We start from the raw sequence: 72,089 nt of genomic DNA on the forward strand, positions 1-72,089 counted from the left end.
AGTGTTGTCGTCTGGAATGTTGCCTGTCTTGTTGGCTCGACCACAATTCACCGCATCCTTCCCATTCTCTGGCTCTTATGTTATGTCCCCCTTTTCTTCCATGTTCCCCGAGCCTTGGTGCAGTGGGACTGGGGTTAGTGGATTGATATAGACTTCCTGTTGAGTGCCTTAGGGTTAGGCACTCAAGAGTCATTTGTTCTCAGCACTCTGACAGTTGTGAACATTATCTGCTACTGAAGCTTCTGTAGGCTTCTCTGGCCACAGTCGAGGCACAATGCATTGGGAATACACATACATATTTAGAAAGCAGTTTGACAACGCGTCCATTTAGTGAGACGACCACGTTTGGTTCTGGAGAGTTGAGGGTGGATGTGATCAGGATACAGGCTAACATGCTTGAAAATGTTAAAGAGTAAACGAAAGCTATTCTATAACTAAAACAAATCCTTACCATTACCATTAGGGTGGTGCCCTCATCCTCTCCTCTTGTTGATGAGCAAGGGGAGGGACGAGCTTTAAGGAACTGTACCCCCAATAAGTCATCTCTCCACCTCACAATGGGTCTTCTGCAGGCAAAAGATCACGTCAGGGCATTGGGGCAAGTCCAAAGCAAAGCCTCGGCCCAAGCCTTGAAAGGAGAAAGAGTGAAAGATGCTCAAATACAGCTGTGAGTTGATGTAGGTAGTGTCTTCCTCTCTGCCTTTATTTTTGTCCATACTTTTCTTAGGTAAAATGTTTGTTGTAATGTGAAACAAACCAGCAAACCAAGTTATCTTGACAGAATACAGTTACCTAGCACGCTCTTCCTTGACATCACCTAGGAGTCTAAGACCATTAAGGCTATAGGGGAAGCTGGAGCCTCAGCTCCCTTTCACCCCAAGGTGCTGAGGCTCTGCCCCTTACAGAGCTCACTGTATGCCTGCTTAAAGACCCTGGGACTGTTTGGATTGTTTTCTGAAGTCAGGAGGTAAACTCTGACTCTAGGCTCCGAGCTTGCTGTCGCTGGAGGGAGTTTGCTGAGAGGTTCAGACGCAGCCAGGCAGCTAGTTTATGCAGAGGGCAGCTGATCCTGCAACTCTCAAAATGGCTCCCTGCTAGAAAATAAGCCCCCAGTGCCTCCCAAAGGCAGCCCAGGGCTTCTGCTTGGCTCACATAAACACCACTGGGCCTTGAGGTCTCAGAGAAGGTCCTGAGATAGGAGGAGGATGGCTTTCACCAATTAGACCCTCTCAACAACGCAGGTATTTGCTCATCCCACCATCTGAACCTCTGATTCTTCCCTTACCCATTTGCTTATCTCCAAGCACTTCCACTTCTTCCTTTGGCTGCTAGGAGCCTCTCTCCAGACCCAGCTACCTCTTAGAGAGAGGGGAAGATAACAGAGCTTCCAAGGAGATGCCCAAGACACAGGAGGAAGAGCTAGAAGCTGGGCTGCTAGAGCCAGACAGCATTCGGGAGGCCCTTAGGACTGAGAGCAAATATCTGAGGACCCAGTGGAACAACTTGGGAAGCCCTGGTCCTCCCATCCATCCTGCTTTGGGAGCAGGCCTCTGCTGCAGCTCCACCTGCAGGAGAGAAGAAAGCTGCTCAAGGGAGCAAAAGGGCCAGCCACTGTGGTGGTAGATAAAGGTAGCAGTCTCCCAAGCTCCGGTACTCTCTGCTTGAATATGTGGCCTTATTTATGCCTGGCTAAAGATCATTAAAGCCTTTTTGCTGGGGATGGGGTGGTGGTGGCCTACAAGGAGAGTGGATTAATATTAGAACACCCTGTCGCAGCTGGAGAAAAGGCGGGATTGATTTTATAGGGAGTTTAGTCAGAGCCGCGTGTGAAACCCTGCGGGTTGCGCTGGAGTGTATCCATCTCCTCCATTAGGAAGGCCCCATGGGAATATTCAGCCGCAGTGTTTATTATGACCAAAGCTGCGTATCACAGAGCGTGGGCTGCCCCTGTGCAGTTCCCTTTTAGCGACTGCTCAAGCTCCTAGAGACTCTAACCTGGGGTCTCACACGGCTGTCTTCACCAGCCAGACTTCGCAGCTGGACCACGAAGGCGCTGACACTGTGCAGAAGCGCTCTTTTGTTCCCTAGTTCTAGCAGGGCAGCTCTAGAGAGCCCCCTGCTGGAAGACTCCGGTGAGCCCCGTCTACTGTCTCCTTCCTAGAACTTGCCAGAGCCTCTCAAACATACTTAGATTTCTTCTCAGCCTCGTATAAAGTCTAAAGATGGAGCTAAGAAAGTGTGGTCTGTCTTTTCAGAGCACACGAATCAAAGCTTGGAAGACTTGATTCTTTAGAGCCTGCTTAAAAGTTGGCTGGGTGACCCTTTAAGAGTCAGATGCCTCTTGTCAGCTGGTGACCCTTGGGCAGGTGTGGCGACTTCTCAAGGTTTAGTTTCTTCATTAGTTCTGCTTTACACAGGTGTGTTAAGAATTAAGTGGTTACCACAAGAAAGTTCCCAGTACATGAAAATCACCCAACGCTAGTCAGTGCTACTGTGTTATCAGATGGCAATTCCAGTACATTCTAAATGGAACTCAATTTGCAAGCATTTAGTTTAAACAAAGCCCCCTTGGAACACCTTTATTGTGGAAGGCATAGTTTGCCTGTGGACTCAAAATGTCTGTAGGGTCTTGTTCATCGGGCTTTCTTTCTGACTGAGGTGCTCATGGAGAGGGCACAAAGCTCAGAGCCAACTGGGATAGCTCTGAACTTAGGAATGGTCTGGTCTGCCTCATCTCCTGGCATACAGACCCAGATATAACTGGCTGGGTCTGAGGTGATGTGAGCAGAGTCTGGGCCCAGTGGGACACTGGTTGAACAGGTGAGTAGCATAAAGGGTCTTATTTAAGGAACCAAGAATCATGGCTGGGAAGATGACTAAGTCAGGAGATGCCCAGGGTTTGATCCCTGGCACCCATATAAAAATCCTGGCATGGTGATAGAAGCTTGTCTCCTTGTAACTGGAGAGGTAGAGATAGCAGAGCTCTGGGGTTTGCTAATCTGCCAGCCCAGCCTAACTGGCGAATCCCAGGACAACTGAGGGGCCCTGTGAGGAAAAACAAGATGGATGGTACCTGAGAAAGAACCCAACTCAGGCTTGTCCTCTGTCCTTCATCTGTATTGACAGAAACTTGTGTGCTCATCTGAACACACACACACATGCCTCATTGCCACTTATTAAAATCACGCAAGCACATGCACACACATGCACACACCCCCATAAGCATGCACTCTCACACACACACATTACCTGCCCACCCACATCCACAAACAGAAGGAAGCCAAGAGTCTGGGCAAGAAGAACTCACACCTTACTTTACAGAGTTTCTGTAGCTCTTTGGGTAAATTCCCAACACGGTGCTCAGCAGTTCTGCCTTTTGGAACTTGATACTAAAACCCCAGACTCCATAGGAGCCAAATGACCTGGGTTCCAACTCTTGTTCTTCCTGCCATCGACTCCTCTGTTCCTCTGAAGAAGTTATGTCCTGCGCCTCAGTTTCCTGGTCTTTGAATGGTATAATAATGGCACTTGGGTTAAAGGTAATAACAGAGTTGAATGAGATGATGTGCAAAGTGTCCCCAGAAGAGCCTGGCAATTATAATCTTACAGTGTCAACTGCATGACATCTCAGTGGCCTTCCTGTTGTGGCCTCTGACATCTGACATACTGAGCTCCCCCTTACCCTCCACCCCCACTGTGGGGAATAGGGACTTGAAATCATTGTTTCCATGTTGTGAAAGTCCAGCCCAGGGATCATGGACACCATGAGAACTGGGTACAAGACACTGGAACTGTCGGGTTGAGTAGGGTAAATTGCAGTTACATTGGGGCTGTCCTAAACTTGCCAAGGAACAGCAAGGTCCAAAATGGAAGTGAGAGCAAAGACAGATGTCAGCTAGGAGGCTGCCAGGATTCAGAGTCAAGGTTAGGGGTGGAGGTGGTGGTGGTAGGGTTTCCATATCCAGGGAGCACAAAATGCAGAATCAGAATCAAAGGAAGGAAATCAAGAAGAGGGTAGTGGAGGTGCCAAACCTTGGGAGGAGCTTTGAGTGATTCAAACAGAAGAGATCAAGGGCGCTGTCCTTTGACAGTGGCTGGGTTTCAGGCCAGGAGCTTGGGTTTCACACAAGGAGCATGGTGTAGGTAGTGGTGAGGCTGTTGTGTAGGGAGTGGTGTAGGTGGTGGTGGGGCTGTTGTATAGGTAGGCTCCGAATGGAACCCCCTCTTTCTTGCACATACCTAGACATCTGGTACCTGCCAAGAGGTCCAAAGTTCTGGGAGGAAGGGCATGGCCAAAGGCTGCTGGAACCTCTGCTATATGAGTATCCACAGAAACCAAAAGCAAAAGGCCCCAAGGCTTGTGAGTCTTTAAAACAACAAACACTACGAAAACAGTTCTGTAAAATATTTACATAATAACCAGAAGATTAGAGTGGAAATTAAAACAACTCAAACCCTGCATCTAAGAGCTAATCATCACTAATGGTTTGGTCTCTTCCTTCAGCAGACTGAGGGGCTTCCAGGCTCCCACAGGGTCCCCCTTGTTGTCCTAATCGAAGGTACTCCTGAGAAACAAAAGAAGCCCCTGATGGTTGGTTAGCAATTGTAGTCTCAGAGTGAGAGCCCAAAGCTGTCCCCACAGCCCCCTCCCACTCTAGCCAGATTTCAACCTTCCAGCCCCTCTTAACTAAGCCAGCAATGCTTGGGGAATTTTGTACTGTAAGTTTCGTACGCATCTTCGCATGTGATCACACACGAAGGAGCCCAGCTCTGCAGGTTGCCCTGTTATCTGTTTCCCCCCACTCCCTTTTTCGACACAAAATGTCAAAGACATCTTCCCAGGTCAATAAGTATAGAACCACATTATCATTTTTAATGATTGCGCACCATCTCTCTCTTGTATGTCTCATGCTTTACTGAATTGCTCTCCTATTGATTGGCACGTAAGTAAAATTTTGCTGTTACAAATAAGGCTTTCACAAACACTCTTGTACTTATACTGTTTCCTACTTAGGCAATTATTCCCATAGGGTAAATTCGAGAACTATTAAATGAACAATCATACACAGTTTATACTCTGATAGATAAAACTGTATAGGTTTTTACCTGCTAGCCATGCAAAAGAAGAATCGTCTACTTTGTCATCTGGGTAATAAGCAAGGTGCAATTTGTGAGCTTTAAAGAAAGATCAATGCTGATCAGATGTGTAAAACCATCTCATTCCTTATCTTGGATTATGGCAGAGGCTGTGTGTTTTCTGTGTTTCCCAACCATTTGTATTTCTTCATTTGTGATTTGTTTGAACATTAAAAACCACGAGGGCTGGTGAGCTGGCTCAGCGGGTAAAGACACCTGCTGGCATGCCGGGTAACCTGAGTTTGAGCCTGGGACCCACAGAGTAGAAGGAGAGAACTCTCCTGAGTCAGTCTATGACTCCCACACATGTACCTTTACACACACAAACATACATAAACACACACACGCACACACACGCACACACACACATGCACTTTCGTGCTCATGCAGGCATACACAAAATAAATAATTAAATAAATAGGAATATTTTTAAATCATGAGGATAAAGCACAAATAGAAGAAAGTGCCATTTTATAAAAGAATATTGATTTAAGAAAAATAGTTATAATGAATTCCAAAATAATTGGAGTATGGTCTATATAATATTATCATTAAAAGGTCTTTTTTTTTTTTTAAAGAAAACATAGAGATAGATAGATAGGCAAAGACTGAAGACCTAACACATTCCGAAGGGTTAACAGGCCTGGAGACATGCAATTAAAATAGTGTTAATAAGAGGGCAACAGCAAAAGCCCCATAGGTTAATGGAAACCGTAGCTGGGATACTAGGAACTAGGTATACGTTTTTAAATTTTATTTTTTAATTACCTTACAAACAACAGGTTTCCTTATGGTCTTTTCACACCTATTTGGTTTTGGTTGATTTTGTCTCCTCCCGCAACCAATCTTCCTCGACCCCAACCCCATCTTTGGACTGTCCCTTCTGTTTTCATATCAAATATGTTCTCCATTTAAAGAAAAATAACAACAACCAAGACAAGCCGGCTGGCAAAGCTTGATGTCTGGCCACTGAGTCTGGCGATGTTAGTTGGATCCCTGGGACCCACCGGGTGGAAGGAGAGAGAACCAACTCGCACAAATTGTCCTCTGGCTTCCACAGGCACGTGAACACGTACAAGGACTAAATAAACAAAATCAAGTACACCCAGTAATCATTTTAAAGCATCCCCTTTGTTTCCAACTTCTCCGCGATGAGAATGATGAGTTTTCTAATTTTAAAGACCCCCCTAAAATAAATAAACCTCTAGAGCCATCCATAAAGCCTCCCAGCATCCTTTCTGTGGTTGGCTCTTTCGTGCAGCTCCTTGTGTGTGAATAGCCACAAAAGAAGACATTTTGTGCTAAGAGGACCTTTAAATGACATTTATTTGCCTCTTCTCCCCTCATTTAAAAATGAGCAGATTGCAGCCCGGAGTGGTTCAATGACCCAGCCAAGGTCTGCCAGCCAGAAAGACCCGGGGAGTGAGGGAGGGCCACCTCTGGAGACACCTCCAGGGTGTCACGCCCCACTCCCCTCCCCTGTTCCAGGTGCCTCTCTGCAGGAGCAGACCTGTACTAAGCAGTAGGTGGCCAGTTGTGGAAAAGGAAACCTGGAGTCTTTACTGAACAAGAGAGTGCAAGTCTGGTCAGGGCTGGAATGAAGCCAGCCTGAGCGAGCGTAGAGGAAACCAAGGCAGTTCCGACTGACTTTGGCTTTGTGGCCCGCAGACTAGTCCAGGCCTGCGGGCTGGGGCTGGAATTTCAGGTGCGGTTGGGGGACTTCCTCCAATCTCCCTGACCTAAGAACCACAGAGTGGAGCACCTGGAGCGGGGCCTGGGTTCAGCCTGCTCCTCAAGCCTCCCTCTCAGAGCAGGATGGTTTTGCTGAGGGATTTGCTGTTGAGGTTTTTTTCCTTTCCTTTCAGGACTCTGTCTGAGGCTCTGCTCCACAAGGGTTAGAGAGCAGCGTACAGCCTCTGGAAATCGGTTCCCCTGCCACATGACATCAGTGGGTTATATTGCAACTTTCCACATGGCTGCCCCGACACAGGCTGCTATGTTTATGAAAATTCTCTTGATACCAGCTAGGAGCCTCCTTGGCGCCGGAGGCTGTGTGCTGCTTGGGCTGTATTCTGTGCCGCTGACACAGGTTCTGGGGAAGGCCAGCGCCCTGCTCTCCTCACCCAGCACAGGGACACCTGTCTACAAGCTTTGGTTACAGAACTTCTGGCGCCTAGAACCGGGTCTCCTGACAGGAGGGGACAGCAGGTGGGGGTCAGGACCCCTGTGTGGCCAGTTCTCTCATTCTTTGTGGCTTTGGCTAAACCGTTTTACTGAACCCAGTGGCAACTTTTTCTTCTAGTCCCCCAAACCTGGGGAAAAGACCACTGTTCCTCATCAGTGATGGGAACCGGGACTCCGTGGATCTGGGAGAGAGGTCTGGGGAACTGAGGCAAGACATGCTGTCTCTGCCAGCTTTTGCTCTCTTTCTCCAAACGTGAGGGGTAAGGTTATTTACTTTCTCAGGTTTGCTGGCCTGCTTCTCTCCCTCCCTTTCCTCGTTTCCTTCTTCTAGCCCCCATTTCCCCCTCACTTCCTCTTTGTCACCACACCCACTTTCCTTTTAACTTGGGTTATTTTGAGATCGAGTTTTCCAGTGTTGCCCAGGCTAGCCTTTAACCCAATGACCCAGGCTGTCCTTAACTTGCCATCTCCTTCGTCAGTCACCCAAGTGGTGGGACCATAGGTGTGCACCACCATGCTTGGCTTTCCAGTTTTAATAAATAAGCACACCAAGTCACTATGTTGTGACACTTTCAAATCCTCAGCCTCTAAGATGAACCAAGATGATCCTACTGCTGATGCTCGAGGACCCACGTGTCCTGGGCAATCTCCACTATGTGTTGGTGCTTAGAAGGTTAACTCTGAGTAAACACACACTCTTCTTTAGCACAGGAAGCCCTTGGACGTGAGTGTCTCTCAGTGCTCCCGAGTGCTGTGATCCCAGGAGAGGGCCTTTCCTAGCCTCAACTGCCTGGTCCCTCTCTTAGTACTTATGGTGTTGTTAGTCACATTCTATCGAAACATTGTCTGTGATGGTAGCTAAGCTTAGCATGCAGCAGCCATGATCTGTAATAGTCATTCATTCAATACTCACTAATTCATTCCTAGGCCTTGGACACATGATCCAGTTGGGGGTCCACCATGATTCAGTATGCATTTTGAGATCCTCTCCACACCACCTCCCCCTGACCAAGGACAAGAGAACTGCAGCTAACATGAGCTGATGTCTCAGCGGGTTCCAGTTCCTGCTCTGTAGCCTCTGTATGTGCAACCCTTACAGCGACCCATAGCGGCGTACACTTCCCTTATCCTGCTCTCTGCTGCTTAGTAAATGGAGCCACGGGGAGGAGAGACGCATGGTCTGAGAGCGTCGATGATGCAATGTAGGTTCAAATGCAGACCGTCTGCCTTTAGATCTGATGACCTCAACCATCACATCATCTGACACCCCAAAAGCTAAGAGCAAATCTAATCTCCAAGACAGGACTACAAAGGGTCTCCTCGAGGAAGGTGGGGAAGGTCAAGGTCTAGTGAGTGGGGGCCTCTAGAGCAGAAACCTAGTCTGCACTCTGAAGATACACATGGCGAGAAGCCTCATCTCTGACCAGAAGTTGCTATGGTCTCCTCTGCCAAGAAAGGGAGCTGGCAGCAACTCCACCTTTGCCTACCCTGTCCCAGCAGAGCATCGGGCAGACGTTTATCATCCCAGGAGGACTATACTCCTTGCCCTTGGACATGTTATCATAGACACGGTGGGGTTCCTGTGCTTGGCGTGTGTGAGCTATGTATATGTGTGTGTAAGTATGTAGGTGGGTGTGCGCATGCGTGTTCAGATGTGCGTAAATGTGTGTGCATATGCAGGCTCTCTCACTGTGACTGAACTCAGCAATTCAGATAGAGTGGGTGGCTGGATTATAGGAATGTGCTATCACTGTGCCTGGTGCTTTACTTGGTGTCCTGGCTAGGTGTATGTCAGCTTGGCACAAGCTATTGTCATCTGAAAGGAGGGAATCTCAATTAGGAAAATGCCTTCATAACACCCAGCTATAAGACATTTTCTTAATTTCTGGTTAGTGGAGAAGCCCCTGCTCATGGTGGGTAGTGCCATCCCTGAGCTGGTGGTCCTGGGTTTTATAAGAAAGCAGACTGAGCAAAGCTATGGGAGCAAGCCAGTAGGCAGTACCCTTCCATGGCCTCTGCATCAGCTCCTGCCTTCAGGTTCCTGTCCTGTTTGAGTTCCTGCCCTGACTTCGATTGAGGATGAACCATGATATGGAAGAATAAGCCAGGGCTGGAGAGATGGCTCAGTTGTTAAGAGCACTGACTGCTCTTCCAGAGGTCCTGAGTTCAAATCCCAGCAACCACATGATGGCTCACAACCATCTGTCATGATATTTGATGCCCTCCTCTGGTGTGTCTGAAGACAGCTACAGTGTACTTATATATAATAAATAAATCTTTTTTAAAAAAAAGAATAAGCCATATAAACCATTCCTTCCCTAAATTGCTCTGGTCATGGTTTCATTGAAGCAATAGTAACTTGGTTTCTGGGGATCTGAACTCAGGTCCTCTAGATTGCACAGCAAGCACTTTACAGACTGAGCCATCTCTCTAGCCACACACTAGCTTTCAGGGACCAGCTTCTTGGAGTTCTATAAGAGGACGATACTGCCAGAAAGGGTTAAGAGGATACCCAGAAGACAGAAACTACCAGAAGGCGAACTCAGAACCCTGGAGTCCCTGATAGTGGAGACTCAGGTCAGATGAAGGACCTCCCATGTTTCCTCGCTCCCTGAAGCTCCGTCTGTCAGTCTAAACCACTGTAGGCTCAGTCCCAATCTCCTTAGGAGTGATTTAGAAGGGGCCTGCAGAGCAGTCATCCCTTCTATTATAATGGGCATGAGTCATAATTCTCAGCCACCGTAGGCCTCTCCCTGTCTCTGCCTCCTCCCTAAGGCTACTGCTCAGAGGCATTTAGGGTAGATTTAAGGTCAAAATCAAATCAGAGTCACCAAATTCGGTGTCAGGCCAGGCAGGAGGGATGGGAAGCTCGGAGTTATAGTCTGGAAGGTTTCGCAGCTCCTTGGAGACTATTAAGTGAGTATATTTTATGGCCAGACACAATGCTGAGCGAACCATCTATAAACCAATTACCAGAAACTTCCCTGCACACCTTGGAGAGCGCTCGTGGACTCGCGGGTGGGTGGGTGAAGAGGACCTGTGCCTTCCTGCCAATAGGTGTTCCCCAAGGTTCCACCTGCTGGTGGCATCCTGTCGGGCTCACCCCTCACAATGCTGAGGTTCCAGTGGGAGGGCTCCACAGGAAGGGTCAGCCATGGAGAGTCCTTATTCAAGGCCACAGGAGCGACTGAACTGGGAGGCACCAGAGGGCCTCCAGCCTCTGAGTTCAGCTTTCTCTGCTTCCAAGACACCCAATCTTTCCTCAAGTCCCATGGGTGATGGCAGAAAGCAGATGTCCCCTAGGAATCCCATTACCACTCCACTCCAGATGTTGTTCTTAAAAATCTTACAGGTCTCAGGCTCAGGTGGTGCCCTGGATGTTGACAGCTGGAGATGGTCCATTCTTCACCAGGCATTCCCTATCCAAGTCCTGGGCCATTTGATCTGAAGTGCATGCATTTCCTCATCAGAATCCTTCCCTCCCTCCCTCCCCCATCCCTCCCTCCCCCCTCCCTCCCTCTCCCCTCACTCCCCCCCTCTTCTCACTCATATCATAGGCCGCACCAAGTCATCTCCATACCACTTACCACAGTCTGGTGAAGGAGGCAAAGTCTGTGAACCTGGTAGATGAGGACACCTAGGCGGTGTGTGGAGGTGGACAGTGGTCACACGGGTGAGGGAGATCACAGGGGAGGGAGGATGCTTGCCTAAGCTCACATAGGTAACAGTGAGCTCATGCTTTTCCCTCTATCCAGACAGGGACGGAGTGGCCAAACCAAATGAACTAGAATGAAGTCGCCATGGCCTTCTGGTACAGTTTGGATGCTGAGTATCTCCCAGAACTGCATATATTAAAGGCTGTATCTGGATGCCGATGTTGGGAGGCCCTGTGGATCTTTAGGCATTAGAGCCTCAAGAGAGCTCAATAGTCATTGGTGGCTGTGCCTTCCATGGGTCCCCCATTCCTCGTTCTCTCTCTTATTTCTGGCTGCAAGGTGAACTATTGACCCCAGCACACTTCCCATCATTGCCAATCAGGACACCCAGCATAAGCCCAAGGCAGTGGGTCCATCTTAATCATAGACCGGGACTTCCCAAAATGAGGTAAAAATAGACCATTTCCCTCCTTATTAGAATGTTAAGTGTTCTGTTTCAGGGGGAGAAAGGCTGACTGGTACCCTCCCCTCAAGAAACTCCAGGTATATCATCCATTCTAGAAGTTATCTCCTGTTTTAAATAGATGGGACTTTAGGAGAGAGTGGAGCCTTAGAAAGTGAAGAGAGAGCCAATGATCTCCCCTCCCCTTTGCAGTCCCTAAGTGTGAGTCACCCTGAACAGCATCTGCTTCCTGACTACCCCTGTCCTGGGAATTCAGCTCTGAACTTGTGTTGGCCATCTCTGAGGACCTGGCAGAGGCTCAAGGGAAGCAAACCCCAGAGGACCCAGATGCTTTTCTGTCAGGTCCAGCTGCCCTGAGAGTTGACGGTTTGACAAGTGGCATTAGCATAAGAACCTCCACAGTGGCAGCTGCCAGCTCTGTGCCAGAGCCTACGGTGCCCCCGCTTGGCACCACTCACTGTCACAGGGGTGGATGCTTGCCCACCAAAGGTGCATGGCTGTCTCTCACACCAGCACCTTAGCCTCTATGCCTGAAGTAGGGAAATCTCTAGCTGTCTCCTCAGCTGCCCATAGCCTTGCCTCTCTCCAGTCTCCTCACTTCTTATCTACCTAGAAGGCTCTGCTCTATTTCTTCACAGAGTCTCCTCTCTAATCTGGATGCCTCAACTTCTTTCTATCCAGGGCAAGAGCAGGCTTTCCCAAGGTACTCCTTGAAGATCTTAGTCTTGTAAAGGCACAAGGGTCAGGCTTCCTGGATTCCATGCTCAGTGTCCTCCCAGGAAATGACCCTTGGGACCAGGAATGGAGACATTTGAGTTAATGGTCTTGTTAACACAAATGGCAGGGATTCCAAGGTCAAGTGAATGGAGGAGCTGGCGTGTAGACAGGATAGTGTGAAGAGACAAGGAGAGCTCTTGCTCTGGGAGTTCCCTCACTTCCACTATCACAGCAAGGTCTTAATGCCCCTTTTCCAATCTTTGTGACTCTGGCCCACAGATAGAAGCTTCCATAAATATTATCAGCACAAAGTAAAATTGGGAGAAAACGAAAAAGTATCAGTCACTGTTATCAAATAGCACAGGAGTCCTCTGGGCAGTACTGTGGCCAAGCTGTGTGAGCAGAGCCCAAAGCTCAAAGATCCAGTATCTCTTTGTCCCTTTTCTTTCCCTGCTTTGCCATACACCTGGCCCACTGCCCTCCTTAGTCCAGCCTTGAACCTTTCTGACTCTCTTCTTATTTGTCTGTCCCTACTCACAGAGCCTTCCAGAACTCTCAGCTAAGGAGCCCCAGGTACCTCTCACCACCATGACCTCTTGTTCTTGGTTTTCATTACAGTCATGAAGAATGAAATTGTACATTTTTGTGAAGACAGTTAAAATGATTTAATAGACATCTCAATATAAAAGCCCTCTTTTCTTTTGCAAATTAGTGCTATAGCTGGGGTTACTTATACACAAAAAATTTAAAATCAAATAATATCGTAAGATTTTGTTGAAAATTTATCTGGGCTGTAACTCCTCTTTCCTCATCCTCTAGTGACAATCACTCTGACTCTTGCCTGGTTCTCCTGTTATCTAGATCTTTTCATTTAAATAACACACTGTAAAAAATATGTTTTTAAACCCAAAATTTTATTATATAGTTTAATTTAGTTTAGTTTTAAATACATAAAAATTTCAAAAGGATTTTTGGTGACAAATCATAAATTCTAAATTTTGCAATTAATGTTTTTAAAATTATCTACCCATTTATCCATCCACTATCTACCTACCTACTCACCCACTCATCCATCCATCCATCCATCCACCCACTATCCACCAACCTACTCATCCATCCATCCATTCATCCATTCATCCACCCACCCACCCATTCATCTATCAACTCACCCATCCATCAACTCACCCATTCATCCACCCATATACCCATTCACCCATACATCCACCCAGCCACTCACCTATCCTCCTACCCATGCACCTATACATCCACCCATCCATCCATCCAGCCACCCACTCATCTCTCCATCAGCCCATCTAACCATCCACCCAGCTGTCCTACCTTTGTTGCATGTCAGTCAGCTGCAGATACAAATGCACTTTATCTTCAGAAGCTTCACCTTGTGTCTCATTAGAGGTCAGTATTTGCTTCTGGTTTGTTTTGTTTTGATTTTCTTTTGAGATAAATTTTGCTTGTAATGGAATGTGTAGAGTGTGAGTGTACCAACCCCTGGGTTCAGAGAAATACATCCTACTATGTAACTAGATTGTCACAAAAATCAGAAGTGCTCCATTGCCCAAGGGCTTTCTTATCTACCTCAGAGAGTGCCATCTGTTACCTTAGGAAGTAGGTGGCCATTAATGTGTGTTCTCTTTGTGTGTCCTTCTTTCCCTGTGCTCTTATCTCTGTCCCCCCTCTTCCTCTTACATCAAATATAAGTGAACAGCTTCTGACCCTATCTACCGACTTCCTATTATGCCTCAAATCTTAGCTCATGTTGAGTCACAAGGCTTGTCATGACTTAGATAGGGAAGTGCAACTCAACCTGGGCTATAAAGTAAGACTACATATTTTAAAAAGGCCTTAGCTCACAGCTTTGTTTTCCTTCCTATAGGAAAACACCACAATCTAAAAACTTCAGTCAGTGTCATCTTCATACACAACGATAAACAAAAACCTCTTTCCTGAGACAGCGCTGTGCAATGGTCCTCTTGGACAACTTTGTTCTCTTCCTCATTTCTGGTTAGCTTTTTTTTTTTAACTATGTAACACACACACACACACACACACACACACACACACACACACACACACAGAGTGATTTAACAGAACAAGAAAATTATATCACCCTTATTTGCTACCTGAGCAAATGTATTAGATAATCTATAACTTATTTTCCCCTGAGAAGCTGCATTCCATCAGTTGAGAGCGGCTTTCTCCAGGCTTTCAGAAGCCTCTCATCTCTGGTGCGGGAGACATCACCATCATATACCTTAGACCTTTAACGACCCTTTCAATCTGCAGACCAACATCTCTCAGCTTGGGAAAATTTTCTTCTATTATTTCTTTGATAATTATCCCCTCCATTTTCTCTGAACCTTTCTAGCATTCCTAACGGTCAAATGACCAACCTCCTGAACTGATACTTAATGTTCTCATTTTCTTGGCCATTATCTGCCTTTCTCTCCCTCGTATTCTCTCTCTTTCTGTTCCACTTTTGGGGAAATTTCATCTATTTTATCTTTCAAACCTTTTATTGAATTTTGAATTTTTGCTATCACTTTTAATAGCCAGGAGCTCTCTCCTGTGCTTTGATTGCCATGTATGATAGCCCGAATCTACACCTATCTGTGATCTCTCTGCCTCTCTGTCTCCCATCCACTGTTTTTTATTTCAGGTGGGAGCTCTGCTTTTATTTCTGTGAGGACATTATGTATACATATATGAATGTGTGCGTGTACATTTGTACATGTCTGTGATATGTAGATGTGGGTGTGTGTGCACAGGTGTATACATACATACATGCAGAAGCCAGAGGACAACCTTGGGTGTCATTCCTCAGGCACCATCCACTTATTTTGGATATCTGGACTTTTCTCTGGCCTGGAGCTCATTAAGTAGGAAACCTTACTGACAGGAGTCCCAGGCATCTGCCTATATCTTTCTACCTAGTACTGGGATTATAGACTAACACCACCATGCAAATATAGCACATATACTTATATATAGTTTTGATGGTTAAGTTTGGGTCCTCGTGTTTGTAAGGACAGAACTGTACTGGCTGAGCCATCTTGCCAACTCTTGTGTTTCCAGTTTTCTTCTACTCTTCTATTGCCTCAACTTCTTCTAACTTCCTTCTCTTCCTTTCAGCTTGAGTGGCATCATGATGATATAATATATATTGAGATCTATAGTAAGAGTTCCTTGGTTGCCCATATCTGAGTGAAGGAGTCCTTAAGAAAACCTGATTGGGGATCCAAGAGATGGTTCAGTGGTTCGAAACACCTGCTGCTCTTCCAAGGGACTTGGATTCCCAAGACCTTCATGGTGATGAACAACTGCCTGTCACTCCAGTTTTAGGGAATCCAATGCCCTCTTCTGGTCTCAGCAGACACCAGGCATGTGAGTGGTGCATATACATGCATGCAGGTATTCACACATACACAGAATCAAAATAAGTAAATCTTAAGCCCTAAATAAAAGTTAGAGCATTACTAATTCCCTATTATGTTTTTTAAAAACAAAAATAGAAAAAGAAAATCCGATTTGCAGTTCTCTGGGCATGAGTGGGTCCCATCCACTGGTGGGTTCATGAGATGAATAGTTAGGGAACTGACTTTCCTTGGAAGGACAACCCTAGATCAGTAATGTCTTTCTTTCCTTAAGCCAACTGGGGGAGGGGATCAACAGTGGCCCTGTGGTGCATAGGTTGTCCTGATGATGTCTTCGATGATGTCTTCCTTCTGTCTGAAAAGTGCCTTCCCTCCACTCATCTTCTGAGAATGGCTCCTCCCTCTCAGCCTGGGCAGAAAGAGAGACGTTTGCTTGTCTGCACAGGTCAGGTGAACAAGCTTCAGAGCTAGCCTTCTGTCTCTCCCACAGTCCCCCATGTCAACCACCCCTAGCTCCTCAGGCCTCCTGGGATCCACAGGGCATGACTTCTTTTCCACCCACATTTTCCTTCTCAAGCTGGCCATTCAGACTTCTTCCATTCTGTTAAGACAATTACCTGAGAGCATGTGCTTAGATCTCCCCCCAAATAAGACATTTCCTCCCAGTTTCTGTCACTTCCCTGTCCCTTTTCTTGGTGGGATGTTGGTGTCCTGAGTCTCACATTAGTGGGACATCAGGAGGGAACTGTGATAAACAATCATGGCCGACCTTCCGGATCTAACCTGACGTCTGTGGACCTAACATCTACCTTCCCCACAGCCTAGCACAGCCCTGAAGATAGACCCTTACCAGCTTCCTTTCTCGGCATTCTCAGCACCAGGCAGAGTGCTGGACACACACTGACAGCTTAGGGAATAGTGTTGACGAAATAAAAGCATGGAGGCAAGGAGGTTTTACAGGGAAGAGTGCTTGGTGGCATAAAAATCAGGACTGAGTTCGGGGCTTGGCAGTGAAACTTGGCCACACTCAGAAAAAAACCAAACCAAACCAAATCCCCTTAGTTCCATCCATTCAAATATTCTGAACAGAATCCCCCAACCAGGCAGGTGAAGGTCCTGGTGAGCCCAGGAGCTCAGAGGCAGAGTCTGGCTCCAGCGTCACCCTGACCCCGCCCCCCTACACACACACACACACACACACACACACCGGCATGCAGTCCCACTCACTCTCCACCCGGGGAAGGGCCTTCTATCTCATGCCTGCAGGGGAAGGAACCAGAAGCCTCCATTCTAGAAATCTGGAGTAGAGAGGGAGGAGGAAGAGGAGTGGGTGAGGGGAGAGACAGGAGTGGGAGGGAGGAGGGAGCGTTGGAATAAAGGAGGAGGAAGGAAGAAGGGTAGAAATGGGAGGAAAGGGTGGGAAAGGGAGGAGCAGGAAGAAGAGGCAGAGGAGGCCTCGAGAGCCAGCACCAAGCACTGATGCTGGATGAGAAGCTAAAAACACAAGGCTTCCTCCCCACCACTGTCTTAATGTAGTTTTTTTAAAATAAGGCAGCCTCTTTCTAGTTCTCCCCTTCCACTGTCATTTATTTCAGTTTTTATCTCCACAACAAAAATTCCTTCCAACTTTCCCCCCCTGTCTCCCTCTAATGCTCTTCACTCTCAAATGCTAATAACCTCCAGCTGCAAACGGCTTAGAAGTGGCTCTAGATTGTTTGATCTTTGGCCTGTGATCCGCTTTCATCTTCTGCTTTCAAATGTTACTTTAGATTTACTTTAACCTATTAACATGCTTGGTATTCATAGACACGCACACTCCAAAGCAGCTTCTAAGCTCCCCCCTCCTCACCCCCTCCCCATTTCAGCCAGGCAGGAAACTGAAACTCCCAACGCAGACCAGAACTTTCCAGTGCTGGGTGGAGGAGGAGGTCTGAGAGGCAAGAGACTGAGTCTGAGGAGGCTATGCAGGAGAATGGTGGGAAGGGAAGAAAAGGAAAAAGAGAGGAGAGGATTGCAGAGAAGAAAACAGAGAAGAGAAGGCAGAACGAGCCCGCGCAGGGGCGTGGGGAGAGGGGCAGAGAAAGGGACCAGGGCCACAAAAGCCAGAAAAGTGTCCAGGACTGGCAGTCTCCCTGCTAGTTACACGCAGTCTAAATCTGCGCTCTCCAGGCAGAAGATGGGGACCCAGAGCCCGCTGAGTTAGCGCCCGAGATTTCCAGCTTGTGTTGAGCTGGGATGGCTGGCGTGTTGTTTCCACAGGAAATGAGAGGCATGAATATGGATGAAACTCCTCACCGAGACCACAAGGGTACAGTTCAATTATTTGCCATATAAAGTAGCACGCGAGGATACTTGGTGCTTGATCATTTCTTCTGTGTACAATTGTGTGTGTGTGTGTGTGTGTGTGTCTGCGCATGTAGGGGTGTGTGACTGTGACAGGGTGTGAGGAGGTGGCTGGAGAAGGTTCCCCAAGCACCTACGGGAGATCCTTTGAAAGGCATCATGTCATTCTGTCCCTTCTTGAATGCTCCTGTGACCTGAGCCCTGGAGATGATATGGGTGAGGGGGCTTCCTACTTTTCCACTTGCACACTACGGCAAAACACACATGCACTCACTACACACACACACACACACACACACACACACACACACACACACACCACACACACACATATATGTGTACACACACTCACACATAGACACACATGCATATACACACAGACTCACAGCACCACAACACACACACTCACTCACAGCATACACACACACACACACACACACACACACACACACACACTCAGTCACTTTCCCCACAATAACTACAGCCTCCAAATTCACCAATAGACAGAGGCCCAGAGGACGACTGCTGATCTTAAATGCTTGGAAAGCCTTGAAGCGGAAGGAATCCCAAGCCCACCATTTCCCCAACTCTACTCTATTGTCTGGGAGAAGCAGATGTTTCTGTCTCCTCTGAGCAAAACCTGGCTGGCTGTAGAAAGACTCCAGAATCCTCCTAGCACTCTCTCTGCAGAGGAAAAGCCACTGAAAGGGGCAGTGGAACCTCATTTGTAGTTAGAAGTCTCGGGTGCAAGTCTCAGGCCAGTGACTCAATGTCTCACCTCAGCTTCCTCATCTGTGAAATGGACTAACACCCCTCCTTGAGCTGGGCTAACAAAAATAATCCCAGTGAGGCTCTAACTGTAAGTCACACAATGCTCGTCATGTAGCAGGTACTGTCTAAAGTGCCTTATAAATATTAACTTTCATAATCCTCCGTTAATCCCGCTTAATCCCCCTTTAACCCTATGAGGTGGATACTGTTATTAGTCTCATTTCCTAGATAAGGAAATGGAGACACAGAAGGTTTAAGTAATTTGCACAAGGTCACACAGCTAGGGCTATTATGTTCATTTTAGACTAATTAGGCTGTAGGGGTCAAATGAATTCATCAATTACCTCATCCCGTTCCTTGACATGCCTTGGAGATGGGGCCACTGCTACTAGTTCATGTCGAAAGGAGCGGGCCAATCTCACCCTAGAAATCCAAGTTCATTGCCACGGAAACCCAAGTTCCTTAACATGTTCTGACGTGAGGGCGGATCTCCCAGAACAGGACTAACCTTGCTGTTATTATCATTCATGAGTATCGGTGAAGCTGCAACATGAGGAACTCTTGTCTGGGCAGTTAGAAGCCAGGTGCTAAGGAAAAGGCAGTGTTCCTAGGCTGTCTTCTTGCTTGAACCTTCTTTAGGTTCTTGAACCTGTCTGTGACCTTCCTAGTGTGGCAGGTAGGTTGCTGTCCTGTACAGGAAGAAGGACAGAAGCTTCCCTGATGGACCCACAGCACAGGGGTCCTAGCTCAGTAGATTCTCTTCTGTGTCTTGACTCTTTGGTTTCCCATGATGACGAGGGCATTAGCTCCAGGACTAAGAGACAGGCGATCCTGGCTGGGCCCACCCATAGGTTACTCTGGTCCCTGAAGCAGTAGATCCACCCACTTGAGATCCATCGACAGCCATAGTCTTGCTCAAACATCACTGACCCCGCCGTCTTGCAGACCTTGAGTTTAAGTGACTTCAGCGTGGTCATACAGAATCTCCTTGTCAAACGCAACAGCACATCCCTTGGCACTCTACAGTTTTACCATGATCATGGTTGAGAGTTAGGCTAGGAAGTCATTTTGTAGGCCTCCTGCAACTGACACACCCATGACTCCACATTTTCTGTAAATGTCCTGGACCTGGGTCTGCTGGTGATCTGGTGGAATCTAGGTTTAAGGTATGGCTTCTTCTTCTCTCTAGACACTCTCTCCTCTAACTTGCCCAGCTCTCCATAGCAGTGGCCTTCATGGTGCCAGAGCCCCTTGCCAAAATTGAACTCGGCCTTTCTATGTATGCACCTTGTGCCACCATGTATTCAGCTGACCAAGGCTTCCCCATCTCCTTAAATAGTGTGGTGTTTTTAACGAGTGGTGACTTCTGGATGACAGGGCCTTGAGAGTGCAGTTCTCTTAGAAGGATCTCTTTTTACACACTGACTTCCCATACAGCCCACTGAGGTCCCCTGGGAAAGAGCTGAATGTCAGGCAGAGCTTCCAAGTGAGGGGCTTAGCGAAGGCACATGCTTGCAGGGAGGGAAGGGCATCCGCACCTTTCCTTCCACTGATAGCATAACTCCAACTCTGTCACTGTTTACAAGACAGTTCTGAGCACCGTGGTCAGAATCCAGATGTGCCTATTCTGGGCCGCAATGAGTGCCCAGCTTCTGTTCTCTGCAGTGCGAGGTCTCCTACCTCTAACTCAGAAGATGGGACTGCAGGCCAGGAAGAGCAAGTCTCCATTTTGGTGTAGTGGTGAGAGCAAGGCTGGGCTAATCAAGGTTCTGTTTTTGCAGCCACTTGGCATCCGTTGGTGCCAGGCCCAGCAGGGAGAAGCTCAAGGAAGCTGGGAGGGGCTGTAGGCACAGAGGAAGTGAGCCCCTTTCTTCACACCACCCACCAGCCCTCAGTTACTGGGAAGAAGAAAGGCAAATGAACCCAGAGCACAATACCCAGAATACACTGCCACTCTTGCTTCCTAGGGGGCTTGCTGTAAGTTAAAGCTGGGCTCCTCCTGGGGGCTGACATTTTCCCTGGTTCAAACAACATCTGTGCCTCGCTGAGCTTGGCAAAGGTGAAGGAGTCAGTCACTGCCATTATGAGACAGAATGGAGAGCCACCCCATGTCCCTGCCACCCCCACCGAGGGACGGTGGGCAAACCCACGCAGATACCCACACATGTAGATATATATGCCCCCCCCCATGTTATACAACATGTATAACTGGAGATGCTTCTCACACTCACCTGTGACTCTAACAAGCTCCACGCCTACTGATGTGCTGTGGTACAAGTATGCTCTTCCACAAACCCTTAGGCTTATACAAGCACACATGTTTACATGCATGTGTTTGGCGCGAACAGCAGACAGGTTCTTGCAACTTGTCCACCCTTGTTCTTCCCTACCTCAGGTCACAGCCCCTTCCCTGCCACTTGCCTCCACGCTCTGACTGGGCAGCGACAGTAGGGGCTGCTGAAGATTCAAAATAAATGCATTCTCTAAGAGGGACCGGCTTCCCCTCCAGGCTCTAGGCCAAATCTCCAAATGAAATCAGGCTGGGGAGAAATGAACAAGTGAGATGCAGAAAACAATGTGAAGAAGAAACTCTGAAGATACGAATAATAATAGAAAAAAAGGTGAGTTATTTTTCAGCTCACTGGCTTTCTGAAAAGTAATATAAAGTTGGCCAGTGTCTTCTTGGAATCGACCTTTCTGAGCCGAGACCCAGGCCACACGCACATCTTTTTCCTCTCTTTCTATTACCCGAAATTTGTATGGTTTCATCTCCTCTGATTCTCTTTCATTTGTGCGCCTGTGCAAACCCCTGTGTCAGGGGCTTGTTCCTAACCTGGCAGGCCCACCAGGCTGCCAGCATTCTTCCTGGGCCTCCTGCAGGGCTGAGAATTGAGATCCTCCCAGGGCCTGCAGCCTTCCTGCTCCAGCTCCTCCACCCACCTGGCCTCCAAGCTGTCTTTGTTCCTTAGAGGACTCTCTTGTTCATTCCTGTAGACTGTCCTGTTCTCTCTGTGGGCTTAGGGGACAGGTCCTGGAGCAAAGCCGAGCCCAGAGTCTGCTGCACCCTGAAGCAGAGCACATTCCTGAGGAAAGAGTGTGTCCTCTTCAGTGTGGCTGCTTCAAATTTTCTAGGATAAAGATTCAGAAGGGGCCAGGGCCATTGTTAAGAGTAAAAGCATTGTTTGTTTGCTGCAGTTCCAGGGAACCCTCTCAAGGGAGAGGTGTGAAGGTCTTGCCTAGAGGTATTATTTCTGCTGCTCTCTCCTCTGTCACCTCCTACCCAAGGTGTGTGCACACTCACACATGCACATATGCACAAACACATGTGTGAGGTCTTCAAACATATCCATGCACATATACCCACACCCTCCTCAAACACTTCTACTCACCTATGTGTGTATATACTTTAAATGCATCCCTTTAAGCACAGGCATGTACCTTTTAAAACACATGGATGCAAGTACTTTAAATACATCCACACAGATACACATACATGCACATCTCACAAACACATACAATTACATGTATATACCTCTAAAGAGACCAACCATGTGTGTGCATGCACAAACACACACACACACACACATACACACTGAGATACATGCATATGTGTGTGCTGATACATCAATCATATGCACATGTATACACCTCACGAACACATGCAAATCTATGTGTGTGCAGCTCTAAAGAGACCCAAACATACGAATAACCATCTCTAGGTGCACACACATGTATTGACACATCTTGAGCACACCCTCACAGTCACTCTTATGCACCCAGGTGTACATTCGTGTTCTTCTGCAGGGGTGCCTTGCCTCTCAAGGCAATCCTGATACTCTTTTGGTAGCCTGTTTCCACTCTCAATGTCTTTCCAAGGAGGGTGTGGGGGTGCTTGGAAGTCCGAATCCCTGTTGACTTTTGCAATAAATGTATCAACATTGAGTTTCACTCTCCCAGCCCCATGTGATTCTTTGCTGAAAAGATAAGTGAAAGATGACTTACTCCATATCACGTGTGGTCCTGCAGCTGGACCAGTGTGCTGTGCTCTCTGGGTTCACCTCTGTAGCTTGTCTTTTGCTACTTTGGGGGTTCTTCTCTCTTCTACCCTTTTTCTTTCTCCTTTTCAACCCCGTAACACTAGATAGGAGAGAGAAAGGTTAGAGAGAAAAGGAAAGAGATCCCTAAATAAAGTGGGGGGTGGTTTTGGAAAGGGAATGATGTTATTGTTAGTTACTTCCGGCTGATTAGGGGCATTGAGTTCCTTGGGGCAAGTTTGATCTTTGCAGTTAGGATACCTAATTTCTTCCTTTTGTCTCTTCTTTGCACACGACTATGTAACAAACTACAACCAATGACAACCAGCAACCAACCTACAAACCTCACTTCTCGGGGCCCTAGCATTCATATACACCCCGCCCCCCAATTCCAAATGTTACACAATTGTAAGAACAACCTGCAGCTGGAAAAATCCTGCCCCTGCTAGAGCTGGAGGCAAACAATCATAGTCAGCTGCTACGGCCACTCTGAAGCAGCCCCAAAGCCCACACCTGAGGTTAAAATGAAAACATATTCTTATATTTCTGTGTTTTTGAAGAACCCCAAATTCCAGAATTTTTACCACACACAACAAGAGTTAAGAAAGCCTGCATGGGTAGATATTGAGTGGGGAAATGGAAGAATGGGGATACAGGGAAAAGTGACCAATTTATCTATCTATCTATCTATCATCTGTCTATCTGTCTATCTATCATCTATCTGTCTGTCTGTCTATCTATCTATCTATCTATCTATCTATCTATCTATCTATCTATCTATCTATCTATTTTTGCCAAAGGAAAGTAGAAGGAAATAACCACTTCTTGTGGCCTCCTTCTGTGCCAATGGTCCTCAACCTTCCTAATGTTGCCACCCTTGAATACAATTCTTCAGGTTCTGATGACACCCCAACCATAAAATTATTGTCATTGCTACTTCAGAAGTGTACTTTTGCTAGTGTTATCAATTGTATTGTAAATATCTCATATGCAGATGGTCTTAGGGTTACCCCCATGAAAGGACCATTTGGCCTCCAAAGGGGTCACAACCCACAAGTTGAGAACCATTGTTTTATGCATTTCGTCACCTCATTCAAATTTGTGAAGTGGATGAAGTATATGAGGGGCTCAGGATGTGTCTTGAGGGGTGGAGTGCACAGGACAGTGCTGCTTACTGACGTTAGCTCATTCTTGGCTGCTTTCATGAATGGACCCTTCCATCTTTAATGCTATTCTATCATTACCCTCACGATTCAGTCCTAACGAGAGAGGTATTGGCTGTCAATCTTACAGGCGAGAGTTATGGGTCTCAAAATAGGTGAATGACTTGAGTCTATCAAGTGAGCACCCCCCCAGATCTCAGTGGGGCACACAGTTTCTCCAGCTTGCCCCTTCTCAGTGGGAGTCGGTAAGATGCTCTGACTGAGTTAGTCTGGAATCCAGGCTGCTTCTGTCTGAGGCTTTGCTGCCCATCAGGTTCTTGGAGCATCTCAACTAGGAAGGAAACAGCAATCAAGGATCGTATGTGGCATCCTTTTTTGATCAATGCCCTGAGATGGCACATGTCACCTATGCTCACACTCCACAGCTAGAATATAGTCATGTGGCTGTAGGGCACACCAAGGAGGCTGGGTCACACACCCTTGTTTGGAGGAAGAAGGGGAGAATGCAGATATTGCTGAGCGGTGCTCAGTGTCACACAGCTGGAGCCCACTCTCAGACACAGCTCTTTGTCTTCTAGGCTCAGCGATCTCCTGTTCTATAGTTTACAGTGAAACCTTAGGCTTTACCAACAGAACTTGGCTCCCGCTCTTTGTCCTAGGTCTAGAAGTGTTTTCATGTATAAGCATATTAACAATCATGAGCATTGTGTTTGATGGCTATTTTGGCTTCTGTGTGCTCTGTTATATACACTCTATGTAACCTTAACTACTTCCTCATGAAGTAGATTGGCCATTCCACTTCAGAGATCCTAGGCAGCTCATCTGAGTTTGAGAGGTAAAGAGGCTGCAGGTCTAGGGCTCTTAAATCTCAATCTTTCTCCTTTCCACTACATTGCTATGGCTCCCATCAGACATAGGATTGGTGGTGGGGTAGACAGGGAGCCATCTTTTTGTCTAACAGGATAGGATACCCTGATGAAACTGCTAAAGTTGTCAGGAGTGAGTAAAGTTCTTGCAGCCTCTTTGTGCTGGGGATACCTGGAAGCCTGTAGCTGTTGTAGTTCATCTGGATTGATAGCCATAAACTTGGGAACACTGGGTCATACAATTTGGTTGGGTACAAATCTTGGATACAATCCCCCTCCCCATTAGAAGATGAAAAACATTCATTCCAAGAACGATCTGTAATTGATGGTAACTTAGAGCACATCACTTAAAGTTCCCGGAATTCGGTTTCTCTACCGTTTCCCTTGAAAATGGAAGACTGCAGCCCCCATTCTTAAGTCTGCATCACAGCCAACACTACAACCTGCCTCTTTTCATACCCTTCCTGCATACCCATGACAGAATAACCTTCTTTTTAAGCCACACATGCAATTTCTCCACACTACTCTTCTGCTCCATAAACTATGGCTGTCCTCTGCTATAAAATTAAGTCCAGAGCCCCTGCCTTTCTTTGGGCTGAGTGCTTATGTTGGCGTAGAAATCTCAGCTCATGTCTGGACAAACCATACCAGGCCAACATGGTTTCATGTGGTGAGGTTTAATATGAGGACGAGATAAGGGAGAGGGATGAGAGAGAGAAGAGTAGAAGAAGAGAGGAGTAAAGACTGGCCTTGAGCACGAGGAGGGAAGGGGGGGAAGGGGGATAGGGAGAAAAGGGAGAGAAGGGAGAGAGGGAGAGAGGGCAAGAGAGCCAGAGCAAGGAGCAAGAGAGAGGGGAGGGGGCAAGCAGCCCCTTTTATAGTGTCAGGCATACCTGGTTGTTGCCAGGTAACTGTGGGGCAGAGCATACCTGGCTATTGCCAGGTAACTGTGGGGGTGGAGCTTAGACAGAATGCTAACAGCTTATATTCCCCCATCCAGACAAAAAATCCTTCTCAATTCCCCTAAAACACACCAGATGCTCTCACTGAGATGCCTTTTTCACCCTCCTGTGGCCCTATGAATAGGTGGCCCTCCTTGCTTGTCCATCAGTGCCACCTCTAAAATCCCTGGGTTAATCACTGCTCACTTTCAATCTTATGTTGGCACCTTTGGGTATCCAGATAGCCTCTGTCCTGGAGAGCTTCTTGGTGTGTGGTCATTTCCACCCCTAGGTATGTAGACACACGGACGATCACAGACTCTCTGTGGTACGTAAACGGAAGATTTGGGGCTGAGGCCAAACAATACTTCAACTAGACATAAGGAGGCAGCCTTGGCAAAAAGCCCTGCAATTTCCCTGCATCTGTCTGCGGAGCTCACTGTGTTCATGAGCTGAGTTCAGATTTCCAAGCACGTTGGGTTGTATTTTCTTTGCCTACTGAGGGGACAAACCCAGGTGTCCCATAGGCTAACCTGTCAGGAGAAGCAAGTGGGTAGCTACCTTTAGGGAGCTCCTCAAATTAAGCTCTTTGGCTTTTTGCCCACACTCAACCTTTTTTTTTTTCTTTCCACAGCAGGCTGAAGCAAGTGAAGAAAGTAATAGATTGGGACTGGGGTGCTCAGGTTAAGTGGGCCGCTTTGTGGAGCTCATCCATAACCCTGCTGGAGCCCAGAGAACAATACGTTAATTAGAGTCGACAGCACGGCTCCCATCAGCCATCCATCCTGTCCACGTCTGTAGGGCCTTCCCCATGGACACACTAGCCCACTCCCTACTCTGAAAGAGATTTATTCATTATCAATGTGTGTCTATGAGAGGGACCTAGTGGGGACTGAAGAGGGAGAGAGGGAGATGTCAAGAGGGACAGAATTCGAAAGAGGCTGATCCTGATCAGCTGGCAGAAGATCAAGGGGCGTGTTTGGGGGCTGGAGATGGGGTGTCCCCAATTAGGGGGATAAAACAAAGCCACCTGGTTGAACAAGTGAGCCAAGAGCAATGAGAAGAAATGCCGTGTGCAGGACGGACAAAGTCTTGGCCAGGTTTGAACACAGCTCCCTTTAAGGCCGGAATGGTAGAAAAAGGAAGTCACAGAAGATGATATCCTTTTCCCCTAGAGCTGTGTATCTCCAAGATTCTACTTCCAAAGCACCCAAAGATGCCCACCAAAGGAAGGAGTGACACCCAGAGTAAGCAGAGGAACCAAGGTCAAATGTCAGGGGGACTCACTTACCAAGGGGCTGAGAGAAAGAGGACTCAGGAAGGCCAAGCATGGCTTCTAGAAATTTATTATTTTATTAGTATTCAACACAGGAAGGTTTTTTTTGGAAGAAAGTGAGCTATATCTCCTTGTTTCTGGGTTTTGTTACTTGTGTATTGCCAAGAATTTTAGAGATGACATAACCAGATCTCTTCAAGGTGGCATAGGAGCCTTGGGGTTGATAAGTGAGCAGGTTGGAGATGACCAATCTGACCAGTTCCCTCTCCTCTCCTCCCCTCCCCTCCCCTCCCCTCCCCTCCCCTCCCCTCCTCTCCCCTCTCCTCTCCTCTCTTCCCCTCTCCTCTCCTCTCCTCTCTCCTCTCCTCTGCTCTCCTGTCCCCTGTCCTGTCCTGTCCTCTCCTCTCCCCTCCCCTCCCCTCCCCTTCCTTCCCCTCCCCTCCCCTTCCCTGCTCCCCTCTCTCTTTCTCTGCATCTGTGTGTCTCTCTGTCATTGCCTCTGTCTTTCTATGTGTCTAGTCTGTCTCTCTTTATATGTGTGTGTCTAACTCTCTCTCTCTCTCTCTCTCTCTCTCTCTCTCTCTCTCTCTCTCTCTCTGTGTGTGTGTGTGTGTGTGTGTGTATCCAGAAGTCAATATTAAGAATTTCCCTTTATTGCTCCATTTTATGTTTATTGAGACAAAACTCCCTCACTGAACCTGGAGCCCACCAATTTGGCTATAGGTCTGGCCAGTGACCTCCAGGGAACTCCCTGTCTACCTTACCAGGATTGAGATTATAGTTTCTCACCACATACATCTTTTTACATGGGTGCTGATGATTCAAAATCAAGACTTAGTGCTAGCATGGTAAGCCCTTCACTGAGTCATCTCCCCAGGCCTCGGTCAGGGAACTTTGATGACCTTTAGTAGTCAGTAGTCACTTGGGATGAAGGACAGTTGAACTTGTGCAGGACCTGTGGCTTTGCACTTTTAGCAGGCTTCCAAACTACACCCCTATTTCTGCTGTGGGGAACCTTAGCTTGAGAAACACTGGCCAGATGATTTCTGAGGCTTCTGATTCCCACGTCCTATGACTCAGTCCAGCCTCAGGACAGAATTAGCTACCCCTCTGTCACTCATCTTCCAATGGTGGGAAGACTCATGTTTGTGGTGTCTGTGTCTCTCCCAAGCGGACGGACTTTTCTCCGGTCATTTCTGAATTCTCCCAGTCCAGGCAGTGAATGTCACGTTCTGTTCCCAGCAATTCCTGAATGGATGAGAAAAGCCCTACAAAACGCAGGGAAGGCAATTCAGGCAAAGTATTATCAACAAGATTTAGGAAGAAGCCCACGGAACACAGCAATAAAACTTGGAAATAACTATCCATTTCCTCCCTACAAAACGTCTCATTTCCGAGTCCATAAACGCTCCCCCCTCCGGATCCCAGGCCCATCTGTTTTGTAAGTGTGTATAATTATTAGCATCATAAAATCAGTTGCTATACCTAATGTAATTATCAGGAGCCAAAATAATATCAGGTAAAGGCAGGGGAGGGAGGCGGAGGCTTGCTCACTGCAAACTCAGACTGGTTCTTAAATGAGAGGGAAGTAGTCACATGAGAAGATAAGAATTCTTTATGGGGAGATTACACTTCCAGTGGAGGCTTCGAGACTGCTTTGAGAATAAGGCTGAGCTAGCTCATCTCCGAGGAAAGAGCAGCTACTTGGCACATGCCATGGGTTTAGCTGGTGTTGGGAATCGGAAGTTGGGATCTGTGCTTCCTCTGTGACCAATCTACAGCCTCTCTGGAGGCTTGGGGAGCATGCCCTTCCCTCCAGAGGCACTGCCAAAGCTAGTTCATTCTTTTCCATGCTTTGGCTCGACCTCCGGAGGGTTCAAAAGTAAGTTTACAAAGCTTGGCTGAGATACTAAGTCTGCGGTGAGTCCCTGACTCAGGAAGAACTCAGGCCTCCTGCCTTAGTGTCTGGTCACAGTGTCAAGGCTGGTTAGTTACCCACGGAATGACTGAGCCGGAGAGTCAATGGATGGAGTGATGGATGAATGGAGAAGGTACAGATGGTGACAGCAATGGCTATTACAGGAGATGGTAAGCATATGCCGGTTCCTCCGCCCATGTCTTATGGTGCTGGTGGGAGGTAGTACACTGCTCACCGAGGCATTCTGGAGAGGCTGGCTTTGATTTACTTCAGCATGCTGACCACTAGATCAGTCCAAATGGGACAGCCATCTTAGCACAGGGGTGGGCTCTATACCACCAGCGTACCAGCTAGTGGTATCCAGAGCTAAGATCCAAAGGAGGCTCTGCCTTCTCCAAGGTTCAGCACCTTCCACAATGGCATGGAAGACGACCCTGAGCCCTTAGAATCTTCTGTGCACTCGTTGGGCCAGAACTCAGTGTGCCTGTCTACTGAAAACACAGGCTGTTACCATTGTTGGCTGAGATGTTGGTCTGCCTTCTGGATCCATCCCTGAGGATTCAAAGCTGTCTTAAGAGGGCCTGGAGGGGAGGGGGTGACAGTTCTCAGTGCCTATTGTCTATTGGTTCAAATGGGTTTGTCAAGCTGCCTTAGCAATGTCTCATTTGCTCGTTTGCCAGAATCCAAATCCAATCTGATGGTGGAGGGATTCACTCTATGGCCCTGAGATCTGTGGCTAATGTGACCTCCCCGTCTCCTGCATCCCTTTGCTGCTGAGGACCAGGGTCCCTTCTCCAGGTCTAACTCCAGGAACATTAGGGATGGATGGGGAGTGTGTCAGCCAGAGGGCAGATGGCTGGGGTCCAGGCTGTTGTACTGTCACTTGTTTGTAGGGATGGTGAGCACCAGAGGCACTAGCAGTGCGATCTGGGAGAGGTGGGACAGCTGGCCTGGTAAACTTAAGTGTCTCTGCAGCCTTTAGAGACAGCTCCATGTAAGCATGTTTCCTCCCGTCTCTGTCCCTTGTTCCCATGCCAGTAACCTCTGGTGGTCCCCCAGGTCTCTTCATGCCTAAAGGCCTCTCTCTAGTCTCCATTGCAACTACACAGCAAGGACTCCCTCCTTCCTCCTACACTAGCTGAGTAGGTGAAGAGCAGGGGAGGGTTCTGGGAGCTCCTGGCCATGGGCACCACAATGACACCTTTCTTTCTTAAGGCTTCCCTCTTTCTTTGCTTCCAACATAATTTTTTATTTTTTTATTTTTTATTTTTTTGCATTCAGTACCTTCCAGTCTGGCTTGCTGCAATGCTAGGACAGGCCCTGCCAGAGCGGGGCACCAGCCAAGCCTCGGGGAAGCTTCTGCTTCTACTGATAAGTGTCCCGTCTTTTCCTTCCCCTCTGGCAGGGTGGGGATTCATGCCCTCCCTTCTGAGCTAGGGAATTAAAGCAGGGAGCTGGGCTTTGGCAACCGGCCTTCTCCCTGGCTCTAGGCCTGCACTGTCTCCATGGGTTTCTCTCTCAGACTCACTGTTGCCTGATTAAAAATGATTCGTTCTTGCAAGACAAAATAGGGTCTTGTCTGGAGTCCACCCCAAAATGAGATAGAGACTTAGAGTTCCAGAGCGTCAGAACTCAGTCCATAGGAGAGAGGGAGCATGGTGGGCAGTGGGGTGGAAGTGGGTTCCCACTTCCTGTGAAGGGAAGGGTTGCATGTAAGAAAATCTGTTCAGGCTGTCTCATGTCCAACCCAGCCTTACCTGTTTGAAGAACCACAGACAGGGTGCTCTCGAACCATGGACGCACAAAGCAGGCACAGTGGGTGATACATGCCAACAATCCCAGCCCCTTGAAAGCTAAGGTAGGAGAAGTGTCATACATTTGAGGACAGCCTGGGTTACATAGTATGTTTCAGGATAGCCTGAGCTACAGTGTCTCAAGCAAAACAAAGAAACAAAACAAGCCAAAAGAAGTTGCTTGACCTGAGGGTTTGGTTCCTGCAAGGCGGTTGGCGGCGGGGTGGGGGTGGGGGGTGGGTGTAGTCTGGGTCTTTGTATTTGGCTTCCAGATGGCTGCCTTCTCTGTCTTCCTACACTGATGTTCCAGCTTTCTTTGTTGGGGCTCATGAGTTGCATTAGCACGCTCAGCCGCCATAACAAAGTGTCAGCCATGATACAGACTAAGCAACAGTACTTATTTTCCTAAGTTCGGGAGGCTGAGAAGCCTGAGCTCGAGGTAGGAAAGCCTGTCCCTGTTGTCAGAGGGCTGTCTTCTCCTTGAGTCTTCACACAGGAAAAGGAGGACATCCCGGAACCTCCGGGACAGTACCATCACTAGCCCTGTCAGGTTAAGTCCTTACCTTCATGGCTTTCTTTCATCCCCATCATCTCAGAGGTCCTGCTTCCAAGTACGGTGACTCTGAGGGCTGAATTTCAAAATAAGAAAATTTCAGGGAAAAAAAAATTCAGTCCTTGGTGCCAGTCATACTGGGCTAGAACACACACTGATAACCTTACTTCAATGGGATTTTCTTGGTAAAAAAAAAAAGTGTCTATATACAGATACATTCTTAGACAATCAGGGGCGTTATGGTGTTAACAGAAAAATTGGTGGGAGACAATGTCACTTTGTAATACCCAGTTTCCACAGACTGACTGAACCCCAGTAGAAAAGACACTGTGATTCCTTTCCTTGGCCCTGCTTGGTTTTCTGGGAACATGGTACATTTAGAGTCTCCTCAGGGGCTCCCTGGGCTGAGCCTTGGTACCCAAGGCCCTTAAGGTTGTTCTGCTCAGTGTTTCCAGATTCACTCTCAGCTGCCACTGCTCACGTGGTCAGCTTTCAGAGTCACACCTTCACTGCCCAGCCACTCAGTCAGTAGAAGACAAACACACAGAGTGGTGTGGTTGTCATTTCAGGAATCCTTTGAGATGTTAGTACAGAGCCATTCTGAGCAGGAGAGAAACACATTATAAGAAGATCTGGGATGGGCCTGCAGTTTAGGGATCGGGGAAGAGATGAAGACAGGAGCAAGAGAAGGCAGGGCTGAAAATTAATCTAACTCTCCATCCTTCTGAGCTCGCCATCACTGTCATGAAGGAAACCTCTCTTCATATTTCTCTCTCCTAGTAGGATTATCCCCCGGACATCTCGAGCAAGAGATGTTTTAAATCTTCATTTAGAATACACAAACACTGGAACTTTCCTTTCTGAGCTAAGTAGCCCTTACATGTTCTTTGTGCCCCATTATTTCCTTGTAGAAACACTCAAGAGTGGCTACCATCATCCTGAAGCCCACACCGCACTGTGACTCTGAGTCATGGAACTGGGGAAGGGAGTGGTCAGGGTTTGGGGGTGCCTTTACTTTCATCCTTTCGGCTGATCTGTCATCTGTCACCCTGTCTGCTGTTGTTTCAGGACTCCCGTAGGGCTTCCTCCCATCCTTCAGCTCCCTGGCTAGCCTCATCTGTCAGTCAGTATCCTTGTGCAAGGGTTGGGGACCAGAAGAGCTCACTTGACGTGACAGCTAAGTGGTAAAAATGGTGCGGGCCAAAAGAGAAGCTTATGGACCAAGTGTATGCAGGTCATGTGACTTCACTCTGGGGGCACTTGCCCCTGCTGATGCTTGCATAGAAAGGCTACATTAGGCCTCACCATTTTCAAGAAGAATCTGGGGACTGGAAGGATCTTTGCAGAACACAGAGCTCATGTCCCTGCTGGTTGTCCCAGTGCTTCTCGGAGGCTTGCTCACATAGTCCCAGGGGCGGGAGGACTTTCTCCCAGTCTTTGTTAGGCTTTATAGCTAGGCATGCTGGGATATCTCTGAGTAGGGTGTGGGTCTTCTTGGATTAGGCAGGGCTCTCCAGAGAAGCAGAATCAACATATATATATATATACATATATATATATTATAATAGCATATATATATTATAATAGCATAAGGAACTAGCTGGAATGAGTCTCAAGGCCAACAACTCCTACATTGGAGACCCTGAAGAGCTGTGGGTGTGAGTTTCAGCCCAAAGGCTCGAGAGCCTTTGAGTTGGTGGTGTGGTTTCAGCTATAAAGAAGCTGAGGAAGTGTCAGGCAGAGAGGTTCTTTCTTCCTTGGGCAACAGCTTAGCTTTTCTACTGAGTTTGTTTTGCTCAACTTTCCCCTCCCTGTCTGGATGGGGCCTCTCTCACAGTGGGGAGGTGGTCTGCTTTACCAAAGCTACCAATTCAAACACTGTTACCCTGAGACATGCTGACACCTCTTAGAATAATGTTTGACCCACATAATGTTTGACTAAATATATGGCCTTCCATGGTCCACTCAAGTGTATAGTTAAAATAACCACCTCACTTCTTGTCTGCCACTCTCCACTAGTCTGGCCCTCCTTATTTTATGTTACAGGTGTGGTCTCAGTCCTTTATGAACCTAGAGTGCTCAGTCTAGCCATTTGCTTCGCAAAAGGGACCATGACACCCAGGTGGGAGACATCATTTCCACTAGTTGCCTTCTTCTATACAGTAGCTGTCAGGTCCTCTTGCCTCAGCTGGCCATTCAAGATGTCTGCCTGCCCACTTCTCCGTGCCATGCGTGTGGCCTGGATAGATGCATCTGAACTGCAATAACCAGAGATCTTAGAGTCAGTACCTGGCTCTCAGGATAGCAATGTTTTCTCTGTCCCACTCTTTTGTTAAACCCCCAGAGAAGCAGCTAGGGCCAATAGGAACCTGAAACTGGTCTGTGGGAAAGTTCACTGCTGTCTCGAGAGCTGTTTCTGCCCTCAGTAGGGTCTTCAGAGAGGGAGGTGAGCTTGGTTACTGCTTAGATGCCTAAGACTCTGTGTGTATCCTATCCTTTTGGCCATGAGAACACCAGCACAGATAGTCTTAGCTCTATATATCAACAAAGATGCTGGCACGCAAGAAGAGCCTCCATCACAAACTGGTCACATAGTTCTCTGCTATAGGAACCGGGACTTGAATCCAGCTTGGGTATTGTCAGACTGTGTTAACTTTGATGGGTCAGGGTGGAGAGGCTGTGGTTAAACTGAAAGAAATTTCAACCTTAACAACCTTAGTCTTCTTCTTAGGAGTACCAGGAGCTCAGTTGGTGGCCATTCTAGGAAATCACCATAGGTTGGACACTGTGACATCTTCAGGAAATAGCAAATGAGGTGGCTGGAGGGGGTGACTCCTAAATGTCACCTTTGGCACTGCTGGCATCCTAGGGTGACAATCTTCCTGCAGACAGGAGGATTCCTAGAAAGGGTGGCTATAGAACTCCTTAATGTTTGCTCCCTGGAAGAATGAGAGGCCCAGGGTCTCACAGCACTGGCTGTTGCTGAGGGAGGAGGTGTAGGCACAGCCTTTGCAAAGGGCACAGCAGAAGTGAGGCCGCTTCCTGTTTGTCTGGGCCCCTGCCAGCATGTTCTGCAGGGACTAGGAAAAGGAAAGCAAACAAGGGGATTTTCAGATGGTCTTTGCCGGCCTTCTACTTTGTTTTCCCTTGGAGGGAGAGGCAGCCACGATTCTAAATCTTGGCCTGGAGGAGCTGGGCAAGAGTAATTGGAGGGGAGGATGGCTTATGTGAGATGAGGAGACAGAAGCCCCGCTAAGCTGAGCTGGGGAGCGGTTGATCTGAGCCCTGATCAGACAAGCTTCAGCTTCTCTGAAGAGAATGCGGGCTGACCTTTCTAGAGGCTGTTGCTTCTCTTACAATGGACGTTTCAAAGGAAACTTTGGGGTGTCTGGAGAGGATCACCTGATACTCACTGACTACCAACAGAGACAGGAACCTCGCTACCCTCTCAGGGTTACCCATTTTATCCATGCAAGCCCTCCTAATGGCCTGCCTCCAGGTGGGTAATGACAGCGTCCACCCAACATTCCAGAGGCTCCTGAGACACTCAGACCATGTGATCGATCTATCATCTGATCCCACTCGGACGTTCCCCTCAGAGCACCTTCACACTTGCTGCTGATGTGGCTGGCTGCTCCACATTAGTCATTTCGTTTCCTCAGCTGGACAGTACGCTGCTGTCAGCAGGGACCAGATCATCTCCATCTTTTATATCCCACGTACTCACTCCCAGCAGGCCAAGCATATGGTGAGCCTTAATCACCGAATGGAAATAGGGAAGGAAGAAAAGAAGTAGGGGGAGGAAAGGAGATCTGCCTTTACCCTTTTCTCTACTAGATACTGGGGTTCCCACCAGGGACAGAACAACCAGTGAGTGCTGGGAGGAGGAACAGCTCCGTGGGTAAAGTATGTCCTGTGCAAGCATGAGGATCTCGGTTCGAATCCTCAGCATCCATGTGCAAGCTGAGCATGGAGGGGGTAACTCTCACCCAGCACTGGAGCAATACAGACAGGCAGATTCTAGGGGTTCACTGGCCAACCAGTCTAACTGAAACAGAGAGTTCCAGGTTCAAAGAGAGACTCTGCCTCACAAACAAGATGGACAGTGGTTGAGGAAGACACTAAGGTGAACCTCTGGTCTCCACATTCATACTCATGAACTCACACACACACACACACACACACACACACACACACACACACACACACACACACACACACACACACGAGTGGTCAGTTGTTCCTGACAGAGGTTAGCAGCACCTTGGTGTGGAAAGTGGTCCAGGATTTGCTCTCTGTACCTAGGTGTCTGCTTTGGGATTCTTAAAGCAACCCAGCAGAGTTATTTTTCTGAGTTTACAGGTGCTGGGCAGGACTCGGATTTTAGCTGTGGGGATTCCAACAAGGGCCATGTTGCCACCATTGGTTGACTAATTTCCACTGAGAAGTTTCTTTATGTGCAGTCTCAGAGTGCACTGTTTGCAGTGGACAGTTGACAAGTGAGGATGCAGAGGCTCAGAAAGATTAAATGACCCCAAGACTATGATTTGAATCCATGTCCTCAATAGTCTGCAAGCTCAGACAATTTTTTATGCAAAAACAAAACATTAAATGTGTGTGTAAGTGTGTGTGTGTGTGTGTTGTTAAAGGCAAGTTAGGGACAGTAGTAGCCATGGGGCAGGGGAAGTGTGTATGTGCGGAGTGATTATGTACTGGTGGGGGTGTTGGATTAATAGGGACCAATAAATCCTGTGACTTAGTGATTTCCCTACATAACAGCAACACACACACTAAAAGCTCATTTTTTTCCCCCGGGCTGATTTTGCCTTGTGTCATTTGTAGTGAGACTCTGTTCTGATAGCTAGGGACTACCCCCACCCCCACCCCCAGGAATCAGAAACTGTATTAGGATACGGATTTCCTGAAGAGGTGTGGGAGAACTCTAGAAACCAGGCAGAGCAAGGGAAGATTGAGTTTTAAGGCAGTCATAGATGGGTCATTCTGCAAACTTTATTGAGCAGTTCATATGTGCCAGGAGCTGTGCAGAACCTCACTAGATTGAAGAAATAGGGGGCTCTGGTCTCCGAGAATTTAAAGATTGACTGGGAAGGCAACAGATGAGGGTTCATTATGCAGAAAGATGGGCAGTGGAGGGGTAGGAAGGCTGGAGGGCTGGTAGGGGAGAGGCCCACACCTGGGTTTCCTCACTGGAATCCTCTACCCTGCATCCCCCTCAGGCCTGGCTCTGAGTTTAAGTCAAATAGCTTTGGTCCCCAGTTGCCTCCTGCCTGCCATGTTCCAACTCAATCATTCTTTGAAATTTGGAACTGGAGCTAAAACGCCTTTGCCCTGTAACGGGATTTGCACAGTCACCACAGCAGTGCCTGCGTTGCTCATCACCTGCTGTTGTAATCTGCACCACTAAGCCTGCAGCTAGAGGCGGAAAAGCTTAACTCGTTCCTCTTGGCATGGGAGCCATATTCAGGATGGGGAGCTAATCCATACCCCATCTCCACACACAGAGGCTTGCAGAGGAAGTACCCATGGCACAGAGGGCGATGGCTCCTTCTTTCCCAGAGGAGTTCTGAAGACCTTCACAGGAATTGTGGTGTCTGAATCTGAGGGTTAAACTACTCTGGGGAGCCTCTTTAAGAGTGTTGGGAGCAGAAACAAACAAGATGGCTAATTTTCCTGATGACTGTGATCCCTGGGCTTGACTGGGTGGGTCTCCGTATCTGCACCGGGAGAGTTAACTCTGTCTAAAGACATACACAAGTGGAGTTTGACCGTATTTGAGTGCGCATGTGCATGTATTCATGTGTACTGTATACCTTCTCATGGATGCTGATTAAATACCTAGATCTTTTCTAAAGCCAAAACAACTTCTCATGGTTTGTTGTCTTTTAAATTTATCCGAACTCTTGGTGCTTTGGAAGAAGGGAGTCCAGAGTAACACTAAGCAGGAATTTACTAACTGCTTGCTGGAACTCAGCTCTGTTTGAGGCACTGTGCTTAAATGTTTGAGACTTTGTAGGCCGATCATGGGTTAGGGGATCCAAACACATGTCCACAAAATGGAAAAGCAATCTAGAAACAGAAAAAAAGTTGCATATTCCATAGAGGTAGGGTGCAGACATGTGTGCATCCGTGCATCCATTCAGAATATATTTACTAAGCCTAACACATGCTTAGTATAGCCCTTTATTGCTGCTGAGAGACACCAGAACTATCCTAGTTCAAGTGGAATGTGCTGGAAGGACTGGGCAGTGAATGGGATTTGGCTTGTCCTAAGCAATGAGTTTCTGAGAGGCTGACTATCCAACAGGGCAGTAGGGATCCACGTGAGGAAGTAGTTTCTCATCTCTGGAAACATAAGTTTGAGTAGAGGCTTTGTAGGCTGATCTCTGAGATGCAGAAGAGACTATACTACATCCTTTAAGCACCCACTTATTCCCACTGCCCCCATTTTCCAGTGCACATGGATATCCTTCAACTGCCAGCACTTCTTAATGTGTGAGAGCCCTCTCTGTCCATTTCCTGATGACAAGTTGGAAGTCTCAAGGTATGGATGGCACCTAGGAGCAGCCCTTCTCAGGTGTCTGCTAGGATCCAGTATCTAAATGATCCAGTCTCTTTCTGTCTGGCATGGGTCCCTCCATCACCACTGCTTTCCAGAGTTCCTAACAGCAAGAAGCGCTGCTCCCTACAGTGGAGACTTTCTCTGTAACCAGCTCTCTTGGCTGCTTTCCTACCCTGACTTTCTTCCTTCCTGGTTATTTCCTGATTTTTCTTTGTACTTGCTCATTGGCCTCTCCTTTTTGGCTAACCTGGAGAAAGACAAAGGGTATCTTGGTCTGCATGAAAGCTGAGACCTCTGAGAATTCTTTCCTTCCATTTCCACCAGACTCTGCTTGAATTAAGAGACAGTGTCACACTGAGCCTGGAGCTTCTCTCCTCTGCTGGGGAACGGGCATGGGACATTTATCCCTCATCTGACATAGATGCTCAGCTTGCCTTCTCACCAGGTCAGGGGGGGGGTCCTCTGAGAGCCTCTGGTTGGGACTGCTTTAGAGATGCTTGCCCTATCATCTATCCCATTGGAGCTCAGGCTTTGTGACCCATGATGCCTCACAGACACTTGTGACTATGGCTCTCCTTGATCTTCCGATCTCTCAGTCTGCGATAGCTCTGGGCAGGGCTGAGTCCCCACATGTACCATTCCTAAAGAGCTCTGTTTCACAGAGTTGATGATCCAAGGGTTGGGCAAGTCAAGTCTGAAGGTCTTTTCTTTGTCACCTGGCTAGAAGGCATAGAATGGAATAAGCAACTGAGCCAGGCTAATTGCCTGCTACTCCACAAGATAGGGCACAGCTAGCGTGTACAGTGTATACGGTACATCCACAGAGTATAATGAAACTACTTTTTACAGAAGCCGGAAAGGATGACGGAGATAGCTTACTCAGTAAGGAGGGTGGACACTGTGATGGCCACCTGTTCCTCATCAGTGAGGAACTCGCTGTCCCGATGCTGGAAAAGTAGTCTACACTTGGGACCTTTAGGGAACAATTCAGTGGCAGAGCACTTTCTACCCTAGGCTGAGACCCTCTGGGATTGCTCACATGCAATAACCAATTGATACACAAGTAGGAAGATATGCCATCTTTACTGGATTCAGAATGACTTCAAAGCCCTTTCACAGGAGGCTGGATAGACAATGGCTCAGTGGTTAAGAGCACTGGCTGCTCTTGCAGAAGATCCAGGTTGTTTCCAGGGCCCACATGCTGGCTGACAACCATGTGCAACTCCAGTTCCAAAGGATCCAATGCCCTCTTCTGGTCTCTGATGGCACCTGCATGAATGTAGTACACAGACATACACTCAGGTCAAATACTCAATCACGTAAAATAAAAATAAAAGAATCTTTAAAGTCCTTGCATGCTCCAGAGAACCTGTTGGGTTGTGTAAGGGAGCCCCTGGGCTGCATGGAAGGTGGTTCTCTCTCTGCCCAGGTTTGCTTTCTATCTTTTGTTGTTGTTACGGGTGTGAATTTTGTGACACTCTTTAGTAAGTACCTTCTTGGTAAAATTCAGTTCAGAGGTTGCTTTCAGAGATTTACCTTGGGACAGAGGGACATTGTCCTTGCTGACTTGCTTGAACCTCTGAGTCAGTCTGCTGAATCCTAAAATTGTCAATTTCTAAACTGTACCTTCCAGAAAGCCCATGGTACCTTAGAGAGGGTGAAATGAGGTCAAGGCCCACCTCTCTCTCTATTGGTCTCAGAAAGTGTGTGTGTGTGTGTGTGTGTGTGTGTGTGTGTGTTTGTACACACACACACATGTGAGTGTGTATTACAAGGAGTTGGCCCTGCAGGTCACATTTCCTCCCCCTTACACACATATGCCATGACACCCTCAGGTGCATGGATACCTGTCTCACAGCATAGCCATTCTATGTAGTCAAGGGTCCTTCAGAAGATGTAACAGATACCCCAAGCAACAGTGTGTCTCAGTTCCAGGCGTATTCCTATAGCGGGGACTACAACGGGAGCTCGCTTTATTAGATCCCATTATAAATGGATGATTTGCCATCTCTGAAGATAAATGGGAAGCTTAATGCAGAGGTACTCTGTCTAGGGAAACTGGAGAGTTATGGATGTTAGCTTTGTAGCTTTGTGAAAGCACTTTCTTAGGGAAACTGAAATGACCAAGATGAGATTGAATTAGTACGTACTGGTATGAGCTTTTTCTCCCCCTATCCATCTTGATTTTTTTTTTTTTTTAAGGAAAAAGATTTGCCTCCTCTGTGAGCAGTTTCATAAAATGCAAAGCTGAATTTGGGGATGGTGATTAGCAGGGTTGCCTCCTGGAGCTAAGGATGCTGCTGCCCTGCTGGAATCATCTGTGGGGGTGGTTAAGGAAGCACCCTCTGCAGGCCTCCCTCCTGGTTGTGTCTGCTCTCTCCCCTCTCACTGGGCTCCCACGCCTGTCGGGAGCTCCTTTTTCCTGTGCTCACAGAGTCGTTAGCAACACCTTCCACTGCAGCTGTGGGTTCCTGGCTTCTGGGTCTCTCCCAGGCACCCTCTTTATTCCCCTGGCCCATTTTAAATTTCAGACCCAGGCTTAGCTAGGACGTAAACATCTTGTCAGTAGGCAACTCCATCCGCCCAAGATGAGGCTGCAGGGAATCCTGCCTTTCAAGAGAGGGATCGAACGGAGTGAGGAGGTGCAGACGTAGATTATTTCCAAACCAGTGCTCCATGACGGAGATGGCTAAGGTGACATAGGTGTGCCATGTTTGTGGAATCCGTTGTGGTCCCTTGGGAATAAGAAGGGACAGGTATCTGAGTCTTCAGCTAACTGTCTTAGGACCCTGAGCAAATAGCTTCTGAGATTTGAGTCTCCATGGTTATATATTGCAGGATTACACTGTGCATCTGGAACCACCCTAAAACCAAAGACCTACTCACATAGTCCCACTTCCTCTAGAGATGGTAGAGGGTGGGGAAAAGGCTGTGACCTGTCTAGTCTCCTGATAAGGAAGAGACAGAGTCAAGACTGCAGCCCTCATTTCCTTTTTTTTTTTAAAACTCCAGCTGATGAGATAGAGATCAGGAGTCAAGGAAGCATTGACGACTCTAGGAACAGCTAGGACTCTGAGGCTTCTTTTGAAGCCTCCCATCTAAGCCATCAAAGACTCAAGACCAAGTATTGAGGTCCGCTGTGTATTTGAGGCTTACAGAGTAAATGTAGAGGGGCACTTATTAGTAATATTGCTTTATCATCTAGGACCAGCATTCCCACCCCAACCCTTACCACCTGGCCAATGTCTGTCCCAAATAGCTTCATCACCAAATAATTCCATGAGCTAGGCTTGGAAAGAGACAGAATAGTGTGTGTACTAGTTTAGTTAGGACCCTATATAGTGGAAGTAACGAGAATTTCTGTCTCTCAGAGACTTTACTGGGCATTGGAGTTATCCTCTTGGGTAGTCCCCACTGGGCAGTGAATGGGGAATTCCAGCCTGGTTTCTGGGTTAATTTTCATGTCAAACAACTTTGTAGATATGGAGAATAAAAAGGGATAGCTTGCAACGAAAGGACTTAGCCTCTACTCTGTCCCACAAATATTTATGAGCACAGATAGAATCTATTGACAGCTTTGCATGCATGGCTGGGAGCTGGTAGGTTTGGAAGCAGTTAGCACCAGGTGGATTTATTGGAAATTTAAAGCACAGACTACATATTTTTTGTTTGTTTGTTTTGATTTGTTTTTTTTATAAAATGCTAAGCACTAGGCCTACCCCAAGTCCCAGAGTATTCTTTGTATGAGGATGCTGAACTCGGTAAATGGAATGGTCCTGATCACCTTAGATCCCTAACCTCCTCCATACTAAGGCCTGGGGTGAGTCCTATAGTGAGTACCCATCAAGGATGTCTTATAGAGGATACCCATCAAGGATGTCCTATAGAGGACACCCATCAAGGCTCTGGGGAAAGGCCAGAACCCACCTGGACAAAGAGCCTAGGCTTTTTCCATTTCAGGCTTCCCACAGTAATGTTCCTCATGTTGATGAGAGCCTTCTGGCCTTTAGTGGAACTATATAAAAAACATTACAAATACTAGTCTATTTAAACTTGTCTATGGTTTCTTATTTTGGAAGTGGGGCGTGGGAGTTGAGAATATTTCATCCACCTAGGACGTGCATCTTCTTATAAAATTTATGAATTTAAATTTTATTTTTTATTGTTATGTGCATTCATATGATGTGAGCGTGGAGCATGTATGTGCCACAACATGTGTACGAAGGTCAGAGGACAACTAGGTGGAGTCTGGTCTCTTCTTTCACTTTCCTGTGACTTCCAGGGACTGAACTCAGGTCCTCAGGCTTGCATGACAAGTGCTTTTACCCACTGAGCCATCTCACTGGCCCAAGTGTACATTTTCTTAGTGCTGCTGGCTGTGGCAGGAGCTAATCTGGAAGAACATTAAGGATCATTTCAATGTTCTCCCAACCTTTCCCCATGTGACTGAGGAGAGGCCAAGAGATCCCAAGTCAGGTAGGCGCTCATTCAAGGTTACACAACTGGTCAGCAACAAGGTTGAAATTCAGGCTGTCTAAATCATCCACGCATGTGCTCAGAAGGTTTTGTAGTAAACTCTCAGTGGGTATCCAGAAACCATGATAACCAAGGGGACAACAGAGGACAAGAAGACATAGTCCTCATTTCCAGAGCTTGCCATGGACTGGGGAAGAATAAACCGATTCCTATTTGTCTTTTCCTACATGTCATGAAGGAAATAGCAGAGTGGTCAGAAAATAAAGAGCCCCTATGAGGAAACCATATTTAAATTTGGGTTCACATGATGGTTGGAGAACCAGCGAGAGAACTAGGGACAGAGTGTCTTGGGCCAAGGGAACAGTTTTCACAAAGCCCAGGGGAAGCAGCTCATTGTCAAAGTTAGCATGTTGGAGCAGAGTGAAAGAAACAGGGTGGGGCAAGGGTGGATAAGGCAAAGGCAAGGTCACATAACAGCCTCCCTGGGTCAACAAAAGAGCCTGGGTTTTACTCCTTTCCACTATGGGGTCTGATTGAATTAGCTGCGTTCCTGTGGTGAACATCCGTAGAAACAGGGAACTTGGCTGTTCTGAGAAAGGAGCTTCTGAAGACACTTAGTCCAAGGAAGTCCTTTGCCATCTGAAGGGAAAAAGAAAAGGGATCTTGGAGGAGGAGCCCCACAGTTGGCTGAAGAGGTTGTCAGTGATAAACCAAGAAAGTGATTTCACCAGACCTTCCTGAGGACATCCAAGGACTGGGGCCAAAGGGCTGAACCCACCAGCCCAGGGATTAGCAGATCCAAATGCAAGGGTCCAATCCTAGGTGTGCCAAGTGAATTTGTCATTCTAATGAGCTAGGATGGTTTACCTCCTTGGGTGAGACTCTTGTCCTTGGGAGTCCTGGCCAGTGACTCCATGAGGCAGTTAGAACGTGGGCAATGTTAACAGACCTTTTACCTGGTAGATGGGATGCTGTCTTAGTAGGGTGCTTAGGGCTCAATTTTGCCTCCACTCTCTTTCCTTGGAGTAGGATCCTTGATCTCTCATTGCTCAATGTCTTCCTGCCCTTTTGTGTTTTAAAATTTCTATTTTATTTTGCTTTATGTATATGGGTGTTTGGCCTACATGTAGGTCTGTGCACCACTTGTGTGCCTATTACCTATGAAGGCCAGAAGAGGGCACCAGATCCCCTGGAACTAGAGTTACAGATGGTTTTGAGACACCATATTGGTGCTGGGAATTGAATCCAGGTCCTCCAGCAAAGCAGCCAGTGCTTGTAACCACTGAACCATCTTGCCAGGTCCCATTTTTCTGCACAAGAGAAGATGATATCATATAAGAAACTCCAGCCATCTTCTCTGGCCTGGCCCAGGGAACACTCCAGCTAAGTTACCTTTGCTCTCCAAATCTTGTCTCTCAGTGGAAGAGGTTGTCCTAGGTCAGTTTCTCTGCAGGTATACTGTGACACACTGCTGAACCAAGAAGAGGGTGCCCATGTTGGCACAATGAGCCTTTTCTTTGAAGGGTGGGGATAGCCCCGGGTAGAGTCTCTTCCAATTGAGTTTTGTCTGTGCTCTATCATGTAGAACAAATAGTCCCACTTTCTCTTTGTGCTGTGAAGAAAATAAATACAGGAAAAGCAATGCCTAGAAGAATCCTAGAAATCATTACAAGGTCTCTGCTGAGATAATACAACTAATGTTCTGTGAGTCATCTTTCAGCTTCGAAACTCACCTCTTCTGAGAAATCTGTCCCTACAACATTATACAATGGCATCCTTCCATCCTGTCTTTTTCAATAGTTACAAGCTGCAATATCCTGGAACTAATTCAATTATTTATGCTTCTTAATATGTGACCCGTGGGTTGTTTCCCATAACAACAATAACAATGACAACAGCTCCTGTCAGTTATCATGGATGTAGGTGGCAGACATCTTAAGAAGCACCCTTGGGAACCTGGGACTTTGGCAGCTTAAAGTGCTTTCCAAGAGTCAACAGTTGAGTCAGGATTTGGACACAAGTCTTCCTGATCTAGTACAGGCTAAGCCAGATAAATAGCATACATTCTTTGTGTGTCCTATTAGACCATGGAAGTCCCAGGAAGAAACAGTTTTCTGTACTCTTCCCATCTCTTATTTTAAAACTCTGCTCAGTAGTTGTCTTAGTTAGGTTTCCCATTGCTGTGAAGGGACACCATGAACAACACAACTCTTATAAAGGACAACAATTAACTGGGGTTGGCTTATAGGTTCAGAGGTGCAGTCTCTTGTGATCATGTCAGGAAGCAAGGCTTCAAAGCCCATCCCCACAATGATGCACTTTCTCCAACAAGGCCACAACTGCTCCAAACAGGCTATGCCTCCTAATAGTGTCACTTCCCATGAGCCAAGCATATTTAAGCCTCGGCAGTAGTAAAGTCAAGATTATTGTTGGGTGTGTCAGATTCCTTGCTTGAAGTTGAAAATGTATATATAGAATACCTTCGTGTGTGTGTGTGTGTGTGTGTGTGTGTGTGTGTGTGTGTGTGTGTGTGTATGTGTGTGTGTGCATATATGTGTAACTGTAGTTTTTGTTTCCTCAGATGAAGGAGATGAGATGAGAGCTGGACTTAAGCTGTGCAAATACATAGCTTAGGCTGAGTCCAGATTCTGTGTTCTAACGATCCCTAGGCCTAGGCCTAGGTTTGGAAGCTTCTAGCCTCTGTACAATCTAATTTCTCAAGCTTAATGATTTGATCTGGCTTCTCTTGGCTTCTGCCTGAACTGCTGTGTCTGGCCTCATACTAACTTTGGTAATATGTTCTAATCTTCTGACTCCTTCTTATTCTCTGATTTTTCTGTCTTCACCTGTGTCTAGCTTGTGTTTTCTGTAACCTGCCTCTGTAAAACTGTCCCAGTAAATTGCTATACACACTCACCACCCACCAATTCTCTGTCTGTCTGTGTGTCTGTGTCTGTCTGTTTCTGCTCTTAAGTAGCCTCTCTTTCCTGCAAATTGTTTCTGCTCTTAAGTAGCCTCTGTTCTACTGCAGGTTGGGGGTATTCTATCTCTGACTCATTCTGTCAAATCTTTGTCTGATTTATCACTTTGTCTGCCCTTCAATTAGATATCACTTTCAAACATAGCTAAATGTTTCACTCAGTGAAATACTTGGTTTTGGTCTCCAAATGAGTTATCTGTGAGTGTCCTTGTGGAATTCCCACCCCTCTCTTTCTTTACTTGAATTACTAAATCCATTACAAATCTGCTTTATTGATAAGGGTAAGGTGGCCATGAATTTAACTTTATAGGGTTCATCACTCGTCATTATATAACCTTGAAGTTCTCATCACTGTATAACCTTGAACTGATATGCTAATGTTTATTCAATAAATATTTACTGAGCACCTACTGTGTGCCACACACTGACATAGATATTGACGTATGGTGGCATGATGTGTAGACTAGGATAGAAAAATGCTGTGCTAGGACTAGCAGAGCCTAGAACATCACTGTGAAGGGCAGAGAAGGCCATTCTTGGTTGAAACCTGAATGATGATGATGAATAAAGAAGTGATGGAGATTCAGAAAATGCTATGGAGACACAGGAGACAGCAAGGCCAAGGCCTTAGAATGCAAAACAGGGACCCACGGACAACTCTCAAGTTTCTAGTTTTGCTGTCACAGACAGTGAATTACAGAGTCTCAAGATGAAAGCAGGGAATACAGGTCTTGGTAAGGGTCCAGGCCAGCCTTAATGCTTGTAGCATCTACTCTCTGAACCTCGGTTTCCTAAATGAAGGCAATAAGAGTACCTTCTAGAATAGTGATGGAGATTAAATGAGTAAACACTTGGTGTGCAGGGCACAGAAACCATTAGTGGTAGTAGTAGTAGTAGTAGTAGTAGTAGTAGTAGTAGTAGTAGTAGTAGCTGAGTTGAAAAGGGATAAGAGAAGGGCTTAGCTAACAGGACAAGCAAACTGGGATGCAGAAGATGTGAAGACAGACTCTTCCTGTCCTTGACTTCCCTTCTGCAGGGAGGAGTGCATGGGAAATAGAGGAAGAGAGAAAGAAGAGATGGGGAGATTTCTTCCCTGGCTTCCTGTCTGTCCTCTGAGGTGAGGGGTTGAGATGAGAGAGGCTAAGGTTGCAGAGAGGAATTTGGTGAGGCATTCTCAGTATGCAAAGACAGCAGCTGGACCCGGAAGCATATTTCTGCTCCAGTGAGCAGGGTCTTCCCTCCTGCAGAAACGCACCTCTTTTGAGTAGTACTGGGCCAGGCCGAGGGGCTGGAGAATTCTGATGCCCTGCAGCCACACCTCGTACCGCTCTGGTTGTCTGTGGTAAAGGGAAATTTTATAAGCTCTTCATTCCTCAGGTCCTATGAGGCCTTTGCCTTGCTCAAACCATCTCGGATACACACATATATCTTCAAAAGAAAAAGAAAGAAAGAGAAAAGCTATTTTATTTCATTGCCAAACTATCCACTTTAAATACCCTTTTTATTACAGTATCTGCATAGTAATACTAATAATAGATCTTGTTGGCAGTTCTAATGAGGCTGGAGAATATAAGGTTCCCAATAAAGTTAATTGTTGCCTTTAATATTCTCATACATTTATACATGGTAAATCTTTAAAGGAGAAAAAACACTCCATTTCACCCCTGTTAAGCAGCGGGTCCCAGACTGGAGACAGACCAAGTATAGGAACACTGAACTGGGAACTTGGCTTAGGGGAACTTTTGGGTCATCAGCTCCAAGCTGATTTTGATCAGGAAGAGCCTGGTGTTTAAGCAGGTAGGAGCCAGACTTCTAGACTGTCTTGGATGCATCTTGACTTTGTAGCTTGGCCACTGAACCTCTCTTAGCCTCATAATAGTGTAAGACATGGGATTCATGATGTGTGTACATTGGCTCAGCGCTGTGCTTGGTATAGTCCCTGTGCTCATCCCATGGAAATGGTTATCATTATTACCACTGTTCCTCCTCTCTGTGTGCATGCACATACATGTGCATGTGGAAGACAGAGGACAATCTTTAGTTTCATTCTGTACTCACCACCCACTCTTTAGGACAGGGTCTTTGGCTGGCCTGGACTCACTGACTAGGTTGGGCTGACTGGCCAGTGAGCCTCAGGGTCTGCCTGTCTCCTCCTCCCCATTGCTGTGATTACAAGCGCACACACACCGCTGCACACAGCTTTTTACCTGGGTTCAAACACAGATTCTTGGCATGTACAGCAAACACATCACTGAGTCAGCTCTCCAGTTTTTTCATCAACATTTTAAGACATGTTAAACACAATTATTAGTTTACCTACCCCTATGCATTCTCACCGAGGGTGAAATAAGTCACCTTGTCACAAAGACTATATGTGAACTCCAGAGCTGACCACAAACCTCTCCCTTGGTCAGTCCTTCAAGGTTGCACAGTGGTAAGTGTTAACCAGGGCTTGAATCCAGGGTTCTTAGTAACCAAAATATTGTATTAGTTATATTAATATTTATTAGTTGTTAGGTGACCTCTGCACCTGTGACCCCTAAGAGGGTCTTACCAAGTTTGCTTTTCCTCCACCTTTTAATGCAACCCAGTTCTCTACTGCTTGGGTCTGGACCAAACTTGATTCCGAACTGTGATAAGTGGGGGCACCTTCTCCTGTCTTGGGACAGACACTCCTGATTCCTGTCTCATGACACTCAGGGTCCTTTCTTCCCTTTTGTTTTTTCTTGGAGGAAAAAAAAATCACATGAGTTTTACAGGCGCAGAACAAAGAAGAGTGTGTGTTTCACCGTTTATTCTGTCTCCAGTTCCATGTATTTCTGACAGTTCCATTGCACTGCTGACACTTAGGATGCTTTTCCTCCCAGGAGGAATACCAGAGGGAGATTTAACCGGGAGGCCCACCCCTCAGGATAGGGGAGAGGGAGTGAGGGACTGAGATATCCCAGGTTAGGGGTAGCCCCTGTGACCTTGTGTTTCAGCAAACAGATCACAAACAAGGCTCTTCCCTTCCTGACCTTCCCCACCCAACCAGGGCTCTCTTCTACACATCAACGCCTCTCCTACTGGCAAGTGGCAAGAAATACTATGTGACAGGATGGTTGCCATGGCAACTCTCATTTCCAGTTAAACAACCGGGCACTGATGAAAGGGGTCTCGTTTGCTTTGGTTAAAGGGTTTTTGAGAAGGGTGTGGGGCTCCTTCGTTCCTTTCTTTCTTCCTTCCTTTCTTTCTGCTGCCTTTCTTACTCCTTGACTTTTGTCTTTGTGTGTGTGTGTGTGTGTGTGTGTGTGTGTGTGTGTGTGTGTGTGTGTGTGTGTGAAAGAGAGAGAGAGAGAGAAAGAGGCATGAAGTAGAGGCTCTGATGAGCCAGGACTGCTCAGTTTCTGGAGAAAAGCAAGGTAGGATCAGGCTGGACCCAAGGGAGGCAGATGGGGTTCTGAGGCTCAGAGAAGAGAATGTGCCTCACATCCCAGCATCCACGGTTTTCTCCCAGACCTACCTGCTCATGCCCATGTTCTGTCAGAGGAACGAAGGACCTGTTGGGGGAAGAAATGGGCTGGTGGAGGACCCTGGGTCCCAACAGGTGGTTGGGTAATTAAGTGAGCTTTATGCACACAACACTGTTTTGCCCGATGTAATTGCAGTTTCCATATAAATAATTCACGGGAAATTATTAGAGTGAGGACATTGCCCGCCTCTTCATAATTTGCTTAACCGAAATAGGCCCTTTCATCATGCACGTTGATTTGCCTTAAGACCACGCACTCAGCATCCTTCATAGGGCTGCTCCTCTGAAAAGGAGAATGCAGAATTTAATTAAGTTATGCAAATCGGGCATCCCCTGCCTGGGGAAAGGCAGGGTGTTTGCCCACATGGCTGTGGGGTGGCACAGGAAAGGGGAGGTGGAGCCAAGGTGTGCCCCAGGGGTTGGGCAGCTGTTTGGGGAGAAACTAGACTGCTCCCTCCCATAATAAAAACAGCATAGGATAAATGAGGGTTCAGGTCTGGACTCTATGGGTGGCACAGAGCAGACCCCAGGGATTAGACCTCCTGATTGGTTGTTGTATCTTTGGAGAAGTTTGTAACCACTGTCAGGATTCTACCGTGTAAAATGAGGATAATTAAAGGCACTGAATTGGGGCTGAGGGGGCAGGTCCACGTGGGCACTTGTGTACCGTGTTTCATGTGGTCCTAGCTCTAGGGAATCTGAGAAATACCGGCCATCCTGTGATTGTCATCGTTTCCCTTATAGTTTTTCTTACTGTTCTTATGTAATAATACTGAATTCTCTGATTCACGTTTTCATTGTCTTTCATGGAAGTTTCTAGCCATCCTGCCTTCCTACCACAAGGAGGATCAAATGTACAATTTCCTCCATAAATTGATCCATGATTTAGGGAAGAAATTACGAATTAGGGGAGAAAGCCTTGCATTTTAAAGCTGTAATAATGAAAGTTCAAATCCCAGGCCCATTGCTTGAATACTGTCATAGGCAAGTCAATTACCTTTATGACCCTTGAGGGCATCTTGCCTAGAGGAGGATGAGTGTTCTTTGCTTGGAATGGTTGGGAGGAACTTCTCTAAAACACTGGACATATGCCTGCTTTGTGGTTTATGATCTACAAAAAGGCAGAGCTCTGCCAGTGACTCCAGTGCATGCCTTAGTCTCTTCTTTAGACCCTTCCTTTACCATGACCCTTCCTCTCCCTCCTTCATACCATCCATAAAAATATTGTCTTTTTGTTTCCTTTTCTCATTTCTGGGACAAAGAACCCGCACATCAGAACTTAGAGGGAGAAGAATGTATTTTAATTCAGCTGACAGCAGGGGAAACATAGTGGCTTCTGTCTGTGAACAGGGGGTGGGATATCTGGTTTGCTCATGTCTTGGTTGTCAATCAGTAAGTAGAGGGTTCCACTAGAACCGGAGCCAGGTTGTGACCTATAAACTTGGTCCTTATAACCCTACATCCGGCAGCAGAGATCCAGTCTAAAAGGTTCTATAACATCAGAAAACAGATCCACTTGCTGGGGACCAAGTGTTAAAAGCATAGGAGCCTGTGAGGGACCGTTCTTATTCCAACAATAACAGTGACCATAGCATCTAATCAGACATCTACATTGAGGGATAAGTAACTGATGACTTTAAAGCTTTTTTCCCTTCAAGGGGACTGACATTATTTCAAAGGATTCAAGGGAATAAAAATGCTTAATTTCTTAATAACCAAAGGCTTGCTAATAGAGATACTCTACAGACCAGCCATCAAGTCAGAGGTTCTCCTTAATCTTTCTTAGAAATATGATCCTTAGAATTTACTAGACACTAATGGGTTCTTTACAAAGGAAGCTCAGTTTGGGAATTTGTTTAATGGCAGGTTTCATCTCTCTCTTTCTCTCTCCCCCTTCTTTCTCCCTCCCTCTGTCTATGTGTTTCTCTTTCTATTTCCTTATGGCTGGCCATGTCTCTCTCTCCTTCTCTCTTCCTTCCTCCTTATGTCTCTCAACCATTTTCACAGAGCCAGTTGTCTCATTCATTAAATAAATCTCTATTGATCACCTACTATATATAGGATAACTTGTAAATCATTTGGGTTTAAGGTTTTTGCCCTAATTGAACTTAAAAACTTGTAGGCACAGGTCTTAAAGCAAAAGGTAACACCTCTAAGCATATAGCACTATACTCAGTAAGGCCTGTGAGGGAATGATGAGGGGAGACAGGATAATAATGGGGGTTGTTTACATAGCAAACATTCTCCAGCAGGATTAGGAGTGACGTCATCAAAGGGAGATAGGCAGTGTATTCTGGGCAGTGGAAATAAGTGTATAAGGCTTGGGGTCAGGAAGAGGATTGATGCCCTTGAGGAGTTGGATGGACATTATGCTAACTTCATCCAGTAGCTGGGCACAGCAGAAGGTCTCAATAAATGTTGGGGTACCTCATGGCCCAGAAAAGTTGATTCATAAAATTAACCACCACACTCACTAAGGGGATATGACAAGGATGATACAGCACTGAAGTTGGGGATAGTCAGGAGCCATTGCCTCTCCCCATCCCTTGGGCTCGTGAGACTGAGAAGGAAGCAGTGACCAGACCATCTAGTAAGGGTTAGGAGGCAGCGGGTCAGGACAAGGATAAGTCATCTTGAGCAGAGATACAGATAAAACTCTCAGAAGTTGTCCTTTGGTACTAAAACCAAAGATGTTCAGTTCATCCCAGAAGAAGGGAAGAACAGGACTGCCTATAAGGGGACTCATTGTCAGACAGATGTTTGCTCCCAGCTCTAATTGTACATTCCTGAATTAGCCGCTGATATCTAGTGTCCTCACCTACAGTGGGATGTGCTTTGTGTTTCTTCTTGGAGCACTCCATGACTCTAGTCACGATTCTCTGGATTCTAAGAGGTTGACTTTTTGGGGCTGTGACTTAGTCAGCTCTTAATCCCTATGATAACGTACTGAGAAAAATCATCTCAAAAGGATGAAAAGTTTAATTGGGTTTGTGGTTTTTCAGCCCAGGGTCACTTGATCTAGTTCCTCTGGGTCTATGGAACCACAGTGCTTGATGGAAGCGGAGTGTGTGGAGGAGAACTGCTCAGTTCATGGTGGCAGGAAAGCCAAGACGGGAATAGGGAAGGTTCTCATATCCCTCTCAAGGGCAGGCCTCCAGTACCCCTCAACAATACCAACAGCTGGGGACCAAGTCTTCAACACGTGGTGTTTGGAGGGACATTGAAGACCCACACCACAATAGACTACATTGAAAGGATAAGATACCCAACAGTAGATCTTCTCCCTTCCGGCTTGACTGAAGTGAAGGATCAAGAAAGCCTAGAAAGGCAAAAAGGTTAAGGCATACATTTCTCCTGCTCCCTCAGTGCTGGGCTGTGAGTGGGCCGCCTCCCTCTCTAAACGGCTATACTCCAGTTTCCCTTGTGTTACAGATCCTGAGTCCAAGTTCTGGGCACTACTGCCTCCCAGTCTTACCTGTGGTCACTAATCCCACAGTTCCGTATCATCCTTGTCATGTCTTCTTAATTCTGCCCATGTATTTGAAGAGTTCCCTCAGTTAGCGTGATGATTAATTTCATATGTCAACTTGAACGGGCTATGAGGTACTCTAATATTTGTCCAGACATTTTGGTGTGTCCTGTCTCTAGATGAGGTTAGCATTTGATTTAGTGTGCAGTAAAGATTATTCTCTCTAACAAGCCATATGCTATTCAACCAAGAGATCGGATGAGGAAGAACAAATGCTTGACCATCTTGAGTTAGACATGAGCCTTCTACCCTCAGACTGGAACTTACCCCATTGATTTTCTGTTTCTTCAGCTCGCCAACTTAAGGACTTGTAAGCCGCTCACTTCGTGGGAGAGAGACAGAGAGAGGCTCTGACGCTTCATATTGATTGCCAGCTTGACAGCACGTACAATCATCTGGGATGTGAGTCTCTAGGCATGCCTCTTAGGGAGTTTCCCGATTAGGTTAATGGAGGTGGGTGGGGAATAGTTCACCCTAAATGTGAGTGGTACCATTCCATGGGAAGAGATCCCAGGCTGAATAAAAAGAATGCAAGCTCAACACCAATATTAACCTCTCCTTGATTCCTGACTACAGAGGCAAAGTGACCAACTGCCTCCCTGCCATGATGGATTTTGCAATCAAACTGTGAACCAAAATCAACACTTCCTTCAGTTGCTTTTCCTATGTGTTTTCTGACAGCCATGAGAAAAGTGTTAATACAGGTACCTGGGACAAGATACAGCACCCAAGGACATATCCTTGGGGATCTTCTTGCTGTACCTAGATGTGGAAGTTTCCATTGCCTCCCAATGCTGTCACATCATGAGTCCATCAAGGGAAAAATCCATGGATTAGGTCACACAGCGTCCCCACTCCCTTAAAACAGGAATCTCTCTTTCAATGACTGGATCTACCAACTGGAACCAATCCCAACTCTTTTTTTTTTCCTGAGAGCATCTCCTATTCAGACCATCTTAGAACCTCTCAGCTTCGATAACCGTGTGGGCCAACCTCCTCCCTACCCCTACCCCTGCCTTTTTCCCTACACACCAGCCTTGATTGGAAAATTAGTACCAGGAAAAGGAAAGAGACGAAACAATTATCTCCATTACGGCTCCTGTACCTCTCCACAAATGCCTTTACCTTTCACCTCATTAAAACTTAATCGACATACAATAAACTGAACATATTTAAAGTGTATCATATGATGAGTTTTGACATATGTGTGTTCAAGATAATGAGCATATCCATCATCCCCCAAAGTTTCTTTGTGCCCTCCCCCTTTGAAATCCTTGGCTCCTGCTCCCCGCCCCCAGTCCCTAGGCAACCAGATCTGCTTTCTGTCACTACGGGCTCATTTGCATTTCCTACAATTATATAAATGGAAGCATCCAGTATTATGCGCTGTTTGCTTGTCTTCTTTCACTCAGCATAATTATTTTGAGCTCCATCTGTGTCGTAGTATGTATCGATAGTTCACTCCTTCTCACTTGATGATATTTTGTTACATGAATATCCTGCGATTTGTTTATCCGTTCACCAGTTGATGGACCCATGATATTTCCAGGCTTTTTTTTTCCTTTACTATTCTAATTCATGTTGCTAAGAGCATTTAGGTGAAAGTCTAGACCTGCCTATTCTGTCCCTCTTCCTGGGTACACTCCTAAAAGAGGAATGGTTGGATCACATTCTAGGTAGTTGTTTAACTTTTTGAAAAGGTGCCATACTGCCTTCTAAATTAGTCGTACCATTTTACATTACCCAGCAGTGTATGAGGATTCCAATTGATTCACAGTCTTGGCAGCACTTGGTACGTTCAGGCTGCTTAACTTTAGCCATTCCAAGAGATGCACACCAATATGCCTGGTAGTATCCATTTGCATTTCCCTAATGAAGAGCGATGTTAAATATCTGTCATATGCTTCTTTTTTGTGTGATGTACCTTCTATGGTAAAGCCAGATTTCTTAAAACTCAATTTAAAATTAAATTGTTTATGCTCTTATTATTGTTTTGAGTGGTATTTACACATTGCAGATATAAGCCTTTCATGAAATGTAGCTTAGGAATGTTTTGAACTGGGGAGATGGCCGAGTGTATAAATGTTTGCCATACAAGTGGGAGAAGCAGAGTGTGAACCCTCAGAATCCACATCAATCTGGATGGAGTAGCACACATGGCTGTAATTCCTGCATTCCTACAGAGAGATAGAAGGTGGAGCTAGAGGAATTCCTGCAAGATCACAGCTAGCCTGGCATGCAAGGTGGGGAAAATAGGAGGGGCACTGGCGAGACCCTCTTCCAAACAAGGAGGAAGACAAGGACCGACTCCCAAGGTTGTTCTCTGACTTATATTTATGGGGCATGTTATGCACATGCTTGAATTCTCCCACACATGTACAAAGATAAATAATAATAAAAATAATATTTTCTTGGTCTATGGCTCCTCCCTTCATTCTCCTTTTCAACTTCTTTGAAAAGTGTACATTTTAAATATTGGTGAAATCCAATCTACCAATTTGTTCTTTAATGCCCTTGCAGCTAAGAAATCTTTTCCTTTGCCATAAGGGTCAGACCACAACTCTTGTTTATGTCAGTTGGCCATATGCAGTGATTGGTCCATTCTATCAAAGTCTGTGAAGCATACTCTAGGATGTTTGCACAACAAAAAAATTAATGGGGATAATTTTTCAGAGCTTAAGCTTCGGCTGTGGTTGTGGATTTGTCCACTACTCTGTGTATTTCTGCCCCTCCCTTGCTAGCGGAGGTATAGCTACTTGGGATTGTATCTTACTGAATCAGTCCCTCTTTTAACTATGTAATAACATTAAAGTCATTCCTGGTAATATATTTCTGTGTGTACGCTGGAGCCTACTTTCCCTGATATAATGTAACCCTCAGAGTGCTCTTCCTTTTTAGTAGCTTTATTGGACTTCGTTATATACAGGGTAACTTCTAGAAGTATTAAATTTTGTTGGTAAGTGTTGTTGTGGTCTGTATATAAAGTGTCTCCACAAAAGGCTTGGATGTTTGAAGACTTGGCCCTTGGCTCAAGCACTGTCCAGAGGTAGGACTTTGCGGAAGTTATTGGATAATAAAGCTTTGCCTTCATCCAGGGTTCGTAATTTGATGACATCACTGGGAACTTATGAAGCATTAGGAGAAAAGGCATGTAGGTCACTGTGGTAGCCTGTGAAGGATATATATCTTGTTCCACGTCCCTTCCTGTTGTCCATCCCCCCTGTCTCTGCTCCCTGGCCACCATGAGCATGAGGTGAGCAGTGTGCCTTCCCACAATGAAGGACTGATCCTTCTGAAATAAAGAGCCAGGGTAAACTTTTCTCCTTTATTCAATTTCTATCAGATGTTTGCCACAGAGATGAACATTCAAACCAACAGAATTTTGCATGCTCTTTAAGTAATTGTTTAAAATATCATGCACAGAATCACTCAAAATTTGTACTGTGGCATGTAACCATCCAGTTGTGAGTCATTTACTTGAAAAGATTGACCTCTCTCTAGTGAATGGTCTCTACAGAATTGTCAAAACGGTCCTGTGTCTGGACTCTGTCTTGTATCAATTCATTTATTAAGCATTTCTAACCGGACCTCAGCTTTTCATCACTGTACCTTTATAACTCTGCAGCGAAGGTGGTGTTAAGTCTCTAGCTTTGCCCTCTTCAAAGTTCTGTTTTCTGCTTCGGAGTTTATTCATTTGTTTGTATTTTCATCAAATTAAAAAAGTCAATTTCTATTAAGCAGCATGGTCCAGCCTTGTCTGGTGCTGCATGCTTTAATCCTAAACCTAGCAGCTAAGGAAAGGATGAAAGGGATGTGAAGGCATCTGGGTTACAGTGTCAAAGCCCTGAATCTGGAACACTGATTCATATTATGTTGAATCTAAAATTGGCATTTTTACATCAGAGAGTCTTCCAAGTCATGAACAGAGTACCTATTACTAGTTGTTAGGCTGTTTAAGTCTTCATCCCAACAATATTTTCGGCTCTCTGCTGTATGTATCTTTCAAATATCTCACACTGCTGATAACATCATAAATAATAGGTTTCATAATTGTTATTTTGATTACATATTTTGGTATTTAAAAATATTTGGAATTCTCAGATTTTATGTATACATTTCTACTTTGGTGAACATATTTGTTAGTTCTGACAGCTTTTCAGAGATTCTATTGTACTTTTAATCCATGAATAACCATGTTGTCTTCGAATAAACACAGTTGCTTGCTCTTTTCCATTCCCCACTCCTTTAAAAAATTTTCTTACTGCTAGAACTCACAGCACAGTGTCTTAACAGAAAGTGTAACCTTTGTTCAGTTATGGTTCATGTGAGGGCAAAGCATGACTTTTAAAAAATACATAAATACCCTTTTTGGGTCAAGGAATATTCTCTTCTACCCATACTTTGGTCTGAACTTACGTTTCAAATGGATGATGGATTTTGCCAAATACTTTACTGGCATCTATTGAGAACATGTGTGATTTCTTAAAAATGTGTTCATACATTAAATGACACTGGTAAAATTTGAATATTAAACCAGCCTTGCATTCCTGGACTAAATCTCTTCTTACTCACCATAATTACCTGTTTTCATAGACGATTCAACATGTGCTAATTTTGTGTAGATCTTTTTCAGCAATGGTATCGATCTGTAACTTTCTGATAATATATCTGGTTTTTAGATGTGGATGACAATGGTCGTATAGAATGAATTGTGATATTTTCTTGTCTTCAATTTTCCAGAAAAGAATGTAAATATTGATAATGTTTTGCAAAGCTATTCAGTAGAAAATTTGAATAAACCCTTTTTAATCTTGAAGGTTTTGCTTTTTGGGGGTTATTATAACAAGGTCTCACTACGTAGTCTAGACTTCTCTTAAAGTCCCTATGTAATCCAAGGGTAGCCTTGAGAACATGGTCGTCCTGCCTTAACCTCCTAAGTGTTGGGATTCTGGTCCTATGACATGATGCTGATCTTGAAGTCTTTCACTTTCCTCTTTAACTGCAGTTTCTTTAAGAGATTGATGTCCAGATTCTTTCTTAAATTGAGAACTGGTGATTTTAATCTTCTAGCTTATTTATTTTTCTAAGTTGCTGTATTTATTGGCATGGTTATTGATAATGAGCCCTTACTCTTTAATGTGGAATCCATAGAGTTGCGATGTCTCTCATCATTTATATTTGTAGTTTATCTCTTCTTTTTATTTCTGATACGCCTGGTTAAAGATTTAATTTATCAATTTTATTGATAATCTCAAAGAATCACATTTTGGTTTTATTGATTTTCTTTATTGTTTTTCTGGTATTGATTTCTGTTATGATATTTATGAGTGACTTTTCTTCTTCTGATTTGCTTGGATTTCATTTATATTTTAACTTTCTTAAGGTGGAAGTTGAGTTCTTTGATTTAATAATTCCCCCTCCCTTCTTTCCTGGTGGTGGCTTTTAGTGCACAATACCTCTTCTCTACTAAGTGCTGCATTTGTGGCTTCCTCCAATTTTAGTTAAGTTATATCATGTTCTCTTTTTAATCTACCCAAGAGAACTTTATAGTTTTCATTTTGAATTCTCCCCAATTTGTAGGTTATTTGTTTACTGAGTGTTTGGGTATTTTTCAGAGGTACTTCTATTAATTTCTGATTTAACATAATGAGTATTTGGATGACTTGAACTCTTCATATAAACTGACTTGTTTGTGACACAATGTTTGCCCCCACTTATGAAAGAGTCTTCGTGCCTTTGAAACAAGTTTCTCTACAGTATGCCAAATATTGCTGGGTAGAGTGATCAGTAGTGTTCATTGGGTCAATTTGTTTGATAGCACGATTCAGATGTTCTTCATATTTCCTGCCTACTGATAAAGGAGTATAGCCAGCCACTGGAGAGCGTTATTCCAGCCAGAAAGGACTCACACACATGGCCTGTGTCCCATACAAACATAATGGAGGTGAAAATTCATAGTGATGTAGCCATCAGAGTGTAATTCGCTATTCACACACTGGTGGTGATGCTTGTAACAGCAAACCTACTGTGCTGACAAGCACATACAAGTCTAGCAAACACAGTTATTTATAGTATATTCTAGTAATGAGAATAAATGATATATTGCTGGCTTTTGTGTTTGCTGTATTATACCTTTTATCATTATTTTAGAGTGTATACATCCTATTTATAGAAACATTTGCTGGAAATAGCAAGTTGCCGCATGGGTAGCAGCAGTCTCATGAGCTCATCTTCCCAGCATCTCTTGATTGTACCAAGTAAGCACACAGAGTGACTGGCACCTACTACCTAGGTTTTGTGAGCAGACTCCATGTTTGCACAGTGACATAGTTGTCCATTGTTTCTCTGTCTACAAATCTGAAAGTGTCTCCTGAGTGTATCTTAATCTTGATTTGTCCTTCATTCCTGATAGTTCTGTTTTTACTTTAAGTTATGTAAAACTTTGTCATTAGCTACATAAACACTTAGGTTTATAAGTCCTTTTAGCAAAAATCAACTCTCTTTTCATTACAAAGCAATATTTATTTAAAGGAAAATTCATGATGGCTTTGTGGTGGAAATGACTTTGTCTGATATAATCACCACTCCTGCTTTCTCTCTTTCTTTTTCATGGAGAACATTGTACCGGATAAATTCCACTTCACATGTGGAATTCAATGGGTTCTAGTGTAAGAGTTGAAGAGCTAATGCTGTAATTCAATCGTAGGACATTTTTTAAATCACCCCCGAAGGAAGACCATGCATGTCCACAGCTACCCTAGCCCCTTCTCCCCACCTTCATTTATAAACTTCCCTCTTCACCTTTTACTGATTTTATAGTCATGCCTATTCTAGAAATTTCCTATAAGCGGAATCATATGTTATGTGCTCTTTGTATTTGAGAGCCTTAAAACTATTTTCAGTTACACATTCTATTCAAGTACAACTACAATTATCCACAAATTCATAGACATTTTAACAAGGTATACAGAGATCCCATATCTCCTTTAACCAGTTTTCCCTATCTTGCAAAGTTTGAGTACAGAGTCACACTAAAGCCACAGGTCATTTTCACCACCAGTAGGATACCTCATGACATCTTGTTATATTTTCCTCCTGTCTCCACCTTCTTAACATTTGGCAACCAAAAATCTTGCCTGCTTTTCTAAAATCTTATTCTTTTGAAAATGAATATGAAATGAAAATGAAGTATGAGATTGGGAAAAGATCTTTACCAATCCTACAACTGATAGAGGGCTTATATCCAAAATATGCAAAGAAATCAAGAAGTTAGACTGCAGGGAGACAAATAACCCTATTAAAAATGGGGTTCAGAGCTAAACAAAGAATTCACAGTTGAGGAATGCCAAATGGCTGAGAAGCACTTAAAGAAATGTTCAACATCTTTAGTCATAAGGGAAATGCAAATCAAAACAACCCTGAGATTTCACCTTACACCAGTGAGAATGGCTAAGATCAAAAACTCTGGCGACAGCAGATGCTGGCAAGGATGTGGAGAAAGAGGAATACATTGTTGGTTGGGATTTCAGACTAGTACAACCATTCTGGAAATCAGTCTGGAGGTTCCTCAGAAAATTGGGCATTGCACTACCTGAGGACCCAGCTATACCTCTCTTGGGCATATACCCAAAAGATGCTCCAACATATAACAAAGACACATGCTCCACTATGTTCATAGCAGCCTTATTTATAATAGCCAGAAGCTGGAAAGAAGCCAGATGCCCTTCAAGAGAGGAATGGATACAGAAAATGTGGTACATCTACACAATAGAATATTACTCTGCTATTAAAAACAATAACTTTGTGAAATTCATAGGCAAATGGATGGAACTGGAAAATATCATCCTGAGTGAGGTAACCCAATCACAGAAAAACACACATGGTATGCACTCATTGATAAGTGGATATTAGCCCAAATGCTTGAATTACCCTAGATGCACAGAACACATGAAACTCAAGAAAGATGACCAAAATGTGAATGCTTCACTCCTTCTTTAAAGGGGAACAAGAATACCCTTGGGAGGGAATAGGGAGGCAAAGTTTAGAACAGAGGCTGAAGGAACACCCATTCAGAGCCTGCCCCACATGTGGCCCATACATATACAGCCACCATACTAGATAAGATGGATGAAGCAAAGAAGGGCAGGCTGACAGGAATCGATGTAGATCTCTCCTGAGAGACACAGCCAGAATATGGCAAATACATAGGTGAATGCCATCATTAAACCACTGAACTGAGAACGGGACCCCTGTTGAAGGAATCAGAGAAAGGACTGAAAGAGCTTGAAGGGGCTTGAGACCCCATATGAACAACAATGCCAAGCAACCAGAGCTTCCAGGGACTAAGCCACTACCCAAGGACTATACATGGACTGACCCTGGGCTCCAACTGCATAGGTAGCAAAGAATAGCCTAGTAAGGGCACCAGTGGAAGGGGAAGACCTTGGTCCTGCCAAGACTGAACCTCCAGTGAACATGATTGTTGGGAGGAGGGCGGTAATGGGGGGAGGATGAGGAGGGGAGAAGGGGAGGGAGAGGGGCTAGGGGGATGTTGGCCTGGAAACCGGGAAAGGTAATAACAATTGAAATGTAAATAAGAAATATCCAATTTAATAAAGATGTAGAAAAAAAAAAAGAAATTGAATGTATGAATAGGGTTGGCTCTTTTTGACCTAGCACGGTGATCTGGAAACAGATGCAGTCGTTGCACGTGAGAATGGTTCTGTACCTGTTCATTACTGGGTAATATTCTGCAGTATGGGTGTGTCATGGTCGGTTCAAGATTCACACACCGAGCACTTGGTCAGTGATTCCTTTCAACTACTATGAGTATAGTTGCTACAAACACTCACGAGCCAGGCTTTGTGTGAACCTAAGTCTTCATTCCTGTTAAATAGATCCTTTAATAAACCAATAGCTCAGTTGTACAGTAATGACAGGCTAGTTTTCCACAAAACTGCTGACCAGTTTTCCAGAGTGTCTGTGTCGTGTGGCACCTGTAGCTGTACCTGGTCCAGCTTCTCTAAACCCTCGGTAGTGTTTACATTGCCTCTGCTCTTTTAATTTTAGCTTTTCTGATGGGCGTGCCATGATATTTCACTGCGATTTAATTTGCATTTCCCTAAAGGGTAATGATGATGGACGTTTTCTCATGTGCCTACTTTAACCATCTGTCTATCCTTGTCGGTGAAATGCCTCTTCATGTTTGTCCATTTTCTAATTGGATTTTTTTAACTAAAATTTGAGGCTCCCCCTCCTCCCCTGATACTCTAAATGGATACCTTTGCTGCACACACAGTTGGAAAACATGGCCTCTCGCTGGCAGCTTGTCTCCTTAACGTTCTCACAAGGCACAAAGTCTTTTACAGAAGCAGAAATCTCCATTTTAATAAACTCTAATTTATCATTCTCCCCCTTCCAATGTGGCTTTGACTTCAGGTCTAAGAACTCTACAGCTAACTCTAGATTTTCTCCTTTCATTAATTTGTTTTGTTTTTGAGCCAGGGTCTCACACTCTGTGGCTAGCCTGGGACTCATTATATAGCCCAGGTTGGCCTCTGCCTTGCACCAATCCTTCCTCAGTCTCCCGTGTGTTGGGATTGCAGATATGAACTACAACAAATGGCTTGGAATGTTTCTTCAATATAGACACAGTTTCAAATTTGACATTTAACGCTGTAATCCATTTCAGTCATTTTCCGTTCGAAGCATGAAATTTCGGGTTGGGTTCTTTTTGTTTGCCTATAGATGTCCAATCACTTCAACACCCATTGTTGAAGAGGCGATTTTTCCCTCCATTGAATTACTTTTGCACCTTTGTCATAAGTCAATTCAGCATATTTGTGTGGCTCTATTCTATCCTATTTATCTATCTATCTGCCAATACCACACTGTCTCAATTATTGCAACTATATTAGTCTAGAAATCAAGCAGGCAGTTCCTTACACTCTGTTCTTTTTCAAAATCCCTTTACCTATCTCCATTCCTGTGTCTTTTCATATGAAGTTTAGAACTTCTATATTTATAGAGCATGTGGTTGAGAGTTTGATAGTCTTGCTGCTAAAATTCTCAGTTAATTTTGGGTGATAACATCATTTGCTCAAGCCTGCTAAGTCTTCTAACCCATGAACACTAGTGTCTGGTTATTTTCATCTTATCAGTTTTAATGTTGAGTAGCTTTAAGCAGGAAAGTATTATATATGTTGTCATTCATATTGAACACCCAAGTATTTTTTTGAACAATGAGTTTGATTAGTATTGTATTTTAGTAGGACAGTGCATACCTAGAAACCTCAGTGCTCAGGGGGCAGAGACAAGAGGCATGCAGAACATTTGAGGACAGAGTTCTGTAGCAAATTCCAGGCCAGCCAGAGTTTTGTAGCAAGATCCTCTTTCAAAAGAGAATGAAACAAAATAACAACTCAACAACATGGTACTGTATTATAAATTTTGACTTTATTGCTAGCATATGCAAATATTATTAATTCATGTATATTTATCATGTACTCAACAATCTTGCTGACTGTACTACCTAGTTCTAGAAGTCTCTGGTAGGGGGTTGGGATTCATGCATAGACAGTCGTTTCATGTATAAATAGGGATGGTTTTATTCCTTGCTGTCTGTTTCCCACATGTTTTAATTCCTTTTCTTACCTTTTCAACACACACACATATGCACCCAGACTGGTACTGCTGAGAGAAGAACTGCAAACAGCACACTCGTGCCTGAGGACTTCAACATCCCACTTGCAAAAATTGATGCGATATATTGCTAAAGATGGATCAAAATAATGGAGATCATTGTAGGTCCTATATGATTTAAAAGTATGAGGAGCTATAACAATTTTACAGCCATCAATTTGCAACTTTGATTTAGAAATTTTTTAAGGAAACAGACTACCACAGAAGACTCAGTATGAAGAGACCTCTTAAGCAACAGTCTACTAAGAAAATAAAATTTGCAATAAAATATTTGAAAAAAAATTAAAGAAATTTACCAAATACATGAAACATTTGTACCAATTCTATGTACTCTTTTCTAGAAGATAGAATAGGAGAGCATCCTCTACATATTTTATGAAATGGCTCTGATACTGCACTAGAGAAGATAGAACAAAACAAAGTCACAAACTAATGATGTTTGCGTATAGATACAAAATTTAAAAATATACATTATCAAGTAAATTTAGCAATATATGGAGCTTATTATGATGCTATGACTAAGTGATATCTATCCCAAGAATTTGAAATTTGTTCAAAATTCAAAAAGGTAATCAATGTAATTAATCTTATTAACAATCTTAGGACAAAATCTCCTACAACCATATTGATCAAGGCAGACAAAGCTTAATGCCAGTTCATAGCAAAAACTACAAAATAAAATCTTAGTGAAATTTCAGTAGAGAACTTCCCAAACTACATAAAGAATAAACTAAGTTAATGATCTCCAGCTAACTACAGCATCGTGTTAGAGTGATAGTAATTGTTTGCTCAATGTGCACACTCAACACAGTACTGAGGTTGTAGCCTTTGTAATAAGGCAAGAAAAGGATTTAAACCATGAGTAGCTTGGAAAGCAAAATCAAGCTGTTCCTGTTTATATGCCAAGTGGCTGTCTATGTAGAAATCCCAAGCCCACACCAGAGATTTTTGTAACTAGTAAGTCCAATTAGTAAGATTATAGATCACGTGATAAACATACACAAATCAATGATATTTGCATAAGCTAGAAACTAATGTAAGGAAATCAAAATTTATAATACAAGACCATGTTGGTGGGGTTGTGCTGTCTTGTTCTGTTTTGAGACAAGATCTTGCTGTGTAATCCTGGCCGCCCTAAAATTTGCTAAATAAACCTATACTTAGCAGATTCTGAAATATCACACACAGATGTATAGCCATTAACTCAATTATGTGGGTTATATTCCTTAGTATTGTTAAGAGTTTTCTTAGTGGATTAACCCTAGTATTACTAAATAATGCCCTTTTCTTTCTCCAGTAATATTTTTTTGTTTTGAAGTATAACACATATGGTATAACTTTCTCATATATATTTTCACTCTCTTGTTTTCAACTGCTTGAAGACAGTGTAATCAGATAATATGTTTAAATCCTCTTTTTAACTTATATTTTTATATAATTTATATTTAATGTGATAATTACTATATCGATAATCTATTGTTTGATTTATGATTTCCGTCTAATATTATTTTGTGTGTATATATGATAGTGTGTGTTTATGGTATATGATGTGAGTGTGTATGTGTGTATGGTATGTATATAAGATGTGTGTATGTATCTGATTCACGTGTATATGATATACATGTGTATATGATTTGTGTACATGGGGTGCGTGTGTATGTGTGTTTATGTGTGTGTGTGATGTACATATATGATGTGTGTATATGTATATGATTTGTATGTATATATATGTATGTGTGTGTCTGATGTGTAAGTATATGTGGGTATGATATGTGTGTATGTATGTAAACATATGTGTGTATGAAGTATGTATATGATGTATATGTATGTGATGCATGTGTATATATGTGTGTATGATTATGTGTATGGTGTGTGTGGCGTGTGTACCATGACATACATGTGGAGGTCAGAATATAACTTTGTGGAGTCTGTTCTCTCCTCTTCTCACATGGGGTCCAGAAACTTAGCTCAGGTTGTCAAGCATCTTTACCCATGAACCATCTCATCAGCCACTAATCTCATTTCTTTTTCACTGTGTTTATTTTCATAATCTCAATTGGGGATTTAAAAAACCTACATTCATATGTTAATATTTTGAGTGCATTAATGTATCAAGCTTTTCTAGTAAATTCTCTACATATCATACTTTGTATACACAGCTTATCACATTCTAAGACCACCAACCTCCCAATTCCCTCAATGCAGAGAACTTACCTCCTTCTATATCTCTTTGGCTTCTTTGGTTTGTAAAGTATGCTTCTTAAATATGTCTTTCGCATGCCTTTAGAAAGACAGCCGACAATGTTACCATTTCTGCTTCAGCTGTCAGAGAGCCCAGAGCACCCAATGAAGCCCCTTTTCTGCTTGCTGCGTCCTTCCTGGTGTTCCAATCCCTCTGCCCTTGCTTACCTCCCTTCTCCTTTAGCTGCTCTTTTAGGTTAGATATCTGGCAGTATCTTTACATAAAGAGCTCATCTATCTCCATCTTATCCGTGATGGGCCCTTTTGTCTGATACAGAGTATGGAATCCCAGGTAACAGGCGTGGGGGTGAATCATTCTTTTCTTTCAGCACTTGGAAAATAGCGTGACTTCCTTTGCGTCTCCGTGGCTTCAGCTGAGTGTTTTACCATAATTTGAGCTATTTCTCCATTATAAGTGAGACATTGTTCTTTTCTGACTGTAATCTTCAGTTCAATCGCCACATGTGGTGGCGTAGATGTGATTGGATTTCTGTTGTTTGGGATTTTGTAGCTGTTCCAATGTGAAGGCTTGTGTCCCTGGACAAGTTTGGGGAGTTTTCAGTCATTATTCCTTGGAGTGCTCATTCTTGATCTCTCTCACTATTTCTTGAACCCTGGTGATATGAAAATGAGATATTTTGTTATAATTTCACAGGTCTCTGTGACTATACTCCTTTTCAGTAGTCTATAGTCTTAATTTTTCTTATTGTCCTATCTTATGAGCTGAAACTTTGTCACCAATTATGTTAAGGTTTTTAACAATTATTTTATCTTATGCACATATATTTTCCTGCGTTTTGTCTGCACCATATGCCATCTTCAGAGACCAGCACAGGGCATGATATATCCTGGAAGTGGACTTATAGACTATTGTAAATTACCATGTTGATGCTGAGAATTGAACCCTGGTCCTCCGGAAGAGCAGCTGGTGCCTTTTAACACTGTGAGTTTCTGCAGCCCTGGGTTAAGATCTTTTGACACATTTACTTAGCACAATTAGCTTTTAAGAAGCATCATACCAGCAATACTAACAGTAGGACATTTTCATTTCTCTCTCCCAGTTCTATTTTAAAAGACAGGGACACGGGCCGTTCAGCCTGCTCTTGAGCTCATTATGCAGATGAAGATGATTGAAGATGGTCTTGAACTTCAAGTTCCTCTGTTTCTTCCTCCCAAGTGCTAGGAGCTGTGGCAAGTGCCGTCACACTGGGTTTATTTGGTGTTGAGAACCGGACCCAGGACTTTGTGCACACAAAGCAAGCACTGTACCAACTGAGCTTCATTCCGGCCTCTCCTTGTTCTTTCTGTGTTATTTTTTCATGTTACCTCTTCTATCAATTCTGCACTGCCTGATTATTTGCGTTTAGTCATTTACATAATAAAGATGGTATTGCGTTCGATACCATCCAGGTATGAATGGTTAGGGAAAGAGCCTTTCCATGTCTACATAGCTATCATTTTCAGATTTTCTTCATTTCTTTGCACAGATTTCATTTTCCCTCTGATGTGTGGAAGATATCCCTTCCACATTCAGTACATTTTAGAGTGTGGGTTTGCTAATATTAATCATTTCATCTTTTCAAATCCCTGACCATCTTTACACTACCTTTGTTCTTAAGTTACTTTTACTGGATGCAAAATTCTCCTTGACTATTTTTTCTTTCAATATGTTGCTTTAAGGCACTGCTCTGTGATCTTCTCCTTTGCAGAGGGTATTGGCTACTTTTCTTGTTGATGCAGTAAAATACCCTGATGAAAGCAACTTAAGGACAAAGGGTTAATTTGGGTTCTCACTTTAGGGATCTGGTTCATCACAGTGGGAAAGTCATTATATCAGCAAGTTACATTGTCTCCAATCAGAAGGCAGGAAGGAGTGCTGCTCAGCTCATTTCCTCCTTTTTATTCAGGCGACTGCAGCCTAGGGAATGGTGCTGCCCATGGTAAGAGTGATCCTTCCCATTTTACAGCCTGATCTAGATAATCCCTCACAAAAGTATCAGAAGCTTGTCTCCTTGATGATTCTAGAGCCTGCCAAGCAGCAATCAGGGCTAACCATCACAGACATTCTAAGCAGAGATTTGATATCCTTTCTTTTATTCCTCTGCACACTATCTATCTTTCTTAGGTGGTATGAAGATTTTCCTCTTTATGTTTTTAGTTTCCTTTTTGAATAGTTCAATGCTGGTATGCCTTATAATTGATGTCATGATTTTTATGCTTAGAGCTCACAGAGCTTCTTAGAAATGTCAACTTACAGTTTGTATCAAATAGGTAAGTGTTGGCCAATATTCAAATACATTTTCTACCTTTCCTCCCATGTAGACTGTATTGCTTGTATATTAAGGTGTTTGAAGACATCCTACACCTCATTGAAATGTGTTCATTTTGAACGTACTGTTCTTTCTGGTTCATTTTGCTTTCTCTCTGTTTTTTTCTGACTTCAGATTCACTGATCTTTCCTTCTACCATGTTTAATCTGCCATGAATCTTAACTTGTGTATGTGCCATTTTACATAACATAGTTTTCGTCTCTAGAATTTTAAGCTATTCCCCTTTCGTGTTTTCTCCATCTTTGCCTTTTCAGTACATAAAATGCACTCATAACAACTGGATTGATATCATGTGTTGATTCTGATCACCATGTCAGTTTTGAATCGATTGAAATCGATTAACTTTGTCACCCATTAGATTATATTTTTTCTACTTTGACTGTTTGGTGCTTTTTTAGTGGATACCAGAATTGTAAGTTGTTTTCTTTTTATTGAGTGTAGGATATTGTTTAATCCATTCCATGCTACTTCATCAACAAATAACAAATCACTGTGAGTAGTTATTCTATAAATGCAATGATCAGCATTCCCCCTGATACAGTGGTAAGAGTTATAGATACCTAAGACCGTGTGTATGTGTGGCCTGGCTTAGATTGGATGATCAGGAAAGTTCTTCCTGGAAAGGTGGCATTGAGTGTGAATCTGGCAGCCTGAATGGGGCCAGCTATATTGAGGTCCATTCTCTTTTTGGTTGGGCACCAAATGCCAACTCTTTGCCAAAACAGTAGGAGAAAAACAGGATGACAGAGATCAACAGGAAAAGAGGGAGCTTGCTTTCCAAGAAGACCCGTGTAGGTTAGAGTCAGGGAAGGGTTTTTCTAGTGGGAGCTGGGTGAGAAATACCTTGTTAGTCCAGCAGTACTAACAGCTGTCAACCTGAGACACGGAGGGTAGCTAAGGGAGCTGTCAGCACCACCCCGTGGATTGCAGGGAAGAGTGAGGCCTGGCGAGAGAGTAAACTGTCACTACCTGTTGAGACACATCTGCAGCACGGGGCCTAGACCTCAGGCTTGCGAGCTCAGCTAGACATTGCCCTTGCTAACCAGATTATTTGCCTGGGATCTCGGATCTAACCATCTAGTCAACGTCCTAAAAGCCCTCAAGTGTAACTAGCTTTGGAAGAAGGTCTAAACTCAGCCTGACTTCTTTGAATCCAGAATAAAGAATGTGGGACTGCAGTGGGGTCATCTCACAACATGATACTAAAGGGGAGACTGGCTGCCAGTACCACCGCACCATGGAAAGAGAAGGCTATGCCTGCCAGCTCCAGACACCTGGTAGCCAACACTTGTCTTGTGATGTCAGACCAGCTAGGGAGTAGACCATTGAAGGTAAGAGCTGGCTTAGAAGTTCATGTCTTCCCTGGCATCTGCTTCTGCCCACATGGACTCAGTGTCCTGAGAGACATCTGAGAATGCAGTGTCACCTGTATGAAAGAAGCATCTTTATCCATCGACACGTGAGGCCTAGTAGCTTGACAAGAGAATGGGATGGTAAACACAGAGTGGATAAACTATCTTCTGCCCTTTTGACCACAGGAACTGTGTATGCTACCGGTGAATTCACTAAGTCAGCACTGGCTTTGGGACCCAGAAATGTTTAGACACATTCAGTCACCTTGCTTAACGTCTAAAAACTGCTTACATAGAGGCAGCTACCTGGTGACTTAGCAAGATACTGGCCCAGGCCCACTGTGATCACTGCCTCTTGCTTGCACAGAATAAATTAGGCAGTGAGTGAAGGGAGGGATAGGGAACCCATATTTGTACAAGTTAGCACAGAAACCAAGGGGGAGAGATACTGAGGAAACAAAGATGTGCCAGGTTGATGATCTACCTGGCAAGAGAATATAATCATGAATGATGGCGGAATAACTGCAGTCAGTAGATCTGTCAGAAAATATGAATGGAGACACACAGAAATCTTCATGGGAAGCAGAGAAATATCAGGTATTGAGGCTGGAGGTACCAAGAGCTTAGAGAGGGGCTCGCTGGGCAGGATCATGTCTATGAAGAAAGGAGACAGTGACAGGGTTCATTGAGGGATGGTTACAAGGCACTTTCTGGAAGGAAATGCCATGTAGGAGCATGTCACATAGGGGGTGGGGTTGTCTGTGTGTCTTCTGGGGTTTCTGTGTAAGAAAGGAAGTGCTGCAGGAGGAGAGATACCCCAGGGCAAAGGGTCAAGAAAAAATGCTACAGTTTGTATCTGAAGCATTTTTTAAAGGCCTATACATTAGCTATATACTCTTTAAGACAGAATATTAAAGAGTCTGGGCCTAGAGAGTGTTTTTGGGTGATTTAGAGTGTATCCTTTGAAGGGGATGATGGGACTTGTCCCTCCCTGGCTTTGGCTCCCTGTGGTGAAGTGAATGGCTTTTTAAAAATCCTATGTTTAGAGTATCTTGTGCTCCCAGGTCTTAAAAAGAACCTTTTGTCTTTATAACTTGATTGTTGCTGGTTTGTTACCATAGTCAAAAGACACCTAACCCACCTAACTGGCTTCCTTGAAACAATCCGGGCCCAGCCTAGCCCTGATACAGCTACTATGGTGTCAAGTACAATCCTACCTCTCCTGGCTGGACACCATCCTCCCGAAGCACTCTTTCTTTTCTTCACATCTTTGTAGCTTCCATTTTCCAGAGGCTGGGGTCCTCTGTCCTTTCCTTCTTGCCCGTCCTTGTCTTCTGCTCTCGCCTGTGTACACTCTGCTCTTCCAGTATGTGGATTTGCAGCTGCTCTCTAGAAGACGGTGAGACTTCCCTGACCCCAGCCTGTCCCCATTCCCTTGGTTTGTATTTCTGAATAATCTTACTTCTCCCTTGAGACCTAGTTTAACTTACCACTTCTTCCAGGAAGCCTACCCTGGCTTCCCTAGTGTGAAGCAGCATCTACCTTCCTTAAGTTCCTGTGGGATTTGCAGTCCGTACATCTCTTCACACTTGACATTTAGCTCTCAGTTTTTCATTGGATAGTTGTGAGGCTGGAGGAGGAGTTTGATGAACTAGTAAGATCTGTTTTCTTGTGCTTTGTTCATTGTTTTTCAGTAAGACGATGCAGAGGGCTAACGTACTTGAGTTCTATTGTGAGGATTAGAACAACCTGGTATATGAAACAGGGATAATGAACATAGTCCAGTAGGTCTCTCACAGAGAGCAATTCTGCTCACAGAATACATATGGTTTCCCTCTTCTATAAACATCCCCCTGGCACAAGGTACTGTGCACTATGAAGGGTCAACTCTCATCTTCTGGTGCCAGAGAGACACAGACTGACCTCTCTGAGTGTCCAGGTCTATGTGGCTCTGTACTAGCCAAGGCCAACACTTACTTTCCCTGATCCATGACACATTCTAACCCAGTGGCTCTCAACCTTCCTCATGCTGTTAAGTCCCTTTAACACAGTTTCTGGTGTTGTGCTAACCCCCACAACCATAGAACTATTCCATTGCTACTTCATAACTAATTTTCTACTGTTATGAATTGAAATGTAAATATCCAATATGCAGGATATATTAGTCCCCCAAAAGGGGTCACTACCCACGGGTTGACAATTGTAGCTCTAAACTCATTGGGAGCTGTTACAAAGTTGTGGATCAGGGCTACAGATCAGCACTGAGCTCCTTAGAGCTCTCGGTCCCTGAGAATCAGTCCTGTCTTTCCAAGACTCTTAAGCAAGTCCTCAAGGACACTCCCACCCCCAGGGATTTGTTCCCCTTTTCTTGGTCACAAAGAGCCCTACTTTCCTAATGAGCTGTTAAGGAACTGCCAATTATGCATATAAATGAAGAGGCTGGAAACCATTATGGGTCCAGAAATGAGCTGAAAGGAGCAGCCTCCCTCAGCCTCCGGGTTTGCCTTGCTCTTGCTGAGAAAGCTGCTGAGGAGAATGGCGGGGACGGAGCACCGGCAGCAGCAGCTCCTACTTCCTTTCTTCTCACATGGCTCTGTCTGCTCCGAGGTTTGTCCTTCGCTGTGCTGGATAGTTTTATGTCAGCCTGACTCAGCCTGGTATAATCTGAGAGGAGGGAACCTCAATTGAGACAATGTCTTCCCAGCTGTATGACATTTTCTTATTAAGTGACTGAAGGGGAAGGGACTGCCCATTGTGGGTGGGGCAATCCCTGGGCTGGTGGAAGGGACTGCCCATTGTGGGCGGGGCAATCCCTGGGCTGGTGGAAGGGACTGCCCATTGTGGGTGGGGCAATCCCTGGGCTGGTGGTCCTGGGTTCTATGAGAAAGCAGGTTGAGCAAACCATGAGGAGCAAGCTAGTGAGAAGCATCCCTTCATGGCTTCTGCATCGGCTCCTGCCTTTGGGTTCCTGCCCTGTTTGAGTTCTCGTCCTGACTTCCTTCAGTGATGAACAGAGATATAGAAGTAGAAGCCAAATAAAATCCATCGCTTCCTCGATTTGCTTTTGGATCATGACATTTTGTGGCAGCAATAGAACACAGGGACACTCACAATCAGGTGAAAAGACAGAGGAATATCCATATGTTTAATATGTAACTTTATAAATGTCTGAGCTCTGTCATATAT

The 72,089-nt window shown here is 45.0% G+C and overlaps 2 long non-coding RNA genes across 3 annotated transcripts in view; both read left to right on the plus strand.

The window, feature by feature from the left end:
• Positions 1 to 17,478: 17,478 nt before the first annotated feature.
• Positions 17,479 to 54,264, plus strand: LOC134480164 (uncharacterized). 2 transcript variants are annotated; one of them, XR_010054375.1, is made up of 2 exons: positions 17,479 to 17,853; positions 52,571 to 54,264. It is a non-coding gene; the product is annotated as an uncharacterized LOC134480164 (long non-coding RNA). The 2 variants fall into 2 exon arrangements; XR_010054374.1 differs by lacking the exon at positions 17,479 to 17,853 and adding an exon at positions 28,495 to 29,027.
• Positions 54,265 to 71,382: 17,118 nt separating this feature from the next.
• LOC120094369 (uncharacterized) overlaps positions 71,383 to 72,089 on the plus strand; it is a 5,976-nt gene continuing 5,269 nt past the window's right edge. Inside the window, exon 1 of the long non-coding RNA XR_005488711.1 lies at positions 71,383 to 71,510. This is a non-coding gene — a long non-coding RNA (uncharacterized LOC120094369). The remainder of the gene's footprint in view (positions 71,511 to 72,089) is intronic.

The sequence above is a fragment of the Rattus norvegicus genome, chromosome 8 (assembly GCF_036323735.1).
Source record: "Rattus norvegicus strain BN/NHsdMcwi chromosome 8, GRCr8, whole genome shotgun sequence".
Taxonomy (NCBI): domain Eukaryota; kingdom Metazoa; phylum Chordata; class Mammalia; order Rodentia; family Muridae; genus Rattus; species Rattus norvegicus.